This window comes from Lithobates pipiens, unplaced genomic scaffold, assembly GCF_037356315.1.
Source record: "Lithobates pipiens isolate NorthernLeopardFrog02 unplaced genomic scaffold, aLitPip1_a1.2 Scaffold_19, whole genome shotgun sequence".
NCBI classification, from domain to species: Eukaryota; Metazoa; Chordata; class Amphibia; order Anura; family Ranidae; genus Lithobates; species Lithobates pipiens.
The window spans coordinates 51,855,760-51,927,565 of NW_027507764.1; the positions used below are offsets into that span (position 1 = coordinate 51,855,760).

Below are 71,806 nucleotides of genomic sequence, written 5' to 3' on the forward strand. Positions count from 1 at the left end.
ATACACATGACTCTATATCAGAGGGTATAAAGTGTTCAAAATCTGTGCACACTTGCTGTTACTTATTGGGCAAGAGCTGCCTTTTGGAACATACTGCAGGATAGGCCGATGACACCAATAATACTGGTCATCCTGGTCTTCATTCCTCATTAGTCCACCTTCTGCCCTTTGATATGACCTCTACCTTGGCTGTCCCTGCTCCAGGACTATACTAGGTGGTTACACATTTGGTTCTGTATCCAGGCCTTGGTTCTGTCCCCACATTCTGTTTAGTGCTTTACTACCCTGCCTTCTCCCCAGAGCCGATTGTGCCTTTACCAGAATTTTTGTTTGCATTGGGACAAACCTGAAAATTACAACCCAGTGGCTCTGCTCATCTGAGAGTCATTGTCTGAAGACTACACTCCCTCACCCTACCTACCTGGTTCAGGTCTTTCAGTTAAGAGGAACTGCAGTCTGCTCACATAGTGTATTTCCATTGGCGTCACTGTTCTATACTGAATTGATAGGCTACATTCTCAGTGATGTCACTGGACTCTAGTGAATGGATAGGCTGCATTCTCAGTGATGTCACTGGTCTATAGTGAATGGATAGGCTGCATTCTCAGTGATGTCACTGGACTCTAGTGAATGGATAGGCTGCATTCTCCATGATGTCACTGATCTGTAGAGAATGGATAGGCTGCATTCTCAGTGATGTCACTGGTCTGTAGTGAATGGAAAGGCTGCATTCTCAGTGATGTCGCTGGTCTATAGGGAATGGATAGGCTGCATTGTTAGTGCCCTCATTAGTCTTTAACCAATTCCCGACCGGCTCATATACTATATACAGATATACTGCGGCACAATGGCTCACCTGGGCGCAATTCCGTATGGGTATGTCCTTTCCCTTAGTGGCCGCCAGAGAGCACGCACACACACCACCGCTGAGTGGCGGGGACCAGATGCACGTGGATGCCGGGCCTGATCGTCGCCAGCCACGTGGGATCACGTGCATGAGCGCCAGCATGGGATTTGTGTGTGTAAACACACATAATCCCTGTGATGTCAGAGCAGAGGAGACCTATCGTTTGTTTCTACTAAGTAGGAACAACGATAGGTCTCCTCCACTAGTAAGTCACATCCCCATACAGTTAGAACACACTGAGGGAACATACATTTAACCTAGTGTTAATCCCTTCCCTGCCAGTGACATTTACACAGTAATCAGTGCATTTTTATAACACTGATCGATATATGAATGTCAATGGTCTAAAAAATGTGTCAAGTGTCAGATCTGTCCACCGCAATGTCGCAGTACCGCTAAAAAAATGAAATCGCATTACTAGTAAAAAAATAAAAAAAAAAAAAAAAAAAAAGCCATAAATCTATCCCTATTTTGTAGACGCTATAACTTTTGAGCCAAACCAATCAATATACGCTTATTGCTAATTTTTTTTACCAAAAATATGTAGAAGAATATATATAATCGGCCTAAAATGATGAAGAAATTTGTTTGTTTTTTAAAATTTGGGGGATATTTATTATAGCAAAAAGTAAAAAATATATTTTTTTCTGCAAAATTGTTGCTCTTTTTCTCTTTATAGCGCAAAAAATAAAAACCGCAGAGGTGATCAAATACCACCAAAAGAAAGCTCTATTTGTGGAAAAAAGGGTGCAGTATTGCATGACCACGCAATTGTCCATTAAAGCAATGCAGTGCCAAATTGTAAAAAGTGCTCTGGTCAGAAAGGGGGTAAAATCTTTCGGAGCTGAAGTGGTTAATGAAATTGTGGCTGTATTCTCAGTAAGGTCACTGGTCTCTAGTGAATGGATAGGCTGCATTTTTAGTGTCCTCATTAGTCTTTACTGAAATTATAAGCTGTATTCTCAGTGATGTCACTGGACACTAGTGAATGGATATGCTGTATACTCAGTAAGGTCACTGCTCTCTAGTGAATGTTCAGGCTGGATTTCTATTGATGTCTCTAGTAAATGGTTAGTCTGTATTGTAGTGGGTGAATGGAGACACACTGTAATATACTAATATAAATATTGCTTTGTTGGTAGAAAATGGGATTTGTATGTACAATGATGGGAAGCGTAAAGGCTGTATCTGTACATATTCATGAATAAAGTGCCTAGTGAGAAATGTAAGACAGGACACAAAAATGTACTCATAGTCCGCACAGCACTGAGTTCTCCAAGGTGAAATCGTAGTGGAATCGGGAAAAGCTCTCGTCCAGATTGTAGATAGGCACAGGCTCTGGAAGTTCCTGGCAGATATTATGCACTTCTAGAACATGAGGGGCGAGGATGAAAGGGATATCGTTGAGTAGGTCCGCCATCGCTGGATTCCCCTCTGAGAGCTGATTGGTCAACTTGCTGGCTGCGGGATCACCTCTGTTCAGCTGTGGGGGGGTAGCTGGCGGCATCTGAAAATGCAACAAATATCACATTACCACATAAGCCCCCTTGCGATAGCTTTGGGCAATGACAGGTCCTCTTAATGGAGACATCAGGGGTCTATTAGAACCCTAATGTCTCCCCTGCCCTTCAAAACAGCTAACCAAGCACAAGTTGTGTTTGCTTAGCTACTTTCCTAGCTTTAACAGCCAGGGAATGACAGCTCTGAAATCGGAAGTGACAAAATCATTGTCATTTCGTAGTTCATTTTTCATAGAGGAAATCAGGGAATGGATGTTCCTCCATCTTCCATGTGAAGCCACCCTGGCCACTTACCGTGGTCCTGGACTCCCCAGAGGAACAGGAGAGTCCGGCAAACACCGCTGGTGGCGGCAGGATGTCCATTCACAGCACTAAAAAAAGTGATGGGGTGGTTGTAAAGCCACCTGTATCACTTTTACACTACAGATATCAGCAAAAACTGTGTTGTGCTGTCTGTTTAAATGATAAATTCAACAGCTATAGATAAAATCACGGATACTGTATAACAGTCCATCTACCAATACAAACACACATAAATATCCAACCAATATGAATCACTGTGCTCAAAATAAAATAAATAAAAATAAAGGGGATTCCAATTTGGTGCTTTGCTACCCTGCCGTCTACCCAGAGTCGAATATTTGTTTCTATTGGGACAAACCTGAAAATGAGACCCCAGTGTAAAGTCCCTGCAAGGTAAGCCCAGACAGCAAGCAGTTAAAAAGTACAAACAAATGGCCACTGCCCCCACCTATAAAATGGCCTTTGGGGCAAGGGGCACATGGAACGGCAACGCATGTAAAAAAAAAAAAAAATATATATATATATATATTTTTAAATGCGTATTTTTTGTGGAAAAAATAACACCTTTTCTAAAATAAAAAAATAAAAAATAAAATAAAAAAAAAAACAGTAAAGTTAGCCCAGATTTTTGTGTATAATGTGACAGATGATGTTACGCCCAGTAAATAGAAACCTAACATGTCACGCTTTAAAATTACATACACTCATGGAATGTTGACAAACATCAGTACTTAAAAATCTCCATAGACGACACTTAAATTTTTTTTTACTGGTTACATGTTTAGAGTTACAAACATTCTAAAGTTCACAGTTATACCTCACATGTGTGGGTTGAATTCAATTTACATATGTGGATGTGACCTACGTATGCGTTTGCTTCTTCATGCGAGCATGCGGGGGTGCTTTAACTATAGTTTTATTGTTTATTTTTAATTTTTACATTTTTCCTAAAAAAATAAAATAAAAAAATGTATGAAAACAGTATGATCACTTTTATTGCTATTTCAAGGAATGTCATTGTAATATGAATAGTGCATGACAGGCCCTCTTTCTGGAGAGATGTGAGGTCTATAATGCTGTCAATCAAATCCAATGATGCGGGAGGCTAGCCCTGTCTGTGTCAGCAGGACACAGGGACGTGCCCGCATGAGTGCCCCGAGGGAGAGCGCCTCTCTAACGGGGCACTCGAGAAGAGGAGCCAGGAGCTCTGCTGAGGGACCCCAGAAGAGGAGGATCGGGGTCACTCTCTGCAACTGCACAGAGGAGATAAGTATAAAAAAAAAATTATTTTAACAAACAACTACCTTTCATTATCCTTTAAAGTGATTGGAAAAAAAACAAACAAACATGTTATAAATACCTGCTCTATGCAGTGGTTTTGCACAGAGGAGCCCAGATCCTCCTCTTCTCTGGCCTCTTTTCAGTGCTCCTGGCTCCTCCCTCCCGTTGAGTGACCCCACAGCAAGCAACTTACTAGGGGGCACCCAAGTCGCAGGTCCCTGTGTCCATTCAAACACAGAGCCATGGACAGGCCCTGCCCCCCCCTCTCTCCTCTCTGGCTCACTGACTTTGAATTATGGCAGCCGGAGCCAATGGTGCTTCACTGCTGTCTCAGCCCATGAGGAGGGAGAGTCCCAGGCAGCCGAGTCTCTCTTGCAACATCGCTGGATCGAGATTGGCTCAAGTATTAGGGGGCCTGAGGGGCGGCTGCTGCACACAGAAGGTTTTTTTTTATCTTAATGCAGGGGTCTCCAAACTTTCTAAACAAAGGGCTGGTTTACTGTCCTCCAGATTTTAGGGGGGGGGGGGGGCGGACTGTGGCCATTGGGAGTAGAAAAGGTTGTTTGTCTCAGTGGGAGTAATTGTGCCCCATCATTATTGTCAGTGGGAGGAATTGTGTCCCATTGTTGGAATCACTTGGAGGAATTGTCCCCCTATCATTGGTGTCATTGGCTCCCATTAGTGGTGTCATTGGAAGAAATTGTTCCCCATTGTTGGTGTCAATGGGGGAAATTGTGCCCCATCATTTGTGTCAGTGGGAGGAATTATGCCCCACTGTTGGAATAACTTGGAGGTCTTGTCCCCTATCATTGGTGTCACTGGAAGAAAATGTTCTCCATTGGTGGTCTCATTGGGGGAATTTTGCCTCGGCATTGGTAACTTTGGGCCCCATTATTGGTGTCATTGGGAGAAAATGTGCCCCATTGTTGGTATCATGGAGGGGGGGGGATAGTGCCCCATCTTGGTGTAATTGGGAGAAACTATGTCCCTTCCTTGGTATGAGTGGGGGGGGGGGGGGGAGAATTATGTCTCATTGTTAGTATCAGTGGATGAAACATTCCCCCAAGGGCTGCATAAAAGCAAGCAAAGGGCCGCATCTGGCCCCCGGGCCACAGTTTGGAGACCCCCTAGAATGCATTAAAATACAAAAACCTTCAGACTTTACAATCACTTTAATCAAGAAACAAATGCATTACCTGTCTGTCTAAGCAGGTGTGTAAATCGCAAGGCCGGCTATACACAAATTTACATTGTTTGGCAAGTAAAACAATTTATGGATGTGCATTTCAAATGCATATTTACCCGTTTTTCCTTCTTATCTTACACCCTTGTCTACCTCTCCACAGTGCAGGAGCAAAAAACAGACTTAAGAATTTCTTGAATCTGACATGCTTGGGAAGGCCTGGCGGCGACGAGGCACCTCTTGAAACACACACTTCCATTATTCATTGACCTTTCTTGGATTCCAAAGCTTTTAATTCTAAAAGGCTACAGGAAGTTGGCAGGAGACCAAAAGGCAAAAAGCACTGGTTGAGCTCCCCGGCAGGCGGGTTCTACATTACCTGGTAGGGCAGACTGTAGGGGAGATCTGACGCGGGATATGGCGCGAGGCCGCTCTGCCTCTCCGTCGGAGTCTGTCCTGTAGGGAGTGCAGAGAATTAGTGTAAGGTTACTCTCATATCACTGAGATAGCTGTGCGGCTATCAGCGCAGCTTACCATCCTGCACCAGGAATGAATACAGCACTTATTTTACATATAGATACATACTCTCCTTATGTTAGATAAGCTCTGATTTACATTAACTAAAGAACATTAAACATTGGCTGCCCCGTCTAATATTAACAAACTTACCTTTACGGCCCCAACACTCTTTAGGCTCCCTGTAAAATCGCAGCTATAGCAAGAAAGGAAATCGTGGCCCAAAGTCACATTTTATTATTCTATAAAATGCTAATATAATTCAGGGATGAACAAGTTCATGCACAATTCAGGAGCCACAGACTACAACTTAATTATTAAAGTGGACCTTTTAAAGTGTTCTTAAACCCAGGGCCCTGCATTCACTATATCTGATCTCCCGTAGTACACAGAACATGGAAATGCAATTATTTAAGTAAATATAAACTGCTAAACACCTTTAATCATCAGCAGTATATAGCAGTCTTGTGACTTCTATCAGTGTCTGGTTAAAGCTTGTAGGAAGGAGTTTTAATTCTCCTCTAACTGTCCTATGAGGCTGCAGGACCCCTGACCCTCTGCCTGGACAGTGCTGATTGGACCTGTGCTGATCACATGCACCCTCTCAAGAAAAAAAAAAAAAAAAAAAACTCTCTAGCAATACAAACCAAACTGAGCATGTGCAGAGTGCCCCCAAGGCTCTTTTATATCAGAAGATGTACTGGGGAGTGTGGAAGAAGGGGAGAATCAGAGAAGACTGGATCAAACAGCCTTTTTACACAATGCAGAGAATTAACCCCTTAGGTTCCATAGTGAGTATAACAAGCATTATTTACTGCAAATACAGACTGATTTTACTGCTGTGGGTTTAGTAACACTTCAAGTAACCTTACAAGTCTGCCTAAATAAATCCCTGACATGTCACAACATACAGCAACCATACATTTTTCAAAAGGCTGTATTTGAACTTTAGTTCAGTGACTCTGCCCAAGTTAAGATGAAGACATCGGTCTGCCGCAGGTAGGAAGATCTGTCGTCCTCTCTGCTGCCAACTGTTAAGACATGGTGAAGGGGCAGAGACAAGCCTCTCCACGGCTGTCCTCTTCTTTGCTGAAGACTATGGGGGGTGCCACAGCTGCAGCAGAGGTGCGAGGGCCACATGAAACGATCTGGAGGTCCGGATTCGGCCAGCAGGCCTAGTGTTTGACACACATGCTCAAGAAGTTGCTTGGGGTTACTTGAGTTGTGGCAAATCGACCCTTTAGCCAATGATGCCTGCACAGTTCCAAGTCCAACCCCCACTTGGCATAGCCAGTGGCATGACTCCAAGGATCTTTTTATCCAACTGTAAGGGTGGCATTCCAGCCACTGCTGTAAGGGGGCATTCTTGCCACTAACTACCAATGTAGAGGGCATTTTTCCAAAGCCCCCTCCCAATGCACTAATCTTAGCAAGGGTTCCCTGAGACCTAAACTCTATTTCAAGGGTTCATTGTAGTATGAAGGAGAAAGGCTGTGCTACACCATTCAACGATATTCATTCTGAAAATCTTCTTCCTGTTATTCAATGGTGGCTCACCAAATGCATTAAAGTGGTTTTGCCACCAAAAAATAAAAAATTGTTTCAAATTCTTAAAAAAAAGAAAAAAAATTGGAAAAAAAAAATGTTTTACTCACCTCTAAATACCTGTTGCTAGGGGGTCCCTCGTAGTCTGCTTTCTTCCTTGCCCGGGCTGGTGACATCACTTCCCCTCGCGCCGCACAGTCATCTGGGACCTGTCACGTGTCCCAGATGACTGTGCGGCTTATCACGGCGTCCACAGTAAGAATGACGGCGCCGCGAGCGGATCGGGGAACGAGGGCGGGGCTTCGTTCCCCCGCATCGCTGGACCCTGGGACAGGTAAGTGTCCGATTATTAAAAGTCAGCAGCTGCAGTATTTGTAGCTGTTTACTTTTAATTTTTTTTTTTTTTTAGGGGGCACCCCACTTTAAGTGGTGGACAATGTTTCCTGTATCAGGGTTGCCAGCTCTGGTAGTCATTTCAGTTCACTTCCTTGATGAAATAAACAATGAAATACTACTTTAATATCTCTAATTATTTGAAGTATTTCACATGTTTCAGCTTAGTAAATCACGCCACTGTACATTTTACAATGTCTCCAAAAAATATTCATTATAAACACATGGTATTCCAAGAATTTTGGAAGAAGAATACAATCTGAAGGGAAGGAAAGGCTGTTTTTCATCAGTCTTTCATTTATCACTATCACAAGTAACATTTTTATTATACACATTAATAAACATATAAATCAGTTTGGAAATATTTTTTAGGTATGCGCCAGTCAGTCATGAAAAGGTTGAGTTTAATCTGATTCAGAGGATATGAAATACCCGCAGATTAGCTTTAATTTTCTACCCTGACATTTATCTCATACACTCGGCTGCCCATCTGACCAAAATCGGATATTTATTATGTATTTGTTAGGTATTCTCATGTTCTGAATGGAAGAGGTTCCCAGGCACCTGCACCACCCATAATGTATCCACTGAACCTATAGACTCAAGCTGGCAGGCACCAGGGTTACCCAACAACTGCACAGGTTTTGCCCGTGTGAGGGCCTTGTGTACCCGCATGGGGTTGCACAGGTGTTCCATGCATCCCCATGCATTTGTCAGTTGGAAAGCAATGGTTACATGGACACAGCCACTACTCCCAACTTGACATCCATGTGGGTGCACCGCCCAGAATGTAGACAGTGCGAGTCTTCAGCTTGGCTCCATCCAGGCAATTTCCTTGATAGCCACGTAATATCATTGATAGAGGGGGGCCTCTCCCACCCATGATAAAAGTGATCGAATCCGCCGCAGAGACCACTTTTATCTGAAAGCCAGCCGCTTGCCGTTGTTGGAATTACCAGAGTTATGGCAGCTATCTGCTGGCAAAACAACGGTATTTAACGTCAAAGTACCGACGTACAATGACGGCGATTTGCTAAAAGTGGTTACATTTTTGATGTCTTTTCTATTGTGAACAAAATTAGAGTTATGAGATTTATACATCATTGCATTATGTAGATTTTACACAGCATCCCAACTTTTTTGGAACTGGGTTTGTACATACCTACATACATTGTGCTACATAGTACCACCATATACAGTGGAACCTTGGATTACGAGCATAATCCGTTCCAGGAGAATGCTTGTAATCCAAAGCACTTACATATCAAAGCGAGTTTCCCCATAGAAGTCAATGGAAACTAAGATAATTTGTTCCACGTCGACTTCTATTACATGCAATACCGCATGTGGCCAGGGGTGGAGGAGGGCGCCAGAGAGCCTCAGAAATACTCAGGGATAGCACAGAAAGCCTCAGAAACACTCGGGAACGGAGTATTTCCGAGTCATTCTGATTCATTCCAAGTGTCCCTGGGGCCCTGCACCTCTGGCCAAATGCGGTACTGCACCGCCCATTAGCTTGAATTCTGTTCGCTTCGCGAGACAACACTCACAAACCGAGTCAGATTTGAAAGTTGCTAGTCTTTCAAAGCACTTGTTAACCGCGTTACTTGTAAACCAAGGTTCCACTGTATCTTGGTTGTGTTTCTGTTAGAAAAGAATACACATTATAATAACAATGATGCTATCACTTCCTATGAACATTAGGAGATAGGACTCGGCTCAGTTCTATGACATCTGTACGGATAAGCAGAAAACACCAGACTTCTCTATAAAATTGGCAGCCACAGTTCTGAGAAACAAAGCAGCTCGATTATATTAATCGTATAAAGAAAAAAAAGAAAGGCATTCCTTATTTTTATTTGAATAATAACAATATGCTTTCCTTGATATAAAGCATATGTATGTGAGGAGGGAACCAACAAAATGAAAGCACCCTTTAGCTGACTCATTTATGGGTCATGAAATCATTTTTCAGTTTCGCAAATGACTAGAAATCTGATTTCGTACAGAGCTTCCATATGCCACCTGAAGGCTGAAATCAGGCTTGCAGTACACATAGGCTGAGACAAAAGGCACAATTCTGTAATCAATAATGCATTATTAAATGCATTTTTTTAATGCAAGCAGTGCAAATACCTAGATTTGATTCAGTATCAGCCTGTTGTAGCCTACTGTACACAGAAAAGCTCAGAAAGAGGGAGGGAGAAGCAGCAAAAAGAGTCACTAAGCACTGTTACTGTGCAAGGAGGTGATAAGAGGAGAGCCTTCGTGCCCCTGATGATGTCAGCTATGACAAAACGCACAGGGCGGAGCTATCACTCATGACGTTACCACGCACCTCGGAACCAGGAAGTGGCTTGCCGATTTTTACAGACAAGCGCTTGTGATATTTTATATTGTAAGTGGTTAGTACTTACTTTTCAATAAATCTTTATATACAGTTTTACACTATGTGGCTTTTTTGGTTCTTTTCTTGTGGTGCTGTTGAGCACCTTATATCCACCGATGAGATGCCTTAGGAGTGGATCACCCAGAGGAGGCATTGCATTCCTAGGGGGACCATATTACCATTTATGCACAGTTGACTCTTTACCACTTCATCTCTGGAAGGTTTACTCCCTTCATGACCAGACCATTTTTTTGAGATACGGCACTGCATTACTTTAACTGACAATTGCGCGGTCATGCAACACAATAAAATATGTGTCCTTTATTTCCTACAAACATAGCTTTCTTTTGGTGGTTTGATCACCTTTGTGTTTATTGTTTTCTGTGCTATAAAACAAAAAGACTGACAATTTAGAAAGTGACTCAAAACATGTATAATATGAATGCAATAATATTATTATAATGACTGTGAAAAGATACAAAAAAACGTATATCAAAAGTTTGTGCAAATAAATGGTGACTGATTGAAGGGAATCCAGTGGTAAATCGATTTACCCCAAGTGAAGACAATATTAAGTACTCTCCACCACCGGTCTCACAAGCTGCTCACCTCATAAAAGAGTAAAATCAGCAATTGTCCCCTCTGGGGGTAATGAAGACACCTGGCATGCTCTGGATACAAAAGACCTCCTTTGGTGAAAAGCTCATTAATTGGGTTCCAAGAACCCTGATCATCTTGCCCGTTAGACTTTAAATCCAAGAAAAAAGCAACATGGCCATGGTATAATGTCAGTACTCAAACTCCACCCCCTAGACGCGTGTCGTCAGGGCGTTGACTTCTTCAGTAAGCAGACCCCTTACTGAAGAAGTCAACACCCTGGCGACACGCGTCTAGAGAGCACAGTTTGCGTACTGACATCATAGCACAGGCCATTTCAAGATTTGGACGTTTCAATGTCTTGCAGTTTGCACAAGCGAATTGTGCCTTATTTGTGAGTCTATCTACTACTTTTTATATTATTTGAAAGCACTAGATGTTGCTTTTTCCTTGCATATAAAATCTAACGGGAAAGACAATCGGGGTTCTTGGAACCCAATCAAGGAGCTTTTCACCTGCCTTCAGTCACTATTTATTTACGCAAAATTTTGATATACATTTTTTTTTTTACAGTCATTATAATAATATTATTGCATTCATGCTATAAATGTTTTGAGTCACTTAGTAGCGCAGCACTGTTTTTTGGTATACATTTTTTTGCAGGTGGACTGAAATCACTTTAAAGCGGGGTTCCACCCTAAAGTGGAACTTTTGCTCATCGGAACCCTCCAACCCCTCCGGTGTCACAGTTGGCACCTTTCAGGGGGGAGGGGGGTACAGATACCTGTCTAAGACTTCCCACTTCCACTTCCCATGGGAGTCTATGCTTCTTCCTGTCCTGGCGCGCTGTCTGCTGGGACACACACGGGTCCCAGAGACAGCGCGGACCATTCCCATTGCGCTGCACGACTCGCGCATGCGCAGTAGGGAACTGGGAAGTGAAGCCGCAACGCTTCACTTCCTGATTCCCTCACCGAGAATGGTGGCGGCAGCAACTGAGAGCCGAGCGATCGATCGGCCTCGGCTGCCGACATCGCTGGACTCCGGGACAGGCGAGTGTCCATTTATTAAAAGTCAGCAGCTGTAGTATTTATAGCTGGTGGCTTTTAATATTTTTTTTTTGTAGGTGGACTCCCTCTTTAAGCGACAGCAGCTACTTTATTAATAATTCTTTAATTATTCACATTTTTTTTAGATTGCGCCAATTGTCTTTTTCTTATTTTATGGGCTATTTTTATTTACTTTTTATTTTTTTTACTAGTAATGGTGGCGACCAGCTATTTATAGTGGGAGTGCGTCAGACAGTCAGGACACTAACCAACACTTTTTGGGAACCAGTGACACCAATACAGTGATCAGTGCTAAAAAATATGCACTGTCACTGCACTAATGACACTGGCTCAGGGAAGCGATTAACATCAGGGGTGATCAAAGGGTTAACTGTGTGCCTGGCCAGTGTTTTACTACTGTGGCAAAGGGGTTCGCACTAGGAGAAGGCATGGATCGGTGCCCCTGCTTAGCAAAGAGACAGGATCCATGTCTTCTGTAGGGACAGAACGGCGATCTGCCTTGTTTACATTAGGCATATCGCCGTTCTGTCAGCGTACAGAGGCATTGATGGGTGCCAGGGGACATTGAGTCCACTGTACCCGCCAATCAGCTCCTGCTGTGTCTAATCACATCGTTAGCGGGCCGGCGGTGGCTCTCGCGCCCCAGATCCAGAAGCACAGGTACTAGGTAAGTGATCAGGCGCAGGAGAGCCACCTTAGCGCTGTATATATACAGTATACGGTCAGCAAGCGGTTAAAGAGTCTACAAGCTCTGGTAAGAGTTATATTGTACATAAGGTGATGGAGCACTCATGGTGCTTTAAAGTACCCTATAATCTGTGCAGGATAAAGAGTGTCCCCTTTGTGATCATCTTGGGACTATTTGATGTCACATCTATTGTTTGAGGACTCTCACCTTTACGTTTTGGAGTCTTTGGACTATCTTTTATTATTTATGTACTTGCACAATATTTATTTGTACTTATTTGCATCTATGTCATTGTAATGTATCCTGCTTTTAATAGTGTGGCACTTTTTGTATCACGGCAAGAGGAGAGAGCAGAGTGACAGAGACAAGCTCATTAGTGTGCTGCTTCTTCTTTCACTGCCCAGTCACAGGGAGGATTTGGGGAAGGTGACTTGTGTGTGAAAGTGAAACTGCAGCAGAAAAAGATCAGGTCCCTTCTCGCAACTGAACTGGGTGGTGCAGTGTGGCTGAGCTGTGTAAATTTCAGGAAAAGATACACAGAATTACAAATCCTTTGACCTGCCAAACAGCTTTCATATACTACATGTATTAAAAAAAAAAAAACCCCAACAGCACATACTTACCATTTATTTGCTCCCTCGCAGCTCCATTCAGCAGATGGAGGTGAGCAATAAAAGCACTTTGCAGACTCAGGGCCACACTAGTTAAAGTTTAAAGCAGAAATGTGTTTTCCCCCATGCAGAGGATTGCCGAGATATACTCACCTAAACCACCGATCCTTCCAGTGCAAAACCGATCCCTGCCGCTCTTTCCGCCCCCGCCCCCCGGGTCTAGTGCAGTGGACTGATGCCAACATCATCCCGACTGGCTCTGGGCATGAGGACGGCAGGAACAGTCCATGGCTGGAAGTGGGGGATCGCTGTTTTCCGGAGGATTGAAGTATTGGCGAGTATAGGCTCCGTGTTCATCTCTAGACAAAACAAAGTTAACCCTTGCTATGCAGGCACAGCCACACTGCATGGAGTAAAAAACTATTTTCCCTGAGTTCTGCTTTAACCACTTGCTTACTGGGCACTTAAACCCCCCTCCTATCCAGACCAATTTTCAGCTTTCAGCGCTGATGCACTTTGGATGACAATTGCGCGGGCATACAACACTGTACCCAAATTAATTTTTTTCCCCCACAAATAGAGCTTTCTTTTAGTGGTATCTGATCACCATTTGGGTTATTTTTGTTAAAAAAAATATATATATTTTTTTTCTTTTTTATGTTTATAAATTTTTGAAATGGGTAATTTTTGTCCATCATTGATGTACGCCGACAAGGCAGCACTGATGGGCACCGATAGGTGGCAGTGATGGGCATCACTGACTGGCACCACTGGTGGGCATTGATAGGTGGCACTTGTGGGCATTGATAGGTGGAACTTGTGGGCACTGTGGGTACTGTCAGATGGCATAAATGAGGCATAATTGCCTCTTCCTCTTTGGGGACCGATGTCACTTTAAGATGAGCTGGTGATCGGCTTTTCTTTTCTCCTCCACTGTCAGTGTGAGGAGAAAAAAAAAGCCATCAACGAACTTTTGTTTTGATCATGTGATCAGCTGTCATTGGCATGTGATTGGCATGTGACAGCTGATCACATGGCAAGGGGGTCGGGATCGGCCCCTTACTCGGATCGGTGATCACCCGAGTCTCAGTGACTCGGTGATCACAGCGCGCACGCCCTACAGGGAGCGTGCCTCCCGGGAATTCAGATCTGCACTGTGGCCGTCATTCGGCTATAGCGTGGATGTCAAGTGGTTAAACAAGTTTGAAGAATCTGCCCCTGTCCTAATATGACAACAGCGGGCCAAGCATCAGAGCGGTCATAGGAGAAGTAAGAGGAGGGTGTCACATACTCCCCCATACCTGGATGTACTGTATATTGTGTTCACTTCCAGCTGAATGTAATGGTAGGGGAGGTAAAGAGGTTGTAAAGGCAGAAGTTTTTATTTTTTTATCTTAATGCATTTTATGCATTAAGATAAAAAGCATTCTGTGTGCAGCCGCCCCTAATACTTACTTGAGCCTCATCTCTATCCAGCGATGTCCATGAGTGCCTTCGCCATCTGGAAATCTCCCTTCCTGAGTGGCTAAGACACAGCAGCAGCGTCACTGGCTTCTGCTGCTGCCAATCAAACTCAGTTAGTAAATCAGGAGAGGGAGTGGGTAGGCTGAACCACGGCTCCATGTCTAAACGGCCACACAGAGCTGCAGCTCGGCTCGTGGGCCCCCATAGAAAGCTGTTTGCTGAGGGGGGCACTCAACAGGAGGGAGGGGCCAGGAGCTCCAGCCAGGGACCCGAAAAAAAAGAGGAGATGGGCTTCCCTGTGCAAAACCATTACACAGAGCAGTTAAAAAGGGATTTCACTGTAAAAAAAAATATTAAAAGCCAGCAGCTACAAAAACTACAGCTGCTGACTTAATAAATGGACACTCACCTGTCCCAGGGTCCAGTGATGTCGGGAGCCGAGGCCGATCGATCGCTCAGCTCTCGGCTGCTGCGGCCGCCATTCTCGGTGAGGGAATCAGGAAGTGAAGTGTTGTGGATTCACTTCCCGGTTCCCTACTGTGCATGCGCGAGTCGCGCAGCGCAATAGGAATGATCCGCGCTGTCTCTGGGACCTGTGTGTGTCCCAACAGACAGCGCGCCGGGACAGGAAGAAGCATAGACTCCCGTGGGAGTCTATGCCCAGAAGTGGGTGCAAATACCTGTTTTAGACAGGTATCTGCACCCCCCTCCCCCCTGAAAGGTGCCAATTGTGACACCGGAGGGGGGGGGAGGATTCCGATGAGTGGAAGTTCCACTTTAGGGTGGAACCCCGCTTTAAGTATAATAGAAAAAAAAACACAAGACTTTAGTATCACTTTTGAGGGAGTATATGCTGCTGAGGAGGCGAATTCCCCACTTCTGTAAATCACAGGTTTGCTTAAGGCCCCTTTCAGACGGGGCTATACGGACTCTGCTTGCTTAGTGGGGATGGATCCGTTGATCCCCGCTGAGCCGGCAGATGACAGGTCCGTCTCCACTCACTGTGCAGGGATGGACCTGTCAGAGCCCTGCTCTCCTCTCAGTGGACAAGCGGTCCGCTTTCATCCGATCTCCCCATAGAGGAGAACGGGGCTCTGACAGGTCCGTCCCTGCACAGTGATCCAATCCGATCGTCGGATGGAAAATAGGGTTTCCATCCGTCTGGATTCAACGAATCGGATGTCAGCGGACATGTCACCGCTAACAACCGTCGCTCCATAGAACTGTATGGAGTGTCCTTTCAGGTCGGCCTAAAAAACTGACAGGTGAACCAGGCTGAACGGTCCACCCGTGTGAAAGGAGCCTTAGGGTGATCAGGGTGATCACATACACTGATCAGCCATAACATTATGATGACCCTCCTAACGTTGATTAGGTTTACCTTTTTGCCCCCTCTTAATGCCAAAACAGCCCTGACCTGACGAGACATGGATGCCACTAGACCTCTGAAATGATGTTGTATTATCTGGCACCAAGGCAGTAGCAGATCCTTTAAATCAAGCTCACTAGATTGCTTTAAAAAAGACCTGGATTATTTCCTAAATGTACATAATATAACTGAGTACTGACATTTATAGGTAAAGTTGATCTGGGGAATATCTGATTATCTTTCGGGGGGTCAGGAAGGAATTTTTTTTCCCTGCCGTAGCAAACTGGATCACGATTTGCTGGGGTTTTTCGCCTTCCTCTGGATCAACTGTAGGTATAGGATTATGTATATGGGAGTGTATGGTTATGTGTTTTTTTTTCTGGTTGAACTAGATGGACTTGTGTCTTTTTTTCAACCTAACTATGTAAGTCCTGTAAGTTGTGGCGTTGGGCCTCCATGGATCGGACTTCCAGCACATCCCACAGATGCTCCATAGATTGAGAGATGGAGAATTTTGAGTCGACACCTCAAACTCGTTGTGTTCTTTCTTCATTCATTCTTCAACCATTTTTGCAGTAGGGCAGGGGGCATTATCCTGCTAAAAGGGGCCACTGCCATCCGGGAATAAAGGAAGTTTCCATAAAGGGCGGTACTTCAGCAATGTTTGGGTAGGTGGTACCATCCACATGAGCAGCAGGACCCAAAGATTCCCAGCAGAACATCGTTCAGAACATCAGGATGCCTCCGCCGGGTTGCCTTCTTCCCATACTGCATCCTGGTGCCACCTCTTCCCAGGTAAGTGACGCACATACATCCGGCCATCCACGTGATGTACAAGAAAGCGTGATTCATGAGACCCGTCCACCTTCTTACATTACTCCCTGGTCCAATTATGATGCTCATGTGCCCATTGCAGTCTTTTTTTTTTTGTTTTTTCACTTGACTTACCTTTTATGTCTTGCATGTCCTCGTTTTCCTGAAGGCAGGGATACTATAGCCCTGGCTGTACTGATGCTCCCTGGGAAGGCAATGTCCCCATTCAGAGGAAATTTACCTACACGATATTACCAAAAGTATTGGGACATCTGCCTTTACACACACAAAATAATGCCATCCCAGTCTTAGTCCGTGGGGTTCAATATTGAGTTGGCCCACCCTTTGCAGCTATAACAGCTTCAACTCTTCTACGAAAGGCTGTCCCACAAGGTTTAGGAGGGTGTCTATGGGAATGTTTGATCATTCTTCCAGAAGCGCATTTGTGAGGTCAGGCACTGATGTTGGATGAGAAGGCCTGGCTCACAGTCTCCACTCTAAGTCATCCCAAAGGTGTTCTGTTGGATTAAGGTCAGGACTCTGTGCAGGTCAGTCAAGTTCCTCCACCCCAAACTCGCTTATTCATGTCTTTATAGACCTTGCTTGGTGCTCTGGTCCAAATCATTTGGTGGAGGGGGGATTATGGTGTGGGGGTTGTTTTTCATTGGTTGGGTTTGGCCCCTTAGTTCCAGTGAAGGGAACTGTTAAAGCGTCAGCATACCAAGATATTTTGGACAATTTCATGCTCCCAACTTTGTGGGAACAGTTTGGGGATGGCCCCTTCCTATTCCAACATGACTGCATGCCACTGCAGAACTTACCTGTTTCATCCAAAAAGACATGGATGAACGAGTTTGGGGTAGAGAAACTTGACTGGCCTGCACAGAGTCCTGACTTCACCTTGATAAAACACCTTTGGGATGAATAAGAGCGGAGAGTGCGAACCTTCTCATCCAACATCAGTGCTTGACCTCACAAATACAATTCTGGAAGAACGGTCAAACACTCCCATAGACACACTCCTCAACCTCATGGACAGACTTCCAAGAAGAGTTGAAGCCGTTATAGCTGCAAAGGATTGGCCAACTCAATATTGAACCCTACGGACTAAGACTGGGATGCCATTAAATTTCATGTGTGTGTAAAGGCAGGTGTCCCAATACTTTTGGTGACATAACATAAACTGCAAGCTTTCACAGTGATGTCATACTGCACAAGTACTAGATGAAGTATACGAAGTCATGCGCTTCATCTCGCTCATGTGTTGGACAATCATTTCCTGGGGGAGAATAAAAAACTTCCCCCCTGGAGAGGAGGTTCTATGGAGCTTTATGGACCAAAAACTACACAGATATATGAACGGTCTTGCTGTGAAATAACGTATTTGTCAGCGTATGAAAATGCACATTCATTTTAAGAGGGAAGTTTCAGGGAAAAAAAAAACGTACAAACAAACTTTGAAGCAAAATAAGGGTCATTGCCCATCTGCAGCCTCACCATTGCCATCAATGCAGCCTGATCAATGCCCATCTGCAGCATCACAAGTGCCATCAATGCAGCCTCATCAGCACACATCAATGCAGCAGCCTCACCACTGCCATCAATGCAGCAGCCTCACCACTGCCATCAATGCAGCAGCCTCACCACTGCCATCAATGCAGCAGCCTCACCACTGCCATCAATGCAGCCTGATCAATGCCCATCTGCAGCATCACAAGTGCCATCAATGCAGCCTCATCAGCCCACATCAATGCAGCAGCCTCACCACTGCCATCAATGCAGCAGCCTCACCACTGCCATCAATGCAGCAGCCTCACCACTGCCATCAATGCAGCCTCACCATTTCCTTCAATGCAGCAGCCTCACCACTGCCATCAATGCAGCAGCCTCACCACTGCCATCAATGCAGCCTCACCATTTCCTTCAATGCAGCAGCCTCACCACTGCCATCAATGCAGCAGCCTCACCACTGCCATCAATGCAGCCTCACCATTTCCTTCAATGCAGCAGCCTCACCACTGCCTTCAATGCAGCCTGATCGATGCCCATCTTCAGCCTAAAAGGGTCAGGGAGGGGGCGGGATGAGCACCGACAGATTACATACAGTTAGAATCTCCAAAACAGTGGTCCAATGGCGGCCCAGAAGACGGGACTTCTTATTACAGAGGCCGCCAAGTAAACAGGAGATTCTCACTGTATGTGATCTGACGGCGCTCGTCCCGCCCCCTCCTTGTCCCGTCCGAGTCAGCTAAAATGTAGGTATTGGTGTATAAAACGCACACGCTATTTGCACCCGATTTTCATGGTGAAAAGGTGAGTGTTATATGCCAATAAATAAAGTACTTACCCTCCTGGAGAAAATGCTGGTCTGGGCTTCCTCCTCTGCTTACCACATCAGCAAAAGTCTAGTCATTTAATGACATGATCGGACATAAGAGAATCCATCTTTTCTGCACTCGGAATGTGTACACTACGGTTATATCTGTCACCGATCAAAGAAAGAAGCAGCAATAAGGTACTGCTTTACTTGAGCCTCTAGGGAATTTTTAATGAAGGACTCTCCTTGGTTTGCACTTTGCAAGTAGAAAATGTGCAGCATACAGACCCATGTCATTTTATGTCAGTCATTCAAAGGAGCCTCCAGAGATGCAGCTAAACTCCGAATTCAACTCCAGCCCAGATGCAGTTACCCACTTCTAACCTTGGACTGCCTCCTGAGCTCCGACCCAGCTCCAGGCCATAAAGCCTCTCTAAAGCTCTGGAATGTCTCGTACTTGTACATGATACCTGAACCTTGAAGAGTTTGCATTTATTCTTTACTGAGAATAGTTGCAAGGCTGCCCTCTACTGGCCAAAAAACAGTATGCAAAGAATCTGATCTCTATCCTCAATGTTAAAGTAGTTGAAAAGGCACAAGGTTTTTTTAACCTTCATGTATTCTATGCATGAAGGTAAAAAAACCTTCTGAGTTCAGCAGGATGTATGCAAGGCATCCTATAAATAACAATGGTTTACTGTAATCGTGTTCTGGTTTTCTACATGTTTCGCCATGTCTTCTTCACAACTAAAGTTGTTGAAATACATGTCTCAATATTAAAAGAACCTTCATGTTGTTTCCTGAAGAAGCCATATGGCAAAACATGTAGAAAACCAGAACGTGATTACAGTAAACCATTGCGATTTATAGGATGCCTTGCCTACATCCATAGCCATGAGTATACTGCATGTATTGCTTTTAATAAAATTTGTATATATATTTCTTTTATATTTTGTTGTTTTGTATGATTTGCCCCTTTAAAATCCCATATCTTTTATACATTCTCTTAACATAATACAAAATCAATCGAAATTGAACCAACACAATTCTGATCCATCTATGGGCAGGCTGGTTGGAATTCCCGCTGCGCTATTGTATTCTGGCAGCAGGAGGTTTCCCTGCCGTCAGAATACGATTAATGCTGCCGGTTGTACCATTAATGCCGCTGGCAGCAGTAACTGTATGAAAAAACCTGACAGGCTGGTTGTGCTGAAATCAATTGATAGACTTCAGTACAAGCAGCCTGCCCATAGATGGATCGAAAAAAAAAATTGCCCGGTTCCCACTAAACAAGCCAAATTTCAATCAGTCTATGGCTGGCTTTGGTGTCATGTTAGGAATCAAGCAATTTTCTTTCCTTCAACCCAAGGTTAAAGGAAAGAAAATGGCCTGATGTATGGCCAGCCAAAGTGTAATGAAATGTGCAGCAACCGGGGATCAGCCGACTGCACAGACCATCGGAGAGCTGACCACCTAATATGCCATGAAGTGATCCCCAGCTCTCTCAAGAGGATTGGGAGGATTTTGAGGAAAGGTACATGACACCTAAAATTTCCTCTAAGGCGATACCATGTGCGGTTTTGAACTCCTTTTACATATGCGGGTGCGACCATCTAGGTGTTCAATTGTGCATGCTAGCATGAGGAGACGGGGGCTCTTAAAAAAATTTATTTTTTATTTTAGTTTTACATTTTCCCTTAAATTTCTTATTTTTTGATCACTTTTATTCTTATTACAAGAAATGTAAACATCTCTTGAATAGGAATAGGGCACGGCAGGTCCTTTTACAGAGAGATCTGGGGTCCAGAAGGCCACACATCTCTCCTCTAGACTGGAAAGGCTAAGATCAAAAAAAAAAAATCGATCTCAGGCTTTCCAGCAAAAACAAAAATGGCCTCTGATTGTTATAGAGATGTCCGGGGACCATTTGGACAGCTGTATGGTAAACCGCTGCCACCACTGCCAGTTTCATTCTCCGCTTCCCCGTTCACACGAGAGAGACCGGAGAAGCACCACAGGGCGGCGGGAGGAGGGGTCCCCTCCCGCCGCCTGTAGAAGCAATCAAGCAGCTAACCAGCTGCTATGATGACTTTACATTGCAGTGAATCGCCTGCTGAAAATTTAGATTTTTGAATGATGTCTGCTGCTGCAACCATCATCCAAATATATCCACTCAAAGTCTATGATGTCATATGTTGGCCTACGGTCAGCAAGTGTTCAGTGCCCTTAGGTCTGTCTGATGGGGCTGGTGGAGGACCTTACTGTTTAGCTCTCATACCAAAAAAACTACTATGTATACTTTACTTTTACACCAACAAGAGTATTTTAATCACCTGGAAGAGATCTTTTCCACCAACCTCGGAGTGGAGACAGTTAATTAATTCTGCTCTCCCAATGAACCAACTTAAATACATTACTAGGAGATCTGCAAAAAGCTTTGAGAAAATTTGGGGGCCTTGGACCAACTTACCAGTACTATGTAACCCAGCTGGGCTCCTGTGACCATGTCTTATTATGTATACTCCTTTCAGATAGCTTTGGCTGGATATTGTATAACCAGGCAGCACTTTGTAATGGATATACTGTACTGTACATGCAAATTGCACAGGAAACATACTGTGTAAAAGGTTGTGAGAGTTTATTGTTATGATACTTGTGTTTTGTAAAATTTAGAAATTCAATAAACACCATCTTTAAAAACAAAACAAAAAACAATGGGGTACAACTTCTGCTACTAATACAAATGACAAAGCACTAATCCTCTCACTGACAACAGCCATGGAGCACTATTCCTTCCACCGACACCAACAATGGGGCACTATTCCTCTCACTGATACCAACAATGGAGCGCTGTGCCTCTCACTGACACCAACAATGGAGCGCTGTGCCTCTCACTGACACCAACAAGTAAGCACTATTCCTCTCACTGATACCAACAATGGAGCAGTATTCCTCTCACTGACACCAACAATGGGGCACTATTCCTTTCAATGACACCAACAATGGGGCACTATTCCTCTCAATGATACCAACAATTGGGGCACTATTCCTCTCAATGATACCAACAATGGGGCACTATTCCTCTCAATGATACCAACAATGGAGCACTTTTCCTCTCAATGATACCAACAATGGAGCACTTTTCCTCTCAATGATACCAACAACGGGGCACTATTCATCCCACTGATACCAAAGATAGGATGCTGGAGTTGATTTACTAACTTAATTGAACAAGCTGAAGTTAGAAGCCGATTGGCTACTGTGCAGAGCTGCATCAGATTTTGCACTCTCCAGTTTTAGTAAATCAACCCCACTATTCCTCCCACTGACACCAATCATGGGGCAACTGATACCAGCAATGGGTCACTATTCCTCCCACTGATGGGGTCCTTCTGAAAATACTACTTTGCCTGGCTATCTCTGGTTTTGTCCCTTTCTAAGTCTCTAGCTCAAAATCAGCATGTAACCACTGAAGCCAAAACTTGAGATCGATATACTTTCTCAGGGGCAGTGCCTTGGAAAGCTTTGAAGCAGTGGATCAGCATGACAGATATAGGCACTGAATACATGTAGGCAGTATTAATAGATCATCCGGTTGGATCGTACATGTGTAGGGACGTGTGATGTGCAAAGAGCCATAAAGGCAACACAATGCATCCATCCAGGATCTACTTACCCAGGAAGACAAACCCATCGGACTCTTTGTCCTGTGTCGGGCTTTTCTTGACGTCTTGACCTTTCCTGAAGAAGTTGAACATCTCTGGGATGTTATATTGGCCTCTTATCTACAGTGGAAAGGAAAGAGAGGCTGTTATTTCTCTTCCAGGTCAGTAAAATAAGTTTTCAAAAGTCTGACAGGCAGATGGAACACAAAGTGAGAGCCACTAAGGTACCGGCAGCATTCTCACCAAGGGCCGTTTCACATATGTGTGCGGTTAGTTTTGGGCGAGTTGTAATTTTAAGCGCTCTACCATTAAACTCTATTAGAATGGGTGTTTTGATGAATGAGCATCAAAGTCCTGCATGCTGCAACTTTGATACAGTTTAATTAAAACATGTGTTATAATATAGTTCAATGGTAGAGCGATTAAAAGCGTATGCAAAACGTGTATAAAAATGCGACGTGCCAAAAAACACACCGCACACATGTGGACCGGCCCTACGACACGCCTCTGCTCCTCCTCTAATGTGGAAGTGATTGAAAGCAGCTCGTATGGGGCAAGCATGGTGCTATGAATGGTAGGACATGTGGCCCAGAGGAGGGAGATCAGGTTAGTTTGAAGGAAGTTATGAGTGCGCACTCCGACCGCCAGACCTTCAGAGCGCATGCCGCGGTGATGTCATCGGCTGCATGCACTCTGAATATCTCCGAAATGGTGCACGTTTAGGAGATATTCGCAGTACCTACAGATAAACCTTATTATAGGTTTTCCTGTAGGTACAAAAGGTGTAACTTATCCTAGGCTAATGACCAGACAACAGGAAGTGGGCTGTATAAGGCATTTACTGGAAAAAAAAGAAAGAAATTTACGATCCAAAGTTAAAGCGGAGTTCCGCCCATCGCTGCAAAAATTAAATCCTTCTAATAATCGGACACTTACCTGTCCTGGAGTCCAGCGATGTCGGCACTGCAGCTGATGTTTCCATCAGCTGTCGGGTGCCTGCCACCGCCATTGCGTCACGCTTGGAACCCTACTGCGCATGCACGAGGTTCTGCTCCTCTCTCCTACTGACCCAGCGACAGGGGAAAGAGGCGAGAGCTAAGCGGTGATGTCAATAACCGTGGCTGTGGCTCCCGGAAGTGGGAACAGGATACGTGTCAAAGAAAGGTATCCTTTCGCCCTCCCCCACGAAAGGTGCCAATTGTGGAGGGGGGGAAGCAAATGAGCGGAAGTTCCACTTTTGGGGGGGAACTCTGCTTTAAAAAAACAAGGGCAAAAGATTTAATAGATGGAAAGTTGAAAAAAAAATTACTGAAGGTCCCCTTTAATGACAAATTGATGGTAAATTGATGGTAACATGACAAATCAAGAGGGTGACTCTCCCTAACAGGGACAGAGGCAGCAATAAAAACTGACAGGGGTTATAATCCCTTTCCACTCTATTTAAAAAAAAATGCCTTTAGTTGCACTGTAATGACACCCCTGGGTGCACACTGTGAGAATGGGAAGTAACCAGCATAGAGTCGGCAGGCCCTCAGCAGTAATATTGGGAATGTATTAAATCCTAATGACCGTTTGCCATCTCCCACCCTTCTCCAGGCTGAGGGACATCATATTCGTCCCTCTGATGACGGGGACCGATGTCAGTGTTTGCTGTAAAGTGTTGCAGGAAAACCGCTCCCACATTGTACCTAAAAGGAGTAGTAGTTGCCATGGAAACCACTAGTCTCTTGTACACCGCCCAGTCCTTGGAGCGCAGGCTCTCAGGCAGCGATACCCCCCTTTGTTGTTTATTCATGCAAGTTCAGGGGTCCCAATGCAAACTTAAGCCTCGTACACACGATCGGGTAGAATTTTTCCCGAAGGGCATTGGCTCAAACTTGTCTTGCATACACACGGCCACACAATTGTTGGCAAACAAATACGAACGTAGTGATGTACTACGTGTTTTTTCAACTCTTTAGTGCCAACCTTTGGGCTCCTTCTGCTAATTTCATGTTAGTAGAAGTTTGGTGAGTGTTGATTCACACTTTTCATTCTGCACTTTTCAGTTAGTTTCTGAACGGCCGTTCGTCAACCAGCCATGTTGCGGAATTGGAGGAGATAACACGTTATTATTGGCCTTGGAGTTATTGCTTTGACATTATTTGTTTGGTTGAATAATGATTTGATTTGTTATATTTTCTATATTTTTGGATGCATAGAATGCACTTTTTGGTTATTTTCTATTGGCAGATGGCATATGTAATTTTATTTGTTTCTTTTTTTAATGCACAATAAAAACATTGTGTAGAATACTTGGCTATGTGTTTTACTACAAATGACAGTTTGGGAGTAGGCAAAAAAATACAATGTAAAATTGACAAGGGACACCAACATAGTTGTATCTTTGATCTTAAAAACTCTGGGTTTATGGTGTTGTGGTAACTTGCCCTAATAAAAAAAAAAAAAAAAAAAAAAGAAAAAAAAAAAGCATAATAATATTATTCTTTATATCACTAGAAAAAAAGCCCTTGAAAATGAATTTGCAATAACTCCATCAGTATCACCAGCAAAGCAGCTTCATTATTATCCCATTAAAGAAGAAGAGAATTGTGCGCTGCATTTCCAGATTTCATAATTTTCCACGTCACAAATGTTAATTCTCCATTACGAGCGCTAGTTTACAAGACCGACTGCTTCCGGCTCGTCCTTGCGTCCGAGCATGCGTGTTTGTACTTTGGACTTTTGTCCGGCGGACTTGTGTACACACGATCAGAAAATCCGACAACAGACATTTGTCTGAGGAAAAGTTGAAAACCTGCCATCCAACATTTGTCCGCAGAAAATCCGACAATTGTCTGATGGAGCGTACACACGGTCGGATTTTCCACCAACAGCCTGACATCACAGAATTCCCATCGGAAAGTCTGACCGTGTGTAGGAGGCTTTAGTGTACAAAGCTCTGCGAATAACTCCTTCCCTCTACGACTGTTTATAAGGTCACTAAGGAAACAGGGGGGGGGGGGGTATAAGATTGGGGATAGGGAGAGCTGTCATCAACTGTCCAAAGTTTAACCCTTTCGCTGCCAGCAACATAAAATCTACATTGGGTGGATTTTTTAATTTTTTTGCAAACGACTGTCAGATGGAAGCGGTCAGGTGGCTGATCACTTCCCCACATCCCAGTTAAGGACGCCTTCCCCCCATGTGTGCCCCCCCCCCCATGATTCCTGGGCTCTGCAGACCCATTGGCTGACCTAGGATGAGCATGGCGGAGGGGAGGGGAGGGGCGGGGGGAGACCAACGAACAACTATTGGCTGATCTCTCCTTCCTGTTACTGACCCCCCTAAGTGATGTGTAAAATGTCATTATTGGGTCCCTTTTCCCAGCCAGTACAGCTGGGGAAGAAGCTAATGGAATGTAATCTGCGTTCCATTAGCTTGATTAGAGGACGAGTGAGACATTGAGGGTCTTTTAGACCCCTGTTGCCTCATTTATAGAGAGCCTGTCACCAAAAAGTGCATCATATATGGGACTTTAGGTCTCTTAAGTGATGTAAAAAAAAAATGTTAAGTACAAAAAAAAAAAAACATAAAAAAAGCGTAAAAAAAAAAAAAAAAAAAAGGTTACATTCAATCACTTAAAATATCGGCCAAAAAGGTTTTGAGGCCGCCCACTCCCACGTACACTGATGTGTGAATATAATTGCACACATCGGGAGTGCCTGTGCACCAGGACATTGACTGCACAACACGTCACATATCACCGCGGACGGCAGAATGAGAACAATAAATTCTACACCCTTCTATACCCGCTCACTCTAAACTGATGGCCTGCGGGGGCTCTTATAGCGTCACCTATGGACAATGCAGGGGACTGCAGCTTGTCGCAGTTTCTCACATAGTTCTAAGGCCTGACACGTGGGGTATCCATTTACTCGGCCCAACATTCGTCTTTTATAATATACCAGAAAATTGGGGTAATATATATCGTGTTTGTGTGGTCGAAAATTCACTTTAGCGTATTTTTTTTTTCTTTACTGAAAGGTTTCGTTCTTCCAGAACTGTTGCGCAAATATCATGCGACATAAAAAGTGTTAAGTGATCTTCAGGCCTAGAATGATCTTTTTATAGATGTAAACAAAAAACCCCGCCGCAAAAAATGGGCCTGGCAGCAACAGGGTTTAAGAGGCTCCCCCACATTCACAGACCTGTGTGTAGGGGAGGGGTGCCCCCACATATACAGACCTGTGTGTGGGGGAGGGGGTGCCCCCACATATACAGACCTGTGTGTGGGGGAGGGGGGTGCCCCCACATATACAGACCTGTGTGTGGGGGAGGGGGTGCCCCCACATATACAGACCTGTGTGTGGGGGAGGGGGTGCCCCCACATATACAGACCGGTATGCGGGGGAGGGGGGTGCCCCCACATATACAGACCGGTATGCGGGGGAGGGGGGTGCCCCCACATATACAGACCTGTGTGTGGGGGAGGGGGGTGCCCCCACATATACAGACCGGTATGCGGGGGAGGGGGGGTGCCCCTACATATACAGACCAGTGTGCGGGGGAGGGGTGCCCCCACATATACAGACCGGTGTGTGGGGGATGGGGTGCCCCCACATATACAGACCGGTGTGGGGGGGGGGGGTGCTCCCACATATACAGACCGGTGTGGGGGGGGGGGGGGTGCTCCCACATATACAGACCGGTGTGGGGGGGGGGTGCTCCCACATATACAGACCGGTGTGGGGGGGGGGGGTGCTCCCACATATACAGACCGGTGTGGGGGAGGGGTGTTGTGTTGCCATGGCTGTGACCACTGAGTGAGGAGCACAACACATGGAGGTAACTCCTCCCCTCATTAGTGGAGAGGGGCGGGGTTTATCCCATCAATTCTCACTCCTATAAGGTTATTATAAAATCCCTTCCCGAATTCTTCTCCTTACCTCCCAGACAGGTAAATCAGCTCCTCTCTCCGCTATGTACTGCCAAGACTATAGGCCCGCCCCCTGCACTGTCACTCACATGACCCATTTGCCCCGCCCAGAATGTCCATTGTCGAAATTCTTCCCTTAGGAACGTACCGCTCGTTCCGCATCTCTATGGTTCCTACTTTAAGTCAGTTTCTTTTTTTTTTTTTTATAAGTAGCCTTCTGCCTTCATACGTTTGTCCTAATAATACCGCTATCACTTTTGTGTGTTTTTTTTGGTTTGTTTCTGAAAGGCAAAGTTCTGTTTGGCAGGTACAAAGATGGAACCTGCGGCTTCCTGACTGTGCCTGCGTGCGCACGCTGATTGGCTCGCGGCGACGTACGTACGGCGCTGCTCTTACAGCACATGCTCGCCGATTGGCAGGTTGCGTAGTTGTGTGTGATTGGTCCAAGAATGTGAGTCAAAGCGCTAAGGGGGTTGCTGATTGGCCGTAGCGGAGATGAAGGCGGGCTCACTAGTAGAGGCTTCGTGTTCCCGCCAGAGTCTGTCAGGCGGTGTGCGAGGCTGTGGAAAGTGATGGGGGACATCCATGAGGTGGGCAGAGCCCGGATCAACACCAGCATGCTGGCCCGGTACATAGGACAGCCCGTGTGCTTCGTGGGCCGTGTGGAGAAGGTCAGTCCCTCCTCATGGAGCAAAATAAATAGACGTACAGGTCACTGTCAGGGTTTCCTGGGGTTACCCCCAGTGGGGAGATTTCCTCACTTCCTGTTGGGGAGGGAAGGTGATCTGTATTGGAGACACAGGGAATGGCGGGGAGTTTGTCAGGTTATCACTGTGCTGGTGACAACAGTGTGCTCATTTTATTGTACGGGGCCCCCCTTCCTGACTAACTGGGGCCCCTCCCCCTCCTGCCACTGGGACCCCCTCCTGACTGTAGCTGGGGCCCCTCCTTCCACCGGGCCCCCCCCCCCCCCCTGTTTAGGTAAAGTGTCTCTGTGGTTGGTCCCTCCCCCCTGTGTTCCCCCAGACCCAACCTGACAAAGGCTGCCGGTCCTTCATGATGTTATATGGTAAGTGATTAATCCTAAGACCCCCCCCCCTTCACGCCACTATTTTTAGCCGAGTTTTTCTGTCGGATTTGCGGCACATTTTGGCCGCTAGTGGGGCACTTTTACCCCCCCCCGCTAGCGGCTGAGAAAAGGGTTAAAACTGCCCAGTGCGCTGCAATAGCAGTGTTTTGCCGGCGGTATAGCCGCACTGCCCCATTGATTTCAATGTGGAGGCGCGGGGAACCCCCGGCTACTTCACTGCTGCCAAGGAGCTGCCGGTGTCCTATCATATAAGGTCCCCCATCGGATAGTGTCCGCTGTGTACTGCGCTTGCACAGATTCCGAAAATAGCCGAGGATGAACGGCGCGTACGCCATGAGTCCAGGTTCTGTCCCCACCATCCAAGTGGACATAGAGTAGGAATATAAAAGAGCTGAGCGAGGCGGCCCTCTAATTTTCCCAACCCTATGTCCGCTTGAATGGTGGGGCTACCACCTCCACTCACGGCGCAGGCGCCGTTCGTCTTTGGAAAATTTCCGAAGCTTCTTCTGCCCTGTACTGCGCATGCGCACTATATGATGGCAGGACACTATCTGCCAGAACACCGGCAGGAGTTTTCCTGATGCCCGGCCAGTGCACCGCTCGGGGCTTTCACACTGGAGACAATGGTGCAGCTGCTTGAGGGCGGTTTGCAGGCACTATATTTTTCTTTTTTTTACACTATAGTGCCTGCAAACCTCTGTGTGAAAGGGGTCTAAAAGAAAAGTCCGGTTCCTGTTGTGGCTTCCTGACAGCCCACCCTGCAAGTGTAAAAGTAAAAAACAATTGGCAGACGATCCACTGCAGGAAAGGTGAATAATTCTTTGTTTCCTCCCCCACAGGTCCACCCTTCAGGGTCGTCCTTTGTCCTCTCTGATGGGGCCGGCAAGAGCACAACGGTGGAGTTATCAGAACCAGTAAGTAGCCGGTGTTATGGGGAACGCCGTCATCTTGTCATCTAGTATCCCTGGATTGGCCTTCACTGCTTCTACATAACGTCCTCTGACTCCTCCACTCATCGCAGTCTGAGAATGATCAGTTATAGTGGTTGTAAATGGGGCTGAAACAACTAATCGATTAATGGTCAACAAATCGATTATGAAATTAATCGATTACTATTTTCATAATCGATTATTCGGCCAGTAACATAATGGGGTTAAAAAAAACAAAAATTAGCCCTTTATAGTACAAAAAGAGCAAATAATCGCTGCTGTAAATATTTACTTTCACAGCTCTACAGTAAAAAAATGAACCCATTACAGTAGTGATTATCTGCTTTTTTGTGTACTATAAAAGGGCTCATTATATTAAATATATAATTTTTTATTTTACCCCATTATGTTACTAAATATCTTAGATCTGGTTCACATCTATATGTTTTTTGCAGAAACACACTACAGTTCATTTACATGATTTCCTATGGGACACGTTCACGCAAAACAGTGCTTTTTTTGGTTCAATATACTTCAATAGAGAAGCAGGTAATGCGTTTTTGCAGCAATTTGTGTTTTTTTTTTTTTATTCTGCTCAACAATAAATTGGCCAAAAAAAAAAAAAAATGCTATAATGCAAATTGCAGCAAAATCACGTGTGCAAAAATCAAAACAAACAGCAAAAAGATCAAAAGCAAACTGCATAGGTGTGTACCGAGCCTGATGCTGGTCACACGGATGAGTTTTCAGACAAAAAAATCTTTGTACATTCGCTGAATGAAAGAATGTTTGAATTTTTCACTTGTTTTTAACATTCTGTTTTTAAAATTTAATGTAATTTCTGAATGAAAACCACATCCACTGTCTGAAAATTCCTTTGACCAAGAAGTTTTCCATTTCCAAATTTTCTCATCACTGGTTGAAAATGAATGTCGATTTGACCCCACTAACGATTAGAAAATTGATCTGAGTCTGATATTTACCAGATTCACCCTCTTAGTATATCTCCTCTAATAGTAGATACAGTATATCTCTTCTGTCTGTTATTCTCAGAGTGGATTAGATATTTTGCTCCCCAACCATATAGTTGATTATTTATATTTACCACTGCATAGAGATATTTAAGAATAAATTGCCTTTTTTTAAAACTTGACTAAATTATACGCCACACTTCTTTTTTTTTTTTTTTTTTTTTTTTTTTTTTTTTAGATATATTTTTTAAGGTTAATCGAAACAATCGGCCAACTAATCGATTATGAAAATAATCGTTAGTTGCAGCCCTAGTTGTAAACCTCAGACCTGAACAAAGCACATCCCCCCCTACAGTGTGTACTTATCTCAGTCCAGAGCACCAAGGGTCATTTCTATCTCATGCCTCTTTCCTCTGCATGAGTCGCATCTGACAGGTTTTCCTGACACCGAGAGAAAAAAAGATGATGGGGAGGGAGCTCAATCACGTAGCCTATGATTGACAGTAGGAGTGCAACGGGGATAGTCACCGATCCGTGATCCAAACGAGTCACCCTGTTCGGATTGGCACACGCCACGATCTGTGGAGTGCTCCTCTGCCTTAGGAAAGTCCGCGGCTTCGGCCTAGCTCCGGAGCGGCGGCCATCTTGGTGCACCCGTTGGCCGTGTACAATGTGATCGCTCCGTCAAATGATGGAGCGATCACTTGGTGTCATGTCATCAGGTCTTTTTTGGTACTATTTGTAGAGGGCGATCTGCTGACAGCCTAAAGATTTACTGCTGCTCGGGGGGGGGGGGGGGGGGGAGCTCTGAGCTTCAGTAAAATGGCAGCCTCCAACAAGAAGAAATTGGAACAATAATGGAGGAAATTTGCAGCATAATAATATAATACTAATATTTTATTCATGCTATTTAAGTCTGGATTTTTTAATTTTTTTTTCTTAACAAAGCTGGATGAAGAATTATCTGGAGTTATAGAAGTTGTTGGAAAAGTTAGCCCGAAGGCAACAATAATGGGTGTTTCCTATGTCCCATTCCGGGAAGATGTTGGCTCTTTTGGTAAGTGGATGACTGCATTTCTATCTCTCTACATTTTTGTTCCATGTTTTAGAATTTTGTGAAGATATGAAGCCCCAGACTATTTCACCCTCTGAATTGTGAGCTGTATACCAACATTTCAGTTTGTGAATGGACATTCCTGCTCATGGGATGTAAACGTGACAGGCCATAGACATGCCAGGTTTTCATAAATGATAGGTTTCGTTTTTGAACACTTGAATGAATAACTAAACAGTAAAAAATAGTGTGTGTGTGTGTGTGTGTTTTTATATCTAAAATCTTCTTTTTTTTTTTTTTTTATTCTCCCCCATGGTGTAAACATGCTTATAAGTTACTGCTTAAGGGCCAGTTCACACCACATGCAGTCCACAACAGAGTCCACAGATCTGATCCTAGTTGCTCCTCATTTGCCAAAGAGACCCTGATTCTCAACCCTATTGAAGCTCCGCAAAACCTCCCTAGAGATTACCAATCGGGGGGACCTTCTGGGTCAGATTCTCCTCCATCCACATCACCTCAATCTAACCACCTGGTGTCTAGGTCTCTTATTTTCCCACGTGGGTTTTATCTTTGGTTCTTCAGGGACTTGCTAATTCACCTTTTGAACCGTTGGAGACATCTTTGCAATTCCTAACCCTTAAAACAATTCTCCTGGTTGCAGTGACCTCTGCACGTAGGATTGGTGAAATACAGGCATTATCTATCAAGCCGTCCTTTTATGAGATGTCTCCCAGACAGGATAGTGTGGAGGACAGATCCAGCCTTCCTACCTAAAGGGGTCTTCAGTTTTTCACTGCACACAGGCGATCGTACTCCCTACTTTCTGGGCCAGGAGAAGAAGCCTTTCCATACTCTGGACTTCCAGAATGTGCCTCGCAGTATATGGAAGTAACAAAGTCATCTTCTCTTTTTGTCCTAATGGAAGGAAGTCACAAAGGGGATAAAGCTTCCAAAAGTACTCTAGGAAGGTGGATAAAACAGGCTATTAAAGAAGTGTACTTGGCCTTGGGGTTAGATCCTCTGGAGGGTATATTGCCTCTCTACGCAGGCAGTGGCTGCTTTGCGGGCAGAGAGGGTCGGGGCATCACCAGAGCAGATATGCTAAGCTGCCACGTCCAACTTTTCAACCTTCATAAGGCACTACAAAGGTTGGATCTACTGTCAGCCTCAGAGCAGTCCTTTGGCAGGAAGGAAGCAGTGGTCCCATCCTGAAGTAAGTTCTCAGTTATCTCCAAGGTGTTCTGAAGGGGGAAGGAACCTTAGACTTACCGGTGATGGTATTTCTACAAGCCTAAGTGTTGGTTTTGCACAGGACCACTGCAAAATGCATAAAAACACACTGGAACACGCATGTCCTTAAGGTTAAGAAAAAGGGTGGGAAACTGCACTAGACTGCACCTAAAACCGTGCATGCAGAAAAGCCCCTGGACTGTCTCTTTCTATGGTGTAAACTTTTAATGTGCACATTTTAGTGGCTGCTTGGATACCTCTGACAGGTTTTAGGCACTGAGGCAAGGGTTGTGACAATACTAAGCATTTGCACGAGTACTTGTACTAATGTTTAGATACTAAAACCGATAACTTTTTTTGTGCTGTGCGTTTTGAGCCCATACTAAATGTATGTATTCAAACTGCACTGTACAAAAAAGGTATTGGCAAGTGCTGCACCTCCTGGCCCTTTAAGAGGTTTATGATGCCAGGACGCAGCTTAAGATATGATTGCAGTGGTCACTTGGGCCAAAAACTCCCAATCGCAAGGAGTGATTGGGAGCTTTTGGTAAAGTGACAAGAACTGTTCCGGGAGTGTGTACTGTTTTTTTTTTTTTTGTAATACAGCACTGTTACTTTTAATTGACAATATCATATGTGCATTCCTACAGGTTTAATGGTTGAGGTGTCTATAAACTGCGTATCTTCCCATTTCATCTTCCAAGACAGCACATGAGTCCATGCTGTCCAGGAAGCTTAATGAAATGGAGATACCAGGTAATTAACTCTAGTTTTCTTGGATAAGACGGTCTCTGGATCTGCTTGACTACTTTTGAAATGTAACATTGGATAATCTTGTCTGCATTTCTCTTTCAGATCTGGGGCTTTATGATGAAGCATTGAAGATAATTCATGAATTTCCACAATATTATCCATTTGGACTCAAAGGGGCAGAATAACTTTCAATATTTGAACAAAACAATTCTATTTCCTGTCTCAGATGCTGCAACTCTGCAACCACCTAACTGGCCAAACCAGGTTGTCTGCTATCCAGAACAACATTACAATAGTGCATTGAATCGCCAGATCCTCGAATCTACTGGATAATGTCACCGATCTTGTTTCTAGTCCAGCAATGTAGATGGATTGATGGCCCCTCAAATATGAGATTTGTAATATTTACAAATTGTCCACAATCACAAGGGGAGCGTGCTGAGAATATCCACAAATGTTAGGATTTATCTCGGCAGATTTTTTATTTTTTTTTTGGTATAAATGTGGCATTCTTTTCTCCATGACATTTGAAAATGAAATGCAACAAGCCTTGCTACTGTTACTGAATTTGTTGGATAGTTTTTTTTTTTAATAAAAAAATAAAATGTTCCTGGTGTGGCTGTGTTTTGTTTATCTGAAATACCAGAGAAGTGTGCTGTATACATTAAAGTGGATCTTCACTGCATCTGCGCACCAAAAACACTTTAATTCAATTTTAATATTCAAAGCAAATTCACTCATCTGTCTCCATGCTTTATTTTGTTGAGAAATCACTTAAAAATAAATAAAAAAATAAGCAATCCTGGTATTCATGAGTAAGAGCAATTGATTCCTGTAGCACTTTACTTCATGGAATTCATCTGCCCTTATCTCAATCCGGCATGCAGGGCAGTGTTCTTAGCTGAGAACTCTTCCTGAAGACTCCTGGGTAAAAGTTGTGTAAACAGTTTGAGCTAAGTAGTTTAGCCTGAACATTGCCAGTTTGATAAACGGCTGCAGTTGCCCACAATGCATAGTGCATTCTAAACCCTGATTGGGCAAAACTTTAACCAATGAGGGTGCAATAAATAGCAGGTTAAAGGAGCGGCTGGGAAGTCATCAGCTGTAATTGGGCTTCCACCCTGACAGCTAAATGAAGGGTGGAGGAGGAGAAACAAACATTGCTGGCAATGGGGGAGTGAGAAAACACCTGCGTTGGTTGCCAATCCATGCAGGCAAGGGGGGGGGTGGGGGGTGGGGTGTGTCTACAAGCAAGCACTTTCCCTCCCAACAATACTAGGCCACGTGCCCACAACATGGGGTGCGCTTTTTTTTTTTTGTCAGTTTTGATGCAGCAGGTTCTTTAATACAGTAGAGATGTGCCACTTTACAGGCACACTAAGGGGACTTCCCAGGCACTATATCCACTTTCAGACCGGACCATTTTGCTGGTAAATGACCAGAGGTCTTTTTACAATTTGGCACTGCGCTGCTTTAACTGGTAATTGCGCGGTCATGCAATGTTGTACCCAAACAAAATTTGCGTCCTTTTCTTCCCACAAATAGAGCTTTCTTTTGATGGTATTTGATTGCCTCTGCGATTTTTATTTTTTGCGATATAAACGTAAAAAGACCGCAAATTTTGAAAAAAAATGATATTTTCTACTTTTTGTTATTAGAAAAATCCAATAAACTCAATTTTAGTCATACATTTAGGCCAAAATGTATTCAGCCACATGTCTTTGGTAAAAAAAAAGTCAATAATTGTATATTTATTGGTTTGCGCAAAAGTTGTCACATCTACAAACTAAGGTACGTTTTCTGGAATTTACGCAGCTTTTAGTTTACGACTGCCTATCTCATTTCTTGAGGTGCTAAAATGACAGGGCAGTACAAAACCCCCCCAAATGACCCCATTTTGGAAAGTAGACCCCCTAAGGAAATTGATAAGAGGCATGTTGAGCCCATTGAATATTTTATTTTTTTGCCTCAAGCGATTGAATAATGACAAAAAAAAAATTTTTTTTTTTTTTTTACACAAAGTTGTCACTAAATGATATATTGCTCACACATGCTATGGGCGTATGTGAAATGACACCCCAAAATAAATTCTGCTGCTTCTCCTGAGTACGGGGATACCACATATGTGGGACTTTTTGGGAGCCTAGCCGCGTACAGGGCCCCGAAAACCAAGCACCGCCTTCAGGCTTTCTAAGGGCGTAAATTTTTGATTTCACGCCTCACTACCTATTACAGTTTTGAAGGCCATAAAATGCCAAGATGGCACAAAACCCCCACAAATGACCCCATTTTAGAAAGTAGACACCCCAAGCTATTTGCTGAGAGGCATGTTGAGTCCATGGAATATTTTATATTTTGCCACAAGTTGCGGGAAAATTACAAACTTTTTTTTTTTTTCACAAAGTTGTCACTAAATGATATATTGCTCACGCATGCCATGGGCATATGTGAAATGACACCCCAAAATAAATTCTGCTGCTTCTCCTGAGTACGGGGATACCACATATGTGGGACTTTTTGGGAGCCTAGCCGCGTACGGGGCCCCAAAAACCAAGCACCGCCTTCAGGCTTTCTAAGGGCGTTACAGTTTTGAAGGCCATAAAATGCCAAGATGGCACAACCCCCCCCCCCCAAATGACCCCATTTTAGAAAGTAGACACCCCTAAATTTAGGGGTACACTAGTGAGACTAGGTAATAAATGGCGGGTGCCCTGAAACTATAAAAAAATAACTAACCAACCAGCGTCACCTGTAACAGTTATATGGTGATCACTGGTGAAAGGGTTAACTAGGGGGCAATCAGGGGGCTTTATGCGGTAGTATATGGGGGTCCCTGGCGCTATAAAAAGCTGCGGCGAACCTAAATACCTACCTGCCTAACTAGCGTCACCTGTGACACTAATACAGCGATCAGAAAAACGATCGCTTATTAGGCTGGGTTCACACTGGAGCGATGCGGGAACGCCACGAATGCGCGGCGGGTTCCCGCATCGCATGCCTCCCGGCGGCAGTTCACACTGCCCTATGCGAACTGCTGGGAGTGTCAGTGAAATGTTAATGACACCCCCAGATCAGTTCGCATATCGCAGTGCGATCTGCAAACTTGGATCGCATGGTGTGAACACCCATGCGATCCGATTCTGCTGCGGACCAAAAAAAGGGTCCCGTGCGAGTTTGCGGCGGGTGCGACACGAATTCAGCCATACTATCTGTATAGCTGAACTCGAATCGCACAGAGATCGGATGTGATTTGCACTGCAGTGCGGTGCGAATCACATCCGTTCTCATAAACCGCTGCAATGTGAACCCAGCCTTAGTGACACTGGCGACGGGGGGTGATCACGGGGTTAAACCTTTATTGGGGGGGTTAGGGGGGTACCTTAGAACTAAAGGGGGCTAACCCTAACTGCCCTAACAGTTATTAGTCACAAATGACACCTGCCGGGTGATCAGGGGGTTAAACCTTTATTAGGTAATAAATGGCGGGTGCCCTGAAACTATAAAAAAATAACTAACCAACCAGCGTCACCTGTAACAGTTATATGGTGATCACTGGTGAAAGGGTTAACTAGGGGGCAATCAGGGGGCTTTATGCGGTAGTATATGGGGGTCCCTAGCGCTATAAAAAGCTGCGGCGAACCTAAATACCTACCTGCCTAACTAGCGTCACCTGTGACACTAATACGGCGATCAGAAAAATGATCGCTTATTAGGCTGGGTTCACACTGGAGCGATGCGGAAACGCCGCGAATCCGCGGCGGGTTCCCGCATCGCATGCCTCCCGGCGGCAGTTCACACTGCCCTATGCGAACTGCTGGGAGTGTCAGTGAAATGTTACTGACACCCCCAGATCAGTTCGCATATCGCAGTGCGATCTGCAAACTCGGATCGCATGGTGTGAACACCCATGCGATCCGATTCTGCTGCGGGCCAAAAAAAGGGTCCCGTGCGAATTTGCGGCGGGTGCGGCGGGTGCGGCGAATGGCTGAACTCGAATCGCACAGAGATCGGATGTGATTTGCACTGCAGTGCGGTGCGAATCACATTCGTTCTCATAAACCGCTGCAATGTGAACCCAGCCTTAGTGACACTGGCGACGGGGGGTGATCACGGGGTTAAACCTTTATTGGGGGGGTTAGGGGGGTACATTAGAACTAAAGGGGGCTAACCCTAACTGCCCTAACAGTTATTACAGTCACAAATGACACCAATGCAAAAAAAAAAAAAAAAAAAAAAAAATGACATTGGTGTCACTGTGACTGGGGGGCAGGGGTAATTGGGGGGGTGATCGGGGGGTAAAGGGGGGGTGTGAGTGTGCCTGGCATGTTCTACTGTGTGTGGGATGTGTTGGTGCAACTCACTGATCCGCTCTCCTCCGTGTCGGAACGAAAAATACCGACACGGAGGAGAGAATACATCACTTCCTCTCCTGTGTTTACATTACAGGAGAGGAAGTGATGTCACCGGGGATTTCCATTCGTCGGGAGCGATCGCGAGGGGGTGGCCATGAATGAATGGCCGTCCCCTCGTCCGGGATCGCTCCCGAACGAAAACCGACCGCCGCAGGCACCGGGCGGGGGCCCGATCGGGCCCCCGACCCGCGGGAGGCAAATCACGTACATGTATGTGATTATGCCTGCCTGTGCCATTCTGCCGACGTACATCGGCGTGAGGCGGTCGGCAAGTGGTTATTTAAAGGAATTGTTATTTCACTTCAAGCATCAAAAAAATCACTGCTCTTAGATAATATTTATTTTTATTTTTTTGCATTAATACATGTCCCCAGGGCAGTACTCTGGTCCCTGTACTTTTTTTTTTTTTGTTATGGCCATTAAGTTGCAATGCATTAAAGCCTTTTGTGATGTTTCAGAGTTTTTGTGCAAACTGAACTGGGGAGTGTTTGGCCCAACTCTAGTTTCAGGGCAGTCAGAGGGCCTCAGTGAAGATTGTGAGGCTGGTAATAACTCTTGTTTAACCAAACTAGTGCTAGGCAATGCATGCAATGGAAGAAACAATGAATACATAAACCTAATGCTCATTGATCCTAGTGCAACCAATACTGTCTGTACTCAAAAACATGGGGGGGAGTTAAGATAAATAAAATTCTAATGATGATTGGATGCTAAATAAGTCAGTCTTATGAAAGGATCCATGCTAGATGTAAAAAAATTGGCATCAATAAGCAGCTCTGATAGCGTGTGGAACACACATGGGTAGCATTGCCTATGGGCTCTCTCAGTAGATATAAACCAGTGGACGTCAACCCTGTCCTCAGGGCCCACTAACAGGCCAGGTTTTATGTATTACCTTGGGGAGATGGAGACTAGAATACAGCAATCACTGAGCAGAAAATGATATCACCTGGGATGTATTTCAGTTATCTTACAACCCTGGCCTGTTAGTGGGCTCTGAGGACAGGGTTGATGACCACTTTCTCCAAACCATTGTGAAGGCGCTAACCTCTTGGTAAGGATATCAAGAAGAAATCCCAGATCTAATCACACATGGGAACCCTCCTACAGCTGGCTGTTGCTAGAGGTTACTTCTCTCTGCACATCCATCCCACATAACATGTCTCAAAGATGTAGAATTCTCTTTTCCACCATTCCTATATCAACTGCAAACAAGCTAGCCTTATTTTAGAGGCCACCCAAAGGCCATTGGGACACAATTTTCTCTGACACAAGGTACTATTCCTTCTACACTAACAATGGGGCATAATTCCTGGCTACAACTGCAGGGGGCCTATTCTTCCTACTGGCACCAAATTCTTGCCCTGATAACAATTCTTCCCAAGGATGGGGACACTATTTCCTCCCCCACTCCCAACAATGGCTGAGGTCAGGACAAAGTTGGAAGCATGAAATTGTCCAAAATGTCTTGGTATGCTGAAGTCTTAAGAGTTCCCTTCACTGGATGAATTAGAGCGGAGACAGCGAGCCAGGCCTTATTGTCCAACATCAGTGCCTGACCTCACAAATGCGCTTCTGGAAGAATGGTCAAACACTCCTAAACCTTGTGGACGGCCTTCCCAGAAGAGTTGAAGCTGTTATAGCTGCAAAGGGTGGGCCAACGCAATATTGAACCCAATGGACTAAGACTGGGATGCCATTAAAGTTCATATGCGTGTAAAGCAAGGATATGCAATTAGCGGACCTCCAGCTGTTGCAGAACTACAAGTCCCATGAGGCATAGTAATACTCCGAAAGCCACAAGCCTGACACCCAGAGGCAGAGGCATAATGGGACTTGTCGTTTTGCAACAGCTGGAGGCCCGCTAATTGCATATCCCTGGTGTAAAGGCAGGTGTCCCAATACTTCTGGTAATATAGTGTATGTCTGGCGTTTGTGTGTTAAAGCCCACCCTCTTTGCCGCCACACATATGCGGCACGTGGGTGACAAGAGATTAATGGGTTTAGCCTCACTGCACCCAGAAATAGTGTAGGAAGAGCATCTGAGATCAGATTATTCATAGTTTTGTGTGTCACCGGTCCTCTTCAGAGTGATATTTTTATATGATGTTGCAATCCACAGACCTGGGGTGTGAAAACAGGATAGGGACTGACCCAAAAAACCTCAAGAGAAAAATCTCACTGCATTGTTCATTATTAAATCTAGGCACAGGTCTTTATTACTTTTTGTAAGCAAGTCTAATACTCATTTATTTTACACAGTAAAGTACAAAAAACTTTGACAAAACCAACTGTGGTCAAATTCTGCAGCTGTCCTTGTAACAGATATACCTCTACAGTGACGCTGTTACATCAGTCTTGATGGATGTGCTCCGACTGTCATTAAGGTCCATATATCCAGCTGGAAAAAGGGAGGAGGAGGAGGGGATGTTCTACACACAAGTCCTGGCTGTGACTATGGTTGCATAGTCTCTGCAGGTACCAAATTCCCTGTCGTATCCAGCTGCATACACTTACAGGAACACGCCGACACCGGGCACTCTGTGTGATCCCTGCCAATCACAAGAAAACACCATTACATTAATATATCATATGGTAACCCCTTTGCAGTGCCATTTTAAAAGAAGTACGGGAATCAGTGTTTTTTTTTTTTTTTGTAGAATCATACTTACCTAGCTGCATCTGTCCCCCTTCAGCTCCAACACTGAAAACTGAGCGATCAAATACTGTCGATCACTCAGTTCTCACAGCTCAGTGAGCAGAGAGAGCTAGTGATGGTAAGTCACTCACTATAAGCCTAAAGAATAGAAAAGCCAGATTAGACTTTGCCCAAAAAAAATAAAAAATCTATAAAAAAGCCGGACCGGTTCTGGAAAAAGCATTCCTTGAACGAAACTATGATTGATGAAACTAAGATTCATCTTTACCAGAATGACAGGAATAAAAAAAAAAGTGTGGGGAAGGCTTATGATCCAAAGCACACAACGTCATCTGTAAATAACGGTGGAGCTTGCAGTGTGATGGCATGGGCATGCATGGCTTCCAGTGGCACCGGGTCATTGGTGTTTATTGATGATGTCACAGAAGCAGCCGGATGAATTCTGCCGTGTTTAGAGATATACTTGTGATCAAAGCAAGAATACTACCTTGTGCAAAAACGAATACATCAATAACACAAAATAAATGGCAATACTGCCATTAACCATTAAAAAAAAAAACCAATATAAGTAAATGATAATCCATAAATATTAAGGTTACACTTACCGGTAATGTCTTTTCCAGTAGTATTTCAGGACAGCCCCAATGAGAGAAATCGGCCCCTCCCCACCTTAGGAAACATGTTGTTAATGTGTTCTGGTGTCTCCCCAGCTGGCCAGAGGTGCTTTTAGAAAAAAAAAAAAAAAACTGAGGTCTGGCAGGGGGGAGCTGAAATGTATGGACTGGCGCAGTGTTTCCCAAGGAGGGGAGGAGCCAAGCTCTCTCATAGTGGCTGTCCTGAAAGATGGCGAGGGGAAAATGTACATGTATAAAGTTTGTGCAACTTCAAAACTCTGCAGTGCTGCTTCAAAAAGTTTTCAATATGTGCAAAATAAAGCGCCAAGTGCTAAGGAGATGATCTGTGCTCCCCTCTGTATGCCCCCGTGCTCACATAACAGAAGTCACAAGCGCTCAGCAGGGTGGCCGGGTTCTGTGGTTCCACGAGCTGAGAGCGATATATCATAATTTGATTTGTTTAAATAATGAACAATATCCACAGGACATTGCAAACAGCGTTAAAAAGCCAGAACCGGAAGTAGCTATCGACTTCCGTCTCACCGGACGGAAATTGCATTACCACCCGCCTTATCACTCTCTTTGCCATTTATCCCTGATGATTTGCCGAGAACAAGGCATGGTACAGTTGGAGACACAGCACTTGGAACTACAGAGCTCAGCCGTCCTTCAAAGAGTCTATGATTTCTGGTGGGAAGCCCTGGACTCCTGAACAACACATGCTGAAGCCAGGGACACAGCTCATTGGAACCACAGAACCCAGCCACCCTCCTGAGCGCTTGTGACTTCTGTTATGGGAGTTCTGGATTTCTGGTGAGTGAGGGGGCATACAGAGGGGAGCACGGATCACACAGATCATCTCCTTAGCACTTGGCACTTTAATTTGCACATATTGAAAACTTTTTGAAGCAGCACTGTAGAGTTTTGAAGTTTCATGAACTTTATACATGTACATGTTTTATGGATTATCATTTACTTATATCAGTGATATTTTTTTATGGTTCGTGGAAGTATTGGCATTTATTTTTTGGTAATTAATGCATTCGTTTTAGCACAAGGTAGCGCTCTTACTTTGATGACATATTTAAAGGTACACACACTTTAAGAACAGCAACCCTTATTAACTATTCCTATTGAGATTCAGCCAAATGCAGCAAGGTTGATTGGACGGCGCTTCACAGTACAGATGGACAATAATCCAAAACACACTGCAAAAGCAACCCTGAAGTGTTGAAGGAAAAGAAGTGGAATATTCTATAATGGCTGAGTCAATCACCTAATCCCAAGCCAATTGAGCATTTCACTTGCTGAATGCAAAACTAAAAGGCAGAAAAACCCACAAAGAACAAATGAAGACAGCAGCATCAGAAAGGAGGAAACCCAGTCTTCAGTAATGTCCATGGGTTCCAGACTTCAGGCAGTCATTGCCAGTAAAGGATTCTCAACAAAATATTAAAAATAAACACATTTATTTATGATTATATTCCTTTGTCCAATTACATTTGAGCCCCTGAAAATGGAGGGACTGTGTATAAAAATGGTTGTAGTTCCTAAAATCTGTACTTGATATTCATGTTCAACCCCCTGAATTAAAGCTGAAAGTCTGCACTTCAAATTCCTTTGGATTGTTACATTTTAATATGGTGGCATACAGAGCCAAAAGTATTCAAATTGTGCCTGTGCCCAAATATATATGGGCTTAACATTATATATATTTTTTTTACACACATGGAGAGCCTTGAAAAAGTATTCATACCCCTGTGTGATAGAACAACACAAAGTGGCACATGATTGTGAAGTGAAAGGAAAATGATAAATGGTTTTACACATTTTTTACGAATAAATATGTGAAAAGTGTGGTGTGCATTTGTATTCAGCCCCCCGGAGTCAATACTTCAGCGTCAGTAGAACCACCTTTTGCTGCAACTCTTTTTGGGGATGTCTCTACCAGCTTTGCACATCTAGAGAGTGACATTCTTGCCCATTCTTCTTTGCAAAATAGCTCAAGCTCTGTCAGATTGGATGGAGAGCGTGTGTGAACAGAAATTTTCAAGTCTTGCCACAGATTCTGAACTGGATTTAGGTCTGGACTTTCACTAAGCCATTCTAACACATGAATATGCTTTCACTAAACCATTCCATTGTAGCTCTGGCTGTATGTTTAGGGTCGTTGTCCTGCTGGAAGGTGAACCTCCACCTCAGTCTCAAGTCTTTTGCAGACTCCAACAGGTTGTCTTCTAAGATTGCCCTGTAATAAGCTCCATCCATCTTCCCATCAACCCTGACCAGCTTCCCTGTCCCTGCTGAAGAAAAGCATCTCCACAACATGATGCTGCCACCACGTTTCACAGATGGTGTGTTCAGGGTGATGAGCAGTGTTAGTTTTCCGCCACACAGAGTTTTGCTTTTAGGCCTGAGCCTGTGTGAACAGCCACCATATGTGATGCACACCTGCACTGCCGATTGCATGCGATGTCTGTGCAATACGAGTTCAGCCATACAGTTGTATGGCTGAACTCGCATTGGATTTGCAGGAAAATATTTTTTTCCCTCGTGCTGGAATCGGATCGCATGGGTGTTCACGACGCAATCTGATTCCTGTGCGAGTTCACAGTTCGCACTACAATCTGTGAACTGATCTGGAGGTGTTATTAACATTGTATTGACACCCAAAGCGGTTCGCAGAGGGCAGTGTGAACTGCCTGCAGGAGAGATGCAATGCGGGGACCGGCGATGGAATCGTAGTGGTTTCTGCATCACATATATGTGAACCTGGGCTAAAAAGTTTACATTTTGGTCTCATCTGACCAGAGCACCTTCTTCCACATGTTTGCTGTGTCCTCCACATGGCTTTTCACAAACTGCAAACTGGAATTCTTATGGCTTTCTTTCAACAATGGCTTTCTTCTTGCCACTCTTCCATAAAGGTCAGATTTGAATGGCCCCCTAGTGTCAATCCCTTCTCTGCCAGTGTCATTTATACAGTAATCGAGCATTTTTTTTTAGCACTGATCACTGTATTGGTGTCACTAGTCCCCAAAAAGGGGCACTAATCGGACACAATCGGACTATCCGGCGTGTGTGGGCTCCGGCAGACTTCTGACTTTTCTGCCAGTCTGTGTGCTAGTCCACCGGACTTTTGAAATGATCGGACTTGCCCACACGGAGAAAAGTCCATTATTTTTGAACGTGGCTCCAGGTAAACAGAACTAGAGAAGGAAGTGAATGTCGCCACCTCCATCGGCGAGATTGACACCTCGCTAGTCCTGTCACCTGGTATGGATTTAAAAGGGGAAGCCCTACGTCGAAAAAATGGCGTGGGGTCCTGACCGGTTGGGTTGTGTGCTCGGATAAGGGTCTGCTATGGACATTGGGGGGACCACCACTCTGTTTTTTCGGCGCAGGGCTTCTCCTTTAAATCGATACCAGGAGACAGGCCTAGCGAGGCGTCAATCTCGCCGATGGAGGCGGTGACATTGACTTCCTTCACTAGTCCCGGCTACCTGGAGCCATGTTCAAAATGAACGGACTTTTTTCCGTGTGTGGGCAAGTCCATTCATTTCAAAAGTCCAGCAGACTCCCGCCATAGTCCGGTCATGTGTGTGCGCAGGTCCGCTCGTTCGGACGTCAGCTGCAAACAAGTTTTCTTGCAATTGTCAGTTTAAGCGACGCAGTGCCTTATCGCAAAAAAAAAATGGCCTGGTCATTAAAGGGGTAAATCCTTCCTGGTTAAACTATTCTGAGGCTCATTCACACCTCAGCATTTTGTAGCTCGAAGCTCCAAAACGCTGGAGAAGATAAAATAAATCACTCTATGGAGTTGGTTTACATCTCCACTCCAAGTCGCCTGAAACGCAAAAAAGTTCTGGAGCTTTTTTTTTTGTAGCTTGAGTCAGGCAGAGTTGAGTGTTTTTTCGGCATGTTTTATTCCCATAAAAGTCAATGGAAAACGTGCCATTTGTGCATCTTTGTGTGCATTCGTGTGTTTTGTCGCACATTTTTGTTAAATTTTCTGCTCATATTGAGAAGAGAGAGAGAGAGAGAGAGAGAGAGAGAGAGAGAGAGAGGAGAGAGAGAGAGAGAGAGAGAGAGAGAGAGAGAGAGAGAGAGAGAGAGAGAGAGAGAGAGAGGAGAGAGAGAGAGAGAGGAGAGAGAGAGAGAGAGAGAGAGAGAGAGAGAGGAGAGAGAGAGAGAGAGAGAGAGAGAGAGAGAGAGAGAGGAGAGAGGAGAGAGGAGAGAGGAGAGAGGAGAGAGGAGAGAGGAGAGAGGAGAGAGGAGAGAGGAGAGAGGAGAGAGGAGAGAGGAGAGAGAGAGAGAGAGAGAGAGAGAGAGAGAGAGAGAGAGAGAGAGAGAGAGAGAGAGAGAGAGAGAGAGATATATATATATATATATATATATATATATATATATATATATATATATATATATATATATATTATGTATATATATTCTATCTAGCTCTGCACTGAATCTAGGGTCAGTGATGGTGAACCTTGGCACCCCAGATGTTTTGGAACTATATTTCCCATGATGCTCAACTACACTGCAGAGTGCAAGAGCATCATGGGAAATGTAGTTCCAAAACATCTGGGGTGCCAAGGTTCGCCATCACTGAACTGCCATGGACCCTCGCCCGCCCAGATCCCACATTCTCACCTGAACCAGCTCATCATGTGGCCAGCGTGGCCGCCATGCCGACAGTTGTGACACCAGGTGAACCAATTATTGAACTGTGCAACTTTCTTCTCCTTGCTGAGGTCTACCTTCTCATCAGACTTTGACACTCCTAGACAGAAAACACATCCGTTAAGTAGAGCTGATCTCCGGGGAAACAGCTAACATGCACAAATATAAAAAGAATACACACACACGCGTTATGTGAGATACACAGCACAGCCCTGTCTGGCAGGGAAGGAGACCTTCATCTCTTTGCAGTTAATGCCCATGGGTCATGACAAATCCCCAGTCTGTGACTGGACAGCGCAAAGTAAAAACAGCAGACTGATGAGCTTATCTCTACCATTCTGCTCTCTCCTCCTATCAGCATGGACCCTGTTAGTGCCTGAGATTTGCAGTACAACTGATTGGCTCCTTGTGCCGCTTCTACCTCTCCCAATCTGAGCTCTGTTGTACAGGTACTACAAGCTTCTGATACCAAGTCAAATTTAGGACCTCACACTGCTTATATTAAAGAATATGTAAACCTAGCTCTTCATTGTAGTGTACAGCAGAAGCTGTATTCTCCGTACAAATACGTATTTATTCATAGCAATAGCCAAATCGTACAGCTCCTGTTTGGTGTACAGTCTTGGTTGGTCACACAGACAGCTGGGTGCTCATACACAGGTCCACTTTCAGGAGAGCGGGTCAACTGGCATCATTTTGAAGCCTAATGTCAGCTTAAAACCAGCACTACAGCCAATAACAGGAATGTCCCAGTACAGGATCTCTTAGTGACAAGTATCAGTACAGGAAATGCTGGATGTAGAAGAGAATGACAGATGCTCACCTGGGCTGCTGGACACTGGATTCCCCATGTTTATAAGGCACAAAGCACAGCGGGGGAGAGGCTTGCGGCACCCGGGGCAGCTGGTGAACTTGGATTTGGTGGGTGACCCGCTGACTCCATACTGGCTGAGCCCTCGGCCCTGGTGGGGGACTGAGGAGCAGCTGTAAGAGATGGACTTCCCGCAGAAGTTACAGCTCACAAATACCTGGAAGGTTAGATCAAACACAGACACAAAAGGTGATTAGTGGGAATCTATAGATATTTTGGGTTCATTTTTAATTCAATGTTCATATGTTTTTCTATCTGGCGTTTTAGGCCCCATTCACACTTGTTCGACTTGGGACTGAAAACTCGCACAGCAAGTCGTACCCCAATGATTTCCAATGAATACCGTTCATATCTGCGTGACGTCAAAAGTAGTCCCTGCACTACTTTGGTCCAACTGATGCGACTTGAGGTCTATAAACCTCAAGATTACACGAGGATTGCTTCAAGGCGTGACTTTCAGGTTGCACAAGTGTGAATGGGGCCTTATATTCAAGCCAGAGTCATGTCTTCCCTGCGCGCCACTTTTATGAACAGCCTCGTGCCAGAGGCAAGTCTGTTTATGGCTGGTGTTCAAATTCAGTTTATAAGAAGCTGAATGGGGTATGGGGCATGAAAGACTGACGGGTGCAATGAGGTTTAGGGCTCCTTTACACTTGCTTCAAAAAACATAGCATTGGATTCACTTTTTTGAAAGCGCTCTGAATTGCAATCTAATGCCCTTAATAAAATGGTAAGCTTACAGTCTTCTGTGTTTGCGTCGCTTCTAAAATCATACCCCATGTCACTTTCTTGGTGCTTTAAAGAGTCTCCAATGCCTCCATAGAAGTCTATGACAAAGCTTGCTTACCACAAATACAGCTTTTGAGAGGCTTTAATTTAGCGTCAGCTTCGTTTTCTTTGGAGGTAATGCAGGTATAAGATATCCCAGGATGCACTGGGAAACCAACAAGCAAACCAGAAAGATGTCAGCAGTCACTTCTGGGTTCACGTGTATATATTTTGGAAGTGTCTGAAGCTGGTGTGCAGCATGGGAACGCTATAGCAGAAGGTGAGCGGGACTGGAGAGTGACTGATCGGCAGCGGATCAGTAGAGCTGGGGGACTGGAGCAGGAGAGACTAGCAGATATCACATGTGGTGAGCAGGATGTGAGTAATATAGCAGGATGTGAGTGGGGACTGGAGAGGGGAGGATCAGACAACTGGGGGGGGATCAGCAGAGCTGGGGGTAGCTACTGAGCGGGGAAACAGCAGAACTAGCTGGGGGGGGTAACTATTGAGCGTACTAAAAAGCTGGGCATCTGCTGAACAAGGGTACTAATAAGCTGGGTATCTGCTGAACAGGGATTCTACTGAGCCCCTTTAATATAAAACAGAAAGTTAACACACAGGGCATTTGCTTCTTTAACTGCTTCCGGACCACCCGCCGCACATATACTGCGGCAGGGCGGCCCAGCTGCACGAAATAACGTACCTTTACGTTGCTCGCTTATTTCGGGTCTGGGGCATGCGTGCACGCCCCCCAGCGACCTGCTCCTGCTGTGATTCGACACAGCAGGAGCCAATCGTTTGTAGAGAGGCGGAAAGGAGGTCTGCCTATGTGAACAAGACAGATCGTTGTTCTGTCAGTGAGCAAAAGGGAGATCTTGTTTTCCTGCTAAGCAGGAACACAGATTTTTCTTCCCCCACTGAAACCATCAACCACACAGTTAGTAAGCACCCCCTAGGCACACATTTAACCCCTAATGTCAACTCCTTTCCTGCCAGTGTCATTTGTGCATTTTTTTTTTAGCACTAATCACTGTATTGTACTCTTCCATAAAGGTCAGATTTGAATGGCCCCCTAGTGTCAATCCCTTCTCTGCCAGTGTCATTTATACAGTAATCGAGCATTTTTTTTAGCACTGATCACTGTATTGGTGTCACTGGTCCCCAAAAAGTGTCACTAATCGGACACAATCATACTATCCGGCGTGTGTGGGCTCCAGCGGACTTTTTCGGACTTTTCTGCCCGTCTGTGTGCTAGTCCACTGGACTTTTGAAATGAACGGACTTGCCCACACGGAGAAAAGTCTGTTCATTTTGAACGTGGCTCCAGGTAGACAGAACTAGAGAAGGAAGTGAATGTCGCCGCCTCCATCGGCAAGATTGACAACTCGCTAGTCCAGTCACCTGGTATGGATTTAAAAGGGCAAGCCCTACGCCAAAAAAACGGCGTGGGGGTCCTGACCGGTTGGGTTGCGTGCTCGGATAAGGGTCTGCTATGGACTTTGGGGGGACCCCCACTCTGTTTTTTCGGCGCAGGGCTTCCCCTTTAAATCCATACCAGGAGACGGGGCTAGCGAGGTGTCAATCTCGCCGATGGAGGCGGTGACATTCACTTCCTTCGCTAGTCCTGTCTACCTGGAGCCACGTTCAAAATGAACAGACTTTTTTCTGTGTGTGGGCAAGTCCATTAATTTCAAAAGTTTGGGTTGTCCGCCGGACCTAGCCCGCCAGAAAAGTCCGGTCGTGTGTGTGTGCGCAGGTCCGTTCGTTCGGACCTCAGCTGCAAAGTCCGGCTGTTTGTCCGCCGAATAGTCTGATCGTGTGTACGCGGCATTAGGGTCAGATTTGTCCGCCATAATGTCGCAGCCCCGCTTGCTGATTACTAGTAAAAAATATAAAAGAAAAATTGAAAAAGTCCATAAATCCATACCATAGTTTTTAGATGCTATAATAAAAAAAAAACAAAAAAAAAAAACTTTTGCACAAGCCAATCAATATACGCTTACTAGGATTTTTTTTACCTAAAATATGTAGCAGAATACATATTGGCCTAAGTTGATGAAGAAATTCGATTTTTTACATTTTTTTAATTGGGTATGTTTTATAGCAGAAAGTAAAAAACATTGTTTTTGATTTTCTTTTCAAAATTGTCGGCCTGCCTTTGTTTATAGCTCAGAAAATAAAAATCACAGAGGTGATCAAATACCACCAAAATAAAGCTCTATTTGTGAGAAGGGGAAAAAAAAAAAAGCCAAATTTTATTTGGGTACAGTGTCGCATGACCGTGTCAGTTAAAACAACGCCGTATCTCAAAAAATGCTCTGGTCATGAAGGTGGTGAAACCTTCCAGGGCTGAAGTGGTAAAGGTTAAAAAAAAACAAACACCACAGACGCATCAAAAACACATCATAAAAGCATGTTAAAGCGATAGGAGCTTTAAGGTGTGTTAAAATTAAAGCATACTCTCAACAAGCACTTTTTGCTGCCTAAACATCATCACTGTCTGCAGTGTGAAAAAACAAGAGTTTTAGTTTACATAGCCTTTCAGCATCCCGTTTGAGAACAGGAAATGACAGATTAGCAAAACCCACAAGTGTTCAGAATTGTCATAAGACAGAGCAGTCAGCAATAAAAAAAAAACTCCAACGCAAGATTTTCCTGATGAAGGAGGACTTTTGCAGCTTGTAATGCATAAGGCCCATCTTGAATGGAGAGCTGACAGCTAGACCCATACATGAAATGAATAAATGAGGGGCACAGCATGCTTCTTTTGTAATGTTCATCACATAACACTGGTATTTTCTTTCGGGATTTATGTAGAAGCTACACTGGGCATCTGAATGGGTAATACCATGACGTCTGAGCAGCTGTAGTGTCCCACTAGAACATCTTCCCCTTTGCAGAATGCCTCACCTGTGCTAAAGGCTTGGAGCTGGGATCCAGTTTGCTGCGATGGATGTCAAACTCCGCTCTCTTATGCCAAAACCTCCAGGCGTCTAGAAGGTTCCTGTAGCTTTCTATCCAGTACTGGACTCTCTCGTCTTTCAGCACCTCAGGAGAACCCTGAACAAGATAAAGACAAATGTGCTTTTGTGTAAAGAAAGCCTTAGACCAGACAGCCCCCATCATGCTGATGTTTAATAATATATATTATGTTATATGCAGATTTGTCCAACATCTGTTCAGGAGAGAGAGGACTTTAACAAGTATAGCCGAGAATGTCATTATTTGTTATTACCGACAGTCCTTTGCAGTGCCAAGTAAGAGACAATAGTACAATTAAAGCTCCAGCTACAAGCCCCATGATGATGTAAAGGATGTGATGGCAAGTATTGCTTCTTCTAAATAATGAACAACAGCCTCTTTAAAAAGGTGGCCTGTGCAATGCAATGTGACCATCTACCCCCAATATGAAAAAAAATGTATAAAATAAAAGTTCACTTAGATGGGGGGCAAGCATGAAATCTCAGGTCCCAGTCACTTTCTGTAGGTGCCAAAGCCATCACCAGTGCTTACAGGATGCAGTCAGAAGCTGCGGTCTGAGGCAAAAATCTTTTCCTTTTTTTCTTGTATTATTTTATTTGTTTAGCTTTAAATGTAGGAATTATACTGTTCTATAAATGCACTATATACATTTATTTTTGATTTTTCAACAAACCTAGCTGAATCAGTCTTGTAAGCTTGCAGTCCTAAAATCATCATCTTAATACATCCTGCGGTTTTGTTGTGTGGAGGAAGGAATCCCTAGAGATATTTAGGCCTCGTTCACACCTGAGCGACACCAAGTATTGTTGCCACATTGCTTTTTTTTTTGCATGGTTTTGTGATGTGTTTCTGAAGCGGCACCATTCATTCTGAATGGACCTCCTTCCGCTCCAAAAATGTGCCAAAGCACGCTTGGTGTTTTGCTGCAATTTTCATGCATTTTGTTGAATGACAATAGGGGCAAATTGCACAACATTTGGGGTGCCATTAAGAGATAATGGCATCGCAATGGCATCTTGCTGCGATTGTGGATTTACACGATGCTGCCTGCGATTCCAATATGCTCCAGTGTGAACAGAGCCTTGGACGTGCTTGCTCACAGCTCATTATTGCAGTAGGCTGAGGGCTCTGAGCATCAGCTCACTTAAAAAAAAAAAAAAAAAAAAAAATAAAGAAGAAGGACTGCGATCCAATGCCACCCATAATCCCAAATACCTAGCAGAGTTAAGACTTGGAGTGATAAGTGTACCTGGAGCAGCCAATTCTTGCAGGGACTCACCTGTAACATACAGTAACTGGCAGTCTGTGCATCACCCGTTCTATCAACATAACTTTCCATCAAATCCACTCCGTCCTTTGTTAATCCAGTCAGTACAACTCCTTCCAGGTTTCCCTCATCCTTCATATCCTGAGTCAGCTTGTCAACGTATTTCATTAACTGCAATTTACGAAAAAAATAAAAGGATTTAGAGCGGATACTGAGGGGTATGTTTGCGTTTGAATTTTAACATTAATCATATTTTCACTTGTCTTTAGCCCGAACCCTGACATAACAAAATTAAGTGATTATTGACCAAAACTTTAAGCCCAACCCTAGGAAATAATTTTTTATTGTTACAATTGTTCGCCAGGATCAGTTTTCTGCCGCAGTACCCCTTTTGGGCCACAATATGTAGTCAGTAGTTGAATGACACCGTATTATGAATGCAAGGTGTCATGGTCCTGCCCTCTGTAAACAAAGTGCACCAAAATGATACGCCCTCAGTGTACTGGTGCAGAGAATGGAGTAGTCATGCGACAGGCTTAAGCAGACTTTCATTAATCGTTAATTAAGTGGAAGTCATAGGACGTCCTCCTAGGGCTGCGTTGTGGCGTGATTTGTCACTGGCTGTGTCCGCCAGGCACAGCCGATGACTGATCACTGGACTGGCCCTCTGCTAGTACCATGTAATCACTGTGACCAATCACAGCAGGTCACATGACAATTGTAAAAACAACGAATGGCTTCCTTTCATGCCATTTGATGTGTACAATTGTGTTGCTAGCTGCGTGTTCACAGTGATCACATGCTACAGACAGGGCCAATCACAGCCCATCTATACCATGTGATTAGCTGTGGCTAAATCACAGACAATAACAAAACACACTGAATGATTCTGTTTCATTCAGTACAAATTCACTGGTATAAACAATCATAATGTGTTAAAATAAAACCCTGATCAGTACCCCAGAGTAGTAGAGTTACTATGGTAACACTGTATTGCTCTGGTCATGGTGTGTTTTTTTTTTTTACATACTGTTACCAGTGTCCCCGATTACCGCCATGCCTGTTATATGATAACGCTGTACTGCACTAATATAGAGAGAAAAAAAAAAGTGAAATTTTTCACACAGCGGAGCAGGAGCCAAGGGTTTAGGCGGCCCCATCGCTGGATCATGGGACAGGTGAGTGTTTAACATTTATTTCCATTTCTTATAAAGTAATAAACTTTAATAAAAATAAAAACACGGACTCACCTGAGCGTCATTTAGGAACAAACAAGCAAAGGCCACGCGATCCCTGACTGCCATGGTGCACTCGAACTGAAAGGAGACAGATATACATGAGGGAAGACTTTGGGTAATAATAAAAAAAAAATAATAATAATTAAGAGCACTTTCACACTGGGACGAGCGGCGTCATGGTAAAGTGGCGCTATTTTTAGCTGCACTTTACCGTAGTTTTTGCACCGCTTTTCGGCAGCTAGCGGGGTGTTTTTAACCCCCGCTAACAGCCAGAAAAGGGTTAAAAGTGCCCGCAAAGCGCCGCTGCATACACTGCTCCTACAACGCCTCAAAGATGCGGCTTGCAGGATTTTTTTTGAGCGTCCTGCCAGCGCACCACTCCAGTGTGAAAACACTTGAGCTTTCACAATGGAGTGAGAGGAGAGGCGATATGCAGGCGCCATTTTTAGCGCTATAGAGCCTGTAAAGCGCCTCAGTGTGAAAGGGGTCTTAGAGCCATGTCACACAGGTAATCTTGGTAAAGGGAACAAACCACCAGCGTCAAGATCACAAAGACTTTCCACAAGAGTCTATGGATTCCCTTGCTTTCACCGATCAAGATTCATCAAAGTTCAGTGCCAGAGAGGGATTAAGTCCACAAAGGTAAGCAGAGGGCTCTCCAACATGTGCATCAGAGTCACCCAACTGACAACACCCTTAGCCCACGTACACACGGTCAGAGATTTTGGCAACCAAATCCGTCGGATTTTGCCCGTCGGATTTAGTCCGACGGATTGTGTCCGAAACTGTTGCATACACGCGGTCGGACTAAGTTGTCGAAAAATCCGATCATTCAGAACGTGATGATGTAATTTCGTTACGATGGGACTACGTTCAGGCTAGTAGCCAATAGCTTTGATGTAGGAATTTGATCTGAGCATGCGTGGCACTTGGTCCGATGAAAATTCTCTACACATGATCGGAGTATGTCCGATCGAACCAGTTGGTCAGGAAATATTTCCAACATGTTGGAAAATTGGGTCCGACGGATATTCCGACAGAATCAGTCCGATGCATACCACACACAGTCGGATTATCCGACGACACGGTCCGATAGGACACATTCCGACGGATTCTCCGACCGTGTGTACAAGGGCTCAGAGTACTTATACTCCCTGTATTTAAAAGCATTTAAAGTCTCTAGAGCCAAAATCTTTTCATGTAGTTTTGGATAGAGCCAGGCTAATTACAACCTCGGTTAAAGGCCAACTCAAACTTTTAGACCACGTTACATCCAAATTAACATGATGCCAAGCAAACCCTTACCTCCAAAACACTGAGGTCTGCAAATATTTTGCCTTCCCCGATTCCTCCTTTTCCCCCTCATAACATGGCAGTGAATTATTATTATTATTTTTTTTTCGTATTAACTACTTTATTTTACATTCAGTGACATCATTATTGGGTCTCTGCGCTTCTCTAGGCAATGCAGGCAGATAATTGCTGGTGGGAGGGGCTGGTAGGGTGCTGTACATAGGTCAGGGGTTTCTCAAGTCCAGACCTCAAGGCTCCCCAACAGGTCATGTTTTCAGGATTTCCCTCAGATGAAACTGCTGTGGTAATTACTAAGGCAGTGAAACTGATCAAATCACCTGTGCAAAATAATGCAAAGCCTGAAAACATGACCTGTTCGGGCGCCTTGAGGACTGGAGTTGAGAAACATTGACATAGGTTCCTGAAAACATCACAGCCCTGTGCTTCAGTAATCATCTCTAGAGCTCTCAGCCCTGTGGCAAGGAGTGGCATGTATTTTGAGAGGAATTATGAAAATATCAAAATGCTTTGATGGGCAGAGATCAGTCTGGAGGAGGTGTTCCTTCTCAGGCTTCATTTGCATACAGACCACCCTAAATAATGAGAGCAAGAAAATCACCAGCCCACCATGGATCTTCAGAATGAGTCCAAAGCTTTAGGCCCCTTTCACACGGACGCTTCTGATTGGGTACGCCTGTAAGTTTTTCAGGCGGATCCGATTGGAACCTCCATTTTTCTCTATAGGGCAACGGATGTCAGCAGACGTGACCGTTGTCATCTGTCGGCACCCGATCCACTAAAAACAGACGAATGGGGATCCGTACCCCATCCATCCGGTGGCTCACATGACAGTTGGATGAAAGCTGACATGTAGTCTGTTTCCATCCGACTGCACCATACAGAACAACGGGCTGTGTCGTTTTCCGCACTGCATCAGCGGAGCGGACCAGACCCGTCAGCTGTCTTCTCAGTGGAAATCAGTGGAGAGATTCCCTGCTGAGCAGGCGGATCCGCTGCTGGTGTCCGCCCCATGTGAAAGGGGCTTTATTCAGCAATCACATTACAGCAAATGGCAAAGTTTCGGAGCCTTGCAGAACCCTTCATCATGCATGTGACATGCCTGATGGAGGGGTCCTGCAAGGGTCTGAAACGTTGCTATCTGCTAAAACCTTGTGATCACTGAATAAAGCTTTGGACCCATTCTGGAGATCTAGGGTGTACTGGTTACAATCTCTGGTTCTATTTATGGTTCCAGCCAGTGGTCGCTTCTTCGCCCTCTTATATATACAGCCATTTCTACAGGAGTATGTGCGTTAGGAATAGTGCGTGGTACGTTAAAATAATGCACACATATAATGCTTTGAGGAACTCAGATCCAATGAATGAAAGGAATGGGCCAGGGACAGCTGGGGAGGAAAGGACCCACTAGGTGATGCTGGATGTCCTCCAGCCAGGAAATGAGGGCTCTGACTTGCTGCAGTTTCTCTGTGAGAAGCTCAAAATGTGTGTGTTGAAATAAGTAAGAAAATTTCAGTCCAGGAAGGAAGCCTGTTCAACTGTGCAAGATTGAAGGGAAGGCTGGAGTTGAGCTTTAAAAGCGGAACTTCTGCTTTTTGGAATCCTTCCCCTCTCCGGTTGCCACATTTGGCACCTTTCAGGGGGGAGGTGGGAGCAGATACCTGTCTAATCCAGGCATTTGCTCCCACTTCCAGGCATAGATATCCGCAGTATCTGTGGATATCTACGCCATATCCGGCACTTCCTCCGTCCCCCTGCTGTCTTCTGGGAGACACACAGGTTCCAGAAGACAGCAGGGACCAGTGGGATCGCGCAGCGCGACTTGCGCATGCGCAGTAGGGAACCAGGCTGTGAAGCCGCAAGGCTTCACTTCCCGATTCCCTTACCGAAGATAGCGGCGCCTCCACCCAAGAGCCGAGGGACATATCAGCTTCGGGTGAGGACATCGCTGGCGCCCTGGACAGGCAATATTTTAAAAGTCAGCAGCTGCAGTATTTGTAGTTGCCGACTATGTTTTTGCGGAACTTTGTTTTAAGTTTTTATTTCTGTATTTCCTGGCTGGAAACATTCACCCCAATCTGTCCTGGTGACCATTGTTTCCAGGGACAGAAAATGACAAGAAATACAAAATGTAACGGCTGTCAAAGCTGAGATTCCCCCCCCCCCCCACCCCCAGTCAAATCTTCTGGGAAGGAAGGGTGGAAACTATCCCAAGGAGGACATAGAGAGCCATAAACATCCGACACAGCTTCTAACCCTTCCCCAAATGATATAAAAAAAAGTCTGATGTTCTCCTCTCATGACATTGATAGACATTTCACAATGTTCCATCGTACCAGGACGGTGTCATAGCAGCCGGGATCACTGGTGAGAAATGCAAACATGACCGCCAGGTATGGGTTCCTAAGCTGCACCCGAAGAGAGCTGCACATCTCACGCCACAGCGAATTCTTCTCATCCGTGTAGCCAGACAACGCCATCGCCACCACATTCAGGTTCAGGTCACCTGCAACAATAAAAAGGTAAATGTTTTATTGAATTAAGGTAAAAAAAACTACCGTGTCCCGGATACCCCCAGCCCCCTTCCTTATAGTTACCTGAGCCTGACTTCGAGCCAGTGCTGTGCATGAGCCCTCCTCACGGGGTGGATTGATAGCAGTGGGAGTCATTGGCTCCTGCTGCTGTCAATCAAATACTAGGACAAGGGAGAGGGGGTGGGGCAAAGCCTTGCTGTCTGCGTCTATAGATGCAGGCAGCTGGGCTTGGGAGCAAGCACACACGAGTACTCCCTCCCCCACCCCCCTCCCCAGCAAGTGGCCAAACAAAAAAAAAAAAATTAAAGGTTTAGAATCACTCTAGGTAAGGTTAAGTTGTCCTGGTAATAGACAAATAGTACACAAACACAAGCATGATATAGACCCTGCTGAGTCCACATCACAACTCTCCAATCAGCAAAGCTCACACTACCTTCAGATTGGAGAGTTCCAGCTCTGTCTCAGCAAGGGGCATCTCAGACCTCTGCGGATAATCCACTGCTTCCACAGAGAGCAAGGATTCTTTTCTGCAGCATGCAGAGGATTGCATTTTCCACCCCAAAATTGAATAAGCATACAGAAGTGGACTCAAACAATCAGTGATGTGATATTAAAACTGCACAGACTGCAGTTTTAGAGTGACAAATAAAACATTGTAAAATGCGACTTGTGTCAGAAATGGAAAAATTCCTATTTGTGCAACATGAAGGTCACAATTGGTGTACCATACAATTTAAAAGATTGCATTAGTAGTTGGTGCCTTCCTATAAACTATGGTCGTTGCAAAATAAATAACAGATAATTGTCAATTTGCGACAACTCTCATCCTCTTAAAAGTATAACTAAAAGGCAAAACTTTTTCTTTCAGTTTTGGATAGCGTGGAGAAGGATTAGAACCCCTGTCAGTTTTTATTGCCTCGTCTGTGCCTCCTCTCTATTTGTCCTGTTTACCATTATCATTGAAAGTGAAAGTTAAAAGAAAATCTCACTTTTTGGGTTGTCCTCAGAAAAGTAATAGAGGAGAAATCTTCCAATACGAACAAGTTCTGGTGATCTGGGGTGATCTGGGGGTCCCCAAGGGATTCCGGTATTTTGCAGGGATTTCTTCTCGGTCCCTGTGTGGCTATGGGACAGGAAGTGAAAAGAAATCTCTGCAATGGGACACAGATGCCGAAAAAAAAAAAAAAATGATTCTGAAAAGGGTTATAACTCCTTACTCGATCCAAAAAAAGTTTTTCCTATAGTTGTATATGTTAAATGGCTTTTGATGTTGCATATGAATGACAGGCACAATTAGAAAGGAAAACACTTTGGGTCGTTTTGTACAGCTTTTTAACTACTTCTTTACGGGGCCTATTCTGGCATTTTTCTCCTACATCAAAAATCATATTTTGTTTGCTATAAAATAACTTAGAGCGTCCAAACATTTTTATATATATATATATATATATATATATAAAACAAAGGCAATTTTTTTTTGGAAAAAATACTTTCATTTTAATGCAAAAAAATGAAAACCATTTACAACCCAATTTGTTAAAATATAAAAGATGTTATGGCGAGTAAATAAATACCCAACATGTCATGCTTTAAAATTGCGAACGCTTGTGGAATGGCGCCAATGGAACTTTAAGATATTCATAGGCAAAGCTTTCAACATTTTTACAGGTTACCAGTTTAGAGTTACAGGGGAGGTCTAGTGCTAGAATTATTGCTCTCTCTATAATGTTCATGGCGATACCTCACATGTGTGGTGCAAACACCGTTTACATATGCGGGCGCAACCTACGTCTGGTCCCCAGCCACCTCTGTGATAAACCGGCGGAAGCACCAAATCGGATTCCATGATCTCCGATCACAGGGGAGTGGAGGGGGGCAAAGACATCCCCTCCCGCTGCCTGTAAAAGCCATCCAGCAGCTAATCAGCTGCTAGGATGGCTTTTACAAAAAAGGGAATCGCCTGCTGAAATAAAGATACTAGGATGATGCATGTAGCTGCAAGACTTCCTTCATTCCATGGATGTCCTACAGTCAGGAAGTGGTTAAACTTTTTTTTTTTAATTCAACAATAAAAAGAGTTATTACATGACTAAGGACTCCCAGAGCAATATAGGCTATCCAAAGAGACAGTACAGTGCAGGAGTTGAAGGAATCTTTACACAAGGACAGCAGTCACTGGTCCCAACAGCTACTTACAGGACATGAATGCAGGAGGGATGTAGCTTCACCTACCCTTCCCTGAGGTTGCCCCTTTATTCAGTATCTGTATGGCACGTCGGATATCCAGGTTGAACAAGGCAATAGCAGCTGCTCTCTCCCATTCTTCTTCCTGTTCTAAGGATGTCAGGAAAGGACCAATGTTCGAGTCTGCACCCTTCTTCCTCCAGCCGCACAGCTGCAGAGCCAGGCCGCGTTCCTCGCTGACGTAATGCACTATGTCCGCTTGGCGATCAGAGCCACTCCAGCTGCTCCTGACGCTCTCCGCTGTTCCTTTACAGGAAGGACATACAACAATACTTTGACTATAAATAAGTTAAGATTTTTAAAAACCCTGCTACCAAATAAAGAGGCCGACTTATAGAGCAGTGAATGAGACTTTCACCAAACATTCTTTGTTGGAGAATCTTCCATGCTCATGTGTTGAAATGAGAATAATTGAATCTCCACCAGAGAATGTTTAGTGAAATTCACATCCACGACTTTATAAATAGACCGAATAATTTGTACTGATATACAGCACATACAGCTATATTTACTTTGGTGGTTTTAAAGCTTTGTTTTTTTAAACAACTAAACAGGTGTATACTTACCTGTGGCCCCGAACCTCCTGGCTCCCCCCTTGTAAAGCTTTATATGGGGGCACTCGTGCAGGGGGGCACTCCCGAGCTGCCCTTTCTGTTACCTCGTCACCGGCTTTGATTGACAGCCAATGGCTCCAATAAAAGCCAGAGTGACCAGGAAGTGGGGCCAGAGAAGAGCTGCAGACGTCCACAGAGCTGGATCGAATGAGGGCTCAGGTAAGTGGGGGGGGGGGGGGGGGGTGACATGCTGATGCCTAAACAATGTTTACCTTAATGCAAGGAATGCATAAAGGTAAAAAATGTTTAGGCTTTAGAACCACATTAGTACATACTCGCTGTGTAACACAATGGTAGTGCTCTACTGCTCCTTCCCACAAGGCGAATCTATGAATTAGCCAAGATAATGGAAACAATGTACTCCCTGTGGCAGAGATCTGATCTCAACAGCTCTGACGGGAAACAATGGTAGCACTGAGCCAGTGAGAACACTATCCGGAGTTATTATTTATGAACGGCCAGTTATAATCTGTTATTTACATACATTTTTCTTTCTTAAAGAGGAAGTAAACCCTGATGAGTTTACTTCCTCTTTCATTCCCTGCAAAGGCAAAGCATAATGGACTACTATGCATCGCATAGTAGTCCATTATGTGTCACTTACCTGACACAGGAGCCAGCGGAGTCACTGCTGTCCCCTGTAGTCCGGCGCATCCATCATCTTGGTGGGGTCTCGCAGCTCCGCCGCTGTCATTCGGCGAAGCCGCGATGACGTCACTCCTGCGCATGCGCACGGGAGCCGACACGCGCGGTAGCTCCGTCATTGAGAATGCTGCGCTCAGTGCGCCTGCGCGCCGCTGTCTACGGTGCCTGTTTTCGGGCAAATATCTCCTAAACCATATAGGTTTAGGAGATATTTCTTAGACCTACAGGTAAGCCTTAATCTAGGCTTACCTGTAGGTCAAAGTGGTTTGTAAGGGTTTACAACCACTTTAAGCAACCTATAGCTTGTCAGAAATGGCTTCTGAGGAAGTCTTGTCCAGATATTCACAGCAATTACTGTACAGAAGTCTTTCTGCATGTGACAGGTGAACTGCTTTCTCCAGATGAAAAATCATTGTCCTCTGCAATGACCTAAAAGTGAACAAATTTGCACCAAATGCACTATAGGGACTACAGATGGTCTCAGGCGTGTTTGAGATCCTAGTCGCAACCCACCTACCCGATCCCACCAGGAAGCCGACACTGCACACCGCTAATTACAGGCAGCGAGACATTTCCCGGTCCGCAGTTGCACAGACCAGGAAATGTCTCACTGCCTGTGATTAGTTGTGTGCAGTGTTGGCTTCCTGGCGGTATTGGGTAGGTGGGTTGGGACTAGGATCCTATAAATTGCAACCCTTCCCAGAGAAAGGAAAGATCTGCATGACTACCTCTTCTGAGGACGCTCCAATCCGGTCACATGATCAGGTCCCAGCGCCGGCTTCAGTGTAGACGGACAGCCAACAACAGATGCTCCAAAGTAAGTCTATGGTTGAAGTCACTGCATAGGCTCTGCAGCTGTTGTTGACGATCTCCCCTCTTCATTGAAGCCAGCAGCTGGAGATCATGTGTCCAGACCAAAGCGCCCTCATCAGGGTCAAGTCTAGATTTCTTTCGTTTACAGCAGGGGTCCCCACCGGTAGAAGTCTGTGGCCTGTCAGACACCGGGCCACACTGCCTCCTGTATCCCTTCAGCTCCTGCGCATGTGTCAGCTCAGTGAAGCAATCAAGGAAAGCAAGCTGAGCGCTGAGATTTCCCTGAAAGCACATAACTCTATAAAATGCCAGGCAACAACAGTGTTGGGACCACAAAGGGGGAATACAGAATGCTCTCCTCTGCTCATACACCGCATGGAGAAAGCTGCATCTGGTAGCCGGCGACAGTGCCAAGTGACACGCTGCAGCCGGCGACAGTGCCAAATGACACCCTCAGGACTTTATTCTGCATTATAGTGAGTTAAAGGATAAGTTCACTTAAAAAATTTATAAATAAATGCACCTTTTTTTTCCAGGAAAAAAATAAATTTAAAAAAACGTGCAGTTTTTTTTTTTTTTGGAGCCTGTAAAGCATTGCATCAGCATATTACTGGTGCCATGCAGGCCTCCTGCAGACCTGTCGGTGTATCTGTGTGCCCGTACGGGCAAGCAGACAGGAAGAATCAATGAACTACCCCATGAATGAATGAATGAAATACTTGTATAGTGCACAATGCGAACTGAATCGCCTCTGAATCGCCATGGTAGCTCATTGAGAACTACAAGCCGACATCCGCAAAGAATGTTGGGACTTGTAGTTCATTCGCACACAGAGCTCTGTACAGGGGGGGGGGGGAATCGGGTGGAACATTTACTACGTTTCTAAAGGTGAACCTTTCCTTTAAAACTATTTTATTATATATGACAATGTAATAGAAATAACGCGCTTCAATCATTAATGATTAGCAATTCCCCAGAAAACACTGCCATCAACCCCCCACCCCCTCCTTCCTCCCAAATTTTCTTCCATGAAACTGGTCTCCAGTGCCAAAAATGTTGGGGGAATAGCTGCTTTATAGGGTAGTTAAAATAGGCTGAGTTATGATTTGCCTATACTTCCTCTTTAAACGCTCAATGAAAAATTATTTGTAGCTGTATATTAAGATCACAAAGCTATCTAATCCCCACCCCCCCTTCGGAAACCCAAGACAGATACATACAGTATAACCCTATTTTAATTTAGTTTTAGCCTCTTACCAACTGATGACTTCACAATGGTTTTAATACCAGCGAAGACCAATGATCCTTTGTTGCTTGAAGATTTCTGATCTATGTCTTCTGCATACTGCTTCATAAGTGATCAGAAATATAGGAAAACCACAGGTGTAAAATAAATGCAATTCATTTATCTCAGCAATACTGGACTATTTCTCCATGTCATGTCCCTTTAAAATGATGCAAGTATAGAAAACACCTGATCTGCCAAGAGATTCAGGGAGCCGACATCACACTGACTCGACTCTGGTGCACCGAAATCCCAAACATTGCTGTCAGATTTGCCAGAGATCTTATGTAGTGAACAGAAAACCTGCCACTATGTTACAGATATTGGGGTGAGAGCGCGTTCTACAGTTCAATTCAAAAGTGAGGGTGACAATACTGCTCTTTCATTAGATACAGTAAGGTAAGGGAGTGTTTTCACCTTAGAAAAGGAAGCGTGTTACTGGTAGGATCACCAGGTGAAAATAAAGGAAGAAGAAAAAAAAATACAAAATAAAAAAAGGCTGAAAAAATAAAAATAAAAACAAATGCACTGTCACAGTGGTCACATGCTCGGAAGCCGGCTACCTATCTTTACCCCGAACCAAGAGCTGCAGCACAAACATTGGCCGCCCAGCGATGCATATGTGCAGCGTATGGGCCATAAAGTCCGACCTTTTGTCTCTGCACATGTGTGTTGGGCAATCGTAAATGGGGTAAGCATGTGGCTAAAATACGTGAAGTAGCGTGGAAGTTTATTGAAGCCAACTAGCAGCTTGGTTAAACGGACAAGCAGTGCTCCCCAAACTGGAGCCGATTGGGATTTTAAAGGCTTTAAAGGTTTTGTTTTTTTAAATATAACAAATAAGTTATATATTTACCTGCTGTGTGCAGTGGTTTTGCAGCGCTGATCCTCTTCTTTTTGGGTCCCCTGCCAGTGCTCCTGGCCCCTCCCCCTCGAGTAGCACCCCCCAGAAAAAAGTTGCTTGCCCTGGGGGCACCGCTGTGTGCTTGCTCCTGAGCCACTGCTCTATGCGTCCATAAGACACAGAGCCTCGGCTTGGCCACGCCCCCCTGCTCTCTATTCTTTAGCTCACTGGCTGTGATTAACAGCCAATGATGAGTCCCCATACAGCCGAGGCTATTGCGAACATAACAACATGGGGCTCAGGGAAGGGGGGCTGGACACAGAAGAATCTTCGGCCTTTAAAACCGCTTTAACAAATTTTGTAGAAAGCTCCGCACCTTAAAGAGATTCTTCATCCCTCCTCTCCACCCCTCCTTCGATACTATGCATAATTAGGATTTTTTTAAATTTTTATTACTTTTTTACTTTTGCCCGCCCTCGCCCATTGCACATCATTCACATAGACAAGCAACATGCACTGTTCCCTCTTTGCCTCCCAGAATAGGAATGCCAGAGGAGAGGAGGATCTCTGCTGGACATCATTGGATCCGCTGCTTGGGACCTCAGACTGTTGCTGCAGCTGAGTGTGGGGTATACCAAGATGGCTGTGACTGAGCGTCACTTCCATTACAAGTTTTGATGGGTTGCCTAATCTGACGGAACACCTGCCTGCTTGAGCTAAGGGCGGGTGGATTCCAGGAAGTAAATGCTACCCAATTCATCTGCCCTTACTAAAGTTGGCCATGACCAGAAATATAAGGAGGAGAGGTTTTCTAGACACAGAAGAACCTTTGGCCTTTAAAACCACTTTAACAAAGTTTGTAGAAAGCTCCGCACCTTAAAGAGGTTCTTCACCCTCCATGTCATCATCCCTCCTCTCCACCCCTCCTTCGATGCTCCGCATAATTAGGATTTTTTTAATTTTATTACTTTTTGCCCCCCTCTGCCCATTGCACATCATTCGCATAGGCGAGCAACATGCACTGTTCCCACTTTGCTTCTCAGGATAGGAATGTCACATATCCCAGTAGGCAAAGCCGTTTTATTCAGTAAAAGAGGAGGGGCTGGGCCTAGCAGGGTGTCATCAAGAGACATCATGGCAAAGCAAGGCGGCACAGGACCAAGCGCTGCCAGAAGAGAGGAGGATCTCTGCTGGACATAGTTGGATCTGCTGGGTGGGTGAGAATCTAAAATTTGCCACCATTAGGAACTCTTATGTAAGGGACAGCATACATGGGGGATTGATTGCCTCAACTGCTTCTCTCCCCATACAGGTAAATGGGAATACAAAAGCACCTCGAGGCAGGTTAATTCAGCGTGTAAGAAAGTCAAATTCACCTGTCATCGAGTGCTGAATGATCTCAAATGTCCTAAACTGATAGCAATTATAATCTGAATACACCCAAAAGCAAGCTACATTCTGCTCATCGACCCGAACCCAATACCCCTTTCACACTGGAGCTACTAAGCGCCTGAAAACCGCCTCCTATTCATTCTGACTTTTCACACTTTGCGAGAGGTTCCGAAAAGTCCTGCAAGCATCTTTGGGGCGGTTTGGGAGCGCTGTCTTTAGACACAGTAGTATTTAACCCCTTCTTTGGGATTAAAAGCACCACCTAAACAGCGCTAAAGCACCGCTAAAACAAGCGGTGCTTTAGCGCTAATGCGGCCCCAGTGTGAAAGGGGTCTAACTCAGTTTGGCTTATTTCATGCTAGTAATCCTATTGCTGGCAACGACTCACAAGTGACCAGACTGAGAACAGAGAGAACATCTAACTGCTCCTACATCGTCGCTCCCTTGCTAGCCAAGCTTGCAAGGTGTCACTCCACTGCTGTCCCCTTGCTTGCAAGAATCTGCATCATTTTAAGCTAGTGAAGAAGCAACACCATAGGAGCAGGTGAGTGCTCACTTAAAACGTCACTCTCAGTTGACATTGATTATTTTAAATCTTTATGCCCGTACACACGATCCGAAAATCTGACGACAGATTGTCCAAATTTTTTCGCTTGCTAGTCTCAAGTACAAATTGAATAGGTTACTAAAGTTCCAAAAAATCTCACATGACAGGGGAAAAAATAAAAACTAAAAAACTCTCGGAAGTGATGTCATGTGTTGTAGAGTATTTGTATTGTATTTTCAGATGACAACTGTACTGATTAAATGAAAAATCGCACGATCTGGTATCGTAGTAGAAAGCAGTATTTTTAGTACGATTTTCGGATCGTGTGTGCGGGCAATTAGGCTGCTAGCATGCTAAATAGATAGAAAATATTTACTTGTTTTAAACTCCCCCCCCCTTCCTTTTCTTTAGTTCCGTTAGTTTCCACACATTCCAGGATTCTTCAGGAGGGGTTCTCTCAGCTAAGCACAACCTCCTGCCTGTGTTCTGCCAGATTTTGGAACACGACGTTCCGTCACAACCATCTTGGTCCCCCCCTGCATTTGCCCACACTAAGCCTACAGTCTGAAGTCGCCAAGCAGACATCTTTTTGCACCCACTGAAATCTTGCATTTCACACTTATTTTTACCACTAAACAGTATTTAGAAGTCCGTGACACTGTTTTGATGCTGAATTTTAAAAACAGCAGCAAGCCTGCTGATCTCACACGTTTGCTAATGTGACAGAACACTGCTGCTTTTAAAATTCAACATCAAAACAGTGTTTAGTGGTAAAAAGTGTGAAATGCAAGACTTTGTTGGGTGTAAAGAGATGTCTACTTTGCGACCTCAGACTGTTGGCTTACTGCAGCTGAGTGAGGGGTGTACCAAGATGGCTGTGACTGAGCGTCACTTCCGTTACAAGTTTTGACGGGTTGCCTAATCTGATGGAACACCTGCCAGAGCTAAGGGCGGGTGGATTTCAGGAAGTAAATGCTACCCGATTCATCTGCCCTTATGCATTATGGCCATGACCAGAAATATAAGAGTGGGAGAGGTTTTCTAAATTACTTAAACAAAATAAAGCATGGAGACATGGATGGATGGATGAGTTTGCTTTCCATATTAAAAATGAATTAAATAACACTTTTTGGTTTGTGGTGCCCAGATACAGTGTAGTTCCAATTTTAGCATTCCTGTTGTTGAGGAGTTGCCACTAGCAACAGGACTGCTAGTGCAACATGGCTCATGAAATTAAATATTTGATTAGCAATCTCTTTAAACAAAACAGTAGAAGGATATAGTGCAAAGTGTACCAAAGAGATTTTAGTTGAGGGTCTTCATGTCCCGCCAGCAAGTGATTTCTCCAGACTTGCTCCGTGTCTAGTCCGTACCTTGATAAAGCTCTTAGGCGCATTTTTGTAGCTATGTCTCTATCTACAGAGCTGTCCTTCCCTTCCTCTGTACATTCGTATAGCTGCCTACTACAGGCCCACATTAAAGAGGTAGTAGGACTCCAGGCCAGTGAGATACGCTCAAAAACAGTAAAATCAGTCATTGTCCTGTTGGGAGTGACAACCACCATGCGGTTTTGACTAGTTGGGTGCCAGGCAAATGAAGCGATGTAGTTATCACAAGGCTGTACGCTCCTTTCTATAATGGTGGGTTCGGTTTCGTCACCGATAGGTGTGGGTGTGTGCTGCATGTCGTACAGTCTAATCACATTACTGTCCCGGGTTAACGTGGCAAGTAAGCCCGTTCTTGTTGGACACCAGGCCACCTTGCTTAGCGGCTTTGGTTGTTCTGTAAGAGTCAACACTGGTTTTTCAAACTTTCTAAGGTCCCAGATTGCCACTTGGCCCTCAAAGAAGGATGCCACCCGGTCATGGAAATGTGGGTCTACCGTCACCCCCTGGACGGCTTTGGTGTTGACAAATATTTTCTGGTTTGTGTTCCGGAGGTCAAAAATAGCCAAGTTGCGATGCATGCCGGCCAGAAGGAGCTTCTGTTCTCTTGGAAGCCAACAAAGGGAGAGGCATGCGTCGTTCTGTCCAAGTTCGTATAGTGGCTTTGTCACCACTAAACACGATTCACCATCGGTGGAGGAAAGACGGACTTTCTCCATAGGGACGGCTATGTCAGGCGTGTATTTGCTGCTTATATCCCAAATCAAGACAGAGAAGTCAGCTCGGTGTTTGTCCAAACCGGCGGCCAGCCAGTTACTGTCCACGGGATTCCAAGCCAAAGTGTTACATTGCCGGGCGTGCTTGGGGACAAACTCTTTCCCGATCAACTCCTTACACTTAGAATTGTGGTCTTGGCCTAGACTGGTAAGGACAACTCTGCCGTTAGCTTGACCAACTGCCAGAAGGCATTCTGGGTCGTATTTTGGGTACCAGGCCACACATTTCATGTATGGGGTGTCAGAGTTGATGGCCAGCAGGGTTGCCGTGGTTTCTTCGGACAGTCTCAAGGATCCGGCTTTGAGTTCAGAGCTGGTGCTGGCTGCCGACTCGATGTGGTAGAGGCTGAGCTCAGAATCGCAGACCACAAACCTGTCCACGTGGTGGGGAGCCCACAGGATGTCCGGTTTGGACCCGCTCATTTTTGCAGCTCACGAAACACTAGAAAGATAAATATACAGCTGTGTGATTAATCCTGGGAGGTGAAAGAAGAAAATACGTTTTACAGATGTAGAAGCAATTGGGAAAATATGCATCTGTATACAGGTCTGATCCCTAGTCTGGCAGTTAGTACTCACTAGCATTTGTAGGTTGCGTGGTTCCCAACTTGTAGCACTTTATGAAGCTTACAAGGACCCACTCAATGTGATTTATTTATTTTTTGGAAGAGAGGGGAAGAATGGTTTCCTTAATGATTTTTAATATTTTGATACCTACATTTGTTCATATATAAGATTTGCATCTCAGTGTGCCACTTCCGTTTTAAAAAATTGGCCGATATCTCCATGCCTCTATTACCATACACACCTTTATTTTAGAGCTGCAACTAACAATTAATTTGTCTGTCGACTAATCTATCGATTATTTTTTCGATTAGTCAACGACTATCCGATTATTATTTTTATTTTTTAATGAATCTAGTGTTTTTTTTTTGATTAGCTAATTAATTCTTTGGATAACCTTGAGAGTATTGCATTGCAGAGTATTGTATTGCATTGCAGAGTATTGCATTGCAGAGTATTGTACTGTATTGGCTGGCAGAGTATTGGCGGGCAGAGTATTGGAAGGCAGAGTATTGTATTGTTTTGCAGCAGAGTATTGTTTTGCAGCGCAGAGTATTGTTTTGCAGAGTATTATTTTGCAGAGGCTGGCAGAGTATCGGGCTGGCAGAGTATTGGCTGGGTATGGAGGGATGGCTGCTTCCATCCGACCTCTCCCCTCCACTGCACAGATCAGTACAGAGAGGGGAGAGAGAAACCGGCGTCATGTCATGATGCCGGTTTGTTTACATGTGATCGCTCCGTCAGAGCGATCACATTGTAAAACGCCTGGGTGTAGAAAGATGGCCGCCGCTTCGGAGCTAGGCCGAAGCCGCGGCCTCTCCTAAGGCCGAGATCGCGGAGCGCTCCGCGGATCGTGGCATGTGCGCTCGGATCACGGATCGGTGACGATCCGTTGCACCCCTAGGGACGGCGGCACGGAGGGGGAGAAGAGAGGGGGGACGGCGGCATGGAGGGCAGCGCTAGATATTAAGCACTGCCACCACTGTGACGCATCGACGCCCAGAACGCACGTCAACGTATTTTCTTAGTCGACGTAGTCGATTACGTCGACGCGTCGTGGCAGCTCTACTTTATTGTTGCTAATTTCAATTTGATCAAGATACCATCTCTACTATAGAGCTGCATGATTCTGGCTAAAATGATAATCACTATTTTTAGACTCCGAAAGTCTCAGAAGAAGAACGGCGCCTGCACACTGAGTCCAGGTTGAAGCCCCACCTTCCAAGTGGACATACGGTTGCACATAGTAACAGGGCCCCTTGCGGGCTCGTTTCGCTTGCCAAGCTTCGGGCACGGCCTCGCTTCGCTCGGCTATTTTTTATTCTAACTCTATGTCCACTTGGATGGTGGGGCTTGAACCTGGGCTCAGTGCGCAGGCGCCGTTCATCTTCGGAGACTTTCCCGGTCTCCTTGTACTCCGTACTGCACAAGCGCAGTACAAGGCGGACACTATCTGATGGGGGACAGCATTCGACACATCACCGGTTCACACCGAGGCAGCACGACTTGGACAGGCGACCTGGACACGACTGCAGCGGCGACTTGCAAAACGACTTCTCTATAGAAGTCAATGCAAGTCGCCCCCAAAGTTGTACAGGAACCTTTTTCTAAGTCGGAGCGACTTGAGTCACTCCGATTAGAACGGTTCCATTCTACAGAACGGGACAAGACTTGTCAGGCAGCTAAGTCGCCTGACAAGTCATCCCAGTTCGAACCGCCTCTTAGTTACAATGTTTCATTTTATAAACTTGGCAGACTGCCCAGATGCTTTCGTTTGACAGCTGAGTGAGCAGATAGGTCTCTCCACTGTTATATGAAAGAATCAGCAAACTCTGAAATAGAGATTGTCAGGGGGTTGAATCGAGATCGCGATTTTTTAATGATTAATTGTGCAGCTCTACTCTACTATATAATGTAGCATGCATAAACTATCTCTGCAGTATCTGTTGATGTCAGTTCTGGTGTCCCCCCCACCCTGATATCCAAAGTTCATAGTGCAACTATTTTCGATATACGTTTTTTAGAATCCTAATAATGTCCTTATTTGCCTTTTAAGTATTTTATCTAATGTCTCTAATAAAAATACCTCCATATAAATGTTCCTCTAGCAGCGGACAACTAGAAAATGGCCACAATATCTGCTATGTAAAGGATCCATCCAAACATGGCCGCTAATATACGTCTCTGTCATTGAGCTACAAGAAAATGGCCGCTCATTTGACTTACTTGACTAGTGGAGTTTCACCCAATTTTGAGAGGTGGTCTTAAAAACGAAAGACCACCTCTCCATCCCTCGTTTTTGGATATTTAAAAGAAAAAAAACTTTTACTTTCTGACTTACCTTTTTTGGAATACTTCTGATCCAGCAAGGCCACGGCAGAGGAAGTCACATCCTCTTCTGCGGCGAGCCACACGTTGTCGTCTAGGACATGTGTGTGTCCCAGAAGACAAGCTGGCCATTCACAAAGAACCGAAGGACTTGCGTATGTGCAGATTGAAACCGGCAGTTAAACTGCAAGGCTCCACTGTCGGTTTCCCTTAGTTGGAATGGCAGAATCTGCACCCGATCTGATGGACAGATCGGCCGCGGGGAGCCGATATCGAGGGCTCCCTGGACAGGTAAGTGTCCTTAGTAAAAGTCAGCAGCTACACAGTTTGCAGCTGCTAACTTAAAAAAATAAAATAAATTTTTTTTCGGCTGGAACACCAGTTTAATGCTCCAGACTATTTAAAGACATTTCCAATGCCAGTCTTTATACCCTGATGAAGTCATGTGACTGTGACGATACGCGCTGGGACGGACAAGCACCGGAAGTGACGTCAACATACAAGCTCGCCGCTCGCGGTGTTTTGTATTTAACTTACGGACGACATGTGAATACGCCTTATTACTTTTAACAAATAAAAACGCTGTGCTTTAAAATACTACACTATCCGGAATCCTCCCCTTTCTTCTTCCTCCACATTACATCTACATCCATTGGGAGAGAAAGAGCACTGCTTATACTAGATCTGCGTCACTGCTTTGAGAGTATACCACCAAGAAGCAAGCATTGTGAACACCATTGATCTTCATTATTACACACACATGCTGTTGCCTCATAACTGTAAAGGTAAGAGGCCAGCTTCACCAAAGTGTTGCACAGAAGAGGAGAAACTATTTTCTGCACATTGCGTTTATTGCACGGAAGAGGAGAAATCACTTTTGCACTTTGCATATATTTGCACAACTTTCTGCACTTTAACCACTTCAATACCGGGCACTTTCACCCCCTTCCTGCCCAGGAGAATTTTCAGCTTTCAGCGCTGTCGCAGTTTGAATGACAATTGCGCGGTCATGCAACACTGCACAAAAACTAAATTTTTATCATTTAATAAATCGAGCTTTGTTTTGGTGGTATTTGATCACCACTAGGGGTTTTTATTTTTTGCTAAACAAACTAAAAAAGACCAACATTTTTGAAAAATAAAAAGTTTTTCTTCGTTTCAGTTATAAAACTTTGTTTTCTCCTTCACTGACGGGCACAGATGAGGCGGCACTGATATGTAGAATGGATGGGCACTAATAAGCGACACTGATATGCAGCACTGATGAGGTTTTGACAGGTGTTACTGATTGGCAATGTGGTGGGCACTATATGGCACTGATTGGCACTTTATTGGGCACCGATAGGCGACTCTGAGGGGGCACTGACTGGGTACCTTTTTGACACATCTGATGGGGCTCTGCTGATAATCAATGTGCTGATTATCAGCACAGACGACCCCCCCAACAG

General features: G+C 44.7%; 3 protein-coding genes across 5 annotated transcripts in view; 1 reads left to right on the forward strand and 2 right to left on the reverse strand.

Moving 5' to 3' along the window:
- Positions 1-1,652: 1,652 nt before the first annotated feature.
- UMAD1 (UBAP1-MVB12-associated (UMA) domain containing 1) lies at positions 1,653-27,639 on the reverse strand. The gene is made up of 4 exons (XM_077490731.1): positions 27,560-27,639; positions 22,643-22,751; positions 5,574-5,650; positions 1,653-2,414 (listed from the first exon to the last, which is right to left on the reverse strand). The coding sequence occupies exons 2-4, from the start codon at positions 22,722-22,724 to the stop codon at positions 2,157-2,159; spliced, it is 417 nt and encodes a 138-aa protein (XP_077346857.1). The 5' UTR covers positions 22,725-22,751; positions 27,560-27,639; the 3' UTR covers positions 1,653-2,156.
- A 389-nt stretch (positions 27,640-28,028) lies between these two features.
- RPA3 (replication protein A3) lies at positions 28,029-34,188 on the forward strand. The gene is made up of 4 exons (XM_077490732.1): positions 28,029-28,220; positions 29,479-29,553; positions 31,488-31,596; positions 33,682-34,188. Exons 1-4 carry the CDS (start codon positions 28,122-28,124, stop codon positions 33,762-33,764), a joined length of 366 nt encoding a protein of 121 aa, XP_077346858.1. The 5' UTR covers positions 28,029-28,121; the 3' UTR covers positions 33,765-34,188.
- Positions 34,189-40,177: 5,989 nt separating this feature from the next.
- The window catches only part of MIOS (meiosis regulator for oocyte development), a 48,529-nt gene continuing 16,900 nt past the window's right edge, over positions 40,178-71,806 (reverse strand). For all 3 annotated transcript variants that reach the window (XM_077490735.1, XM_077490734.1, XM_077490733.1), the window contains exons 2-11: positions 66,587-67,908; positions 62,495-62,593; positions 59,154-59,411; positions 56,724-56,893; positions 53,089-53,154; positions 51,851-52,009; positions 50,500-50,649; positions 46,774-46,978; positions 45,921-46,050; positions 40,178-40,543 (exon numbers count right to left, since the gene is read on the reverse strand). In XM_077490735.1, coding sequence (XP_077346861.1) covers positions 40,447-40,543; positions 45,921-46,050; positions 46,774-46,978; positions 50,500-50,649; positions 51,851-52,009; positions 53,089-53,154; positions 56,724-56,893; positions 59,154-59,411; positions 62,495-62,593; positions 66,587-67,889 — 2,637 coding nt within the window. In that variant the 5' untranslated portion in view covers positions 67,890-67,908 and the 3' untranslated portion in view covers positions 40,178-40,446. The remainder of the gene's footprint in view (positions 40,544-45,920; positions 46,051-46,773; positions 46,979-50,499; positions 50,650-51,850; positions 52,010-53,088; positions 53,155-56,723; positions 56,894-59,153; positions 59,412-62,494; positions 62,594-66,586; positions 67,909-71,806) is intronic.

Bases quoted from the DNA above. Each gene is read 5' to 3' on its own strand.
- UMAD1 (XM_077490731.1), bottom strand. From the start codon at position 22,724: ATGTTCAACTTCTTCAGGAAAGGTCAAGACGTCAAGAAAAGCCCGACA. The intron at 5,651-22,642 runs GTAAGTAGATCC...CACTCCCTACAG, and splicing joins CGATGGGTTTGTCTTCCTGG to GACAGACTCCGACGGAGAGG. The intron at 2,415-5,573 runs GTAATGTAGAAC...TTGCATTTTCAG, and splicing joins CCTACAGTCTGCCCTACCAG to ATGCCGCCAGCTACCCCCCC.
- RPA3 (XM_077490732.1), top strand. From the start codon at position 28,122: ATGGGGGACATCCATGAGGTGGGCAGAGCCCGGATCAACACCAGCATG. The intron at 28,221-29,478 runs GTCAGTCCCTCC...CCTCCCCCACAG, and splicing joins TCGTGGGCCGTGTGGAGAAG to GTCCACCCTTCAGGGTCGTC. The intron at 29,554-31,487 runs GTAAGTAGCCGG...TTCTTAACAAAG, and splicing joins CGGTGGAGTTATCAGAACCA to CTGGATGAAGAATTATCTGG.